Source organism: Erythrolamprus reginae, chromosome 6, assembly GCF_031021105.1.
Source record: "Erythrolamprus reginae isolate rEryReg1 chromosome 6, rEryReg1.hap1, whole genome shotgun sequence".
NCBI classification, from domain to species: Eukaryota; Metazoa; Chordata; class Lepidosauria; order Squamata; family Dipsadidae; genus Erythrolamprus; species Erythrolamprus reginae.
In genome coordinates this window covers 86339323-86411411 of record NC_091955.1, presented here as the reverse complement: position 1 = coordinate 86411411, position 72089 = coordinate 86339323, and the positions used below count along the sequence as shown (strand labels likewise).

Below are 72089 nucleotides of genomic sequence, written 5' to 3'. Positions count from 1 at the left end.
TATGGGAACAGACAAGCTTACCTTTAATAAAAACTGAAGGAATAAATCTGAAGCAATCATCAGATATTGCAGAAATGGGGGAGGGAGGAGGACCTGTGTTTCTGAAATAGCAATTCCTTTGTAGATACAGCTGGCCTGTGTGAAAATTTAACTATTGCTGAATATTCCATTTCTTAATTACACTAGAGATAAAACTTTAAAATGGCACAGCTGCCATCAAAGCTAAATTTTCTGGAATGAAGGCACAGAGGAGGTGAGACGGATGCAGAAGAAGTTTTATCAAGAAGGCAAACCAGAGAGGGAGTGACGTGGTTATTCCAAAGTCTCACCTGAAGTCTTGACCTGTTGAGACATTTCTAAAAGATCTATTCCAGGTCTGATTTGGTTCTATATTCTACTTGTAACCACCTCAATCCTCCCCCCAAAAAATTATTGAGCTGCATAGGAAAAGCAGAGAGTGCCACAGTTATATTTTCCCGCTGTCAACATTGGCAAGTAGGAACAGAAGTAGATGTCAAAAAAGGTTTTCACGGGGTAATTCATCTTCCTTCAATCCTCTTTTGCCAGCCTAGAGTCAACACAACTAGTTCCCTATCCCCTCACCCAGGGGTGGGCAGCAGGCAGGACGGGGTGGAACACAGTTCCACCGGTGGAAATGAAGATGCGTGTACAGCTCCAGCTGATCAGCAACTGTCACTTCCTGGATTGCTGGTCTCAGCTCGGCTCTCCTTTTTTTTCCCCTGCTGCTGCTCCTTGCTTTTTTCCTCTTTCCTCCTTCCTGGCCTCGGACGAGCTTCCCGTTCTCCTGCCTGGCTCCCCTCCAGCCTCATGTGGCTACTTACCACCTGAGGTGCAAGCAGAAGACGTGGGTGGAAGCGGCGTTGGCATAATTTATGCTTCTGGCAGTACCCGTTTGCCTAGCTACCCAGCCTGAAGTTGTGGGGCGACCCAGGAAAGAGAACGCAGGAAATGTGAAGCAAATTGTCACCCCAGCGAGTGACACTTACAACGGACAAGGTTGTAAGTCGAGGACTTAACAGTTCACTTGAACAATGATGATTGTTCAAGCCACTCCCACCTGGTCACATGGCCAGCAAGCCATTCCTACCCAGTCACATGACAATTAAGCCACACCCACAAAATAAGCCACACCCACAGCGTGGCAGTAAACATTTTGGCTGCCCATTACTGTCCTCACCTACTAAAATGAAAGGAGGGGAAGGGAGGGGAAATATTACTACATCAAAAGAGAAGTTAGGTCGATCTTAGCACCCATAGAGATACTCACAGACCTGGAAGACAATTCTCCATTTTGTACACATACAACTTCATTTAATCTCCATTAGCACTGCACACTGTAAGCTTTTTAAGAAAAAAAACCTGAATTTGCTTGCTACTCTTTCCTTTTCTTATAAAGTTAATTTGCAAGCCACTCTCGTGCAATAATTAAATTTTCAAGTTAAAATGGAACTGAAAGTTGAAAGCAAAACAAAATAACTTGATTTCAATGAAAGCACCCAGACAGAATAACAAAAAAAGTCATTCAATGCGTAGCATTGGCAAAACTCATCCACAGCTAATTCTAGAAAGTAGGCGTCTAATCTAGTCTTTTCTTAAGAAGAGCTTTGGAACAGTGGTGAATTCCAGTTTTTTTAAACTACCAGTTCTGTAGGCATGACTTGAAGGGTGTGGTGTGGCTTGGTTTGGTGGGTGTGAGAGCCTTCGGAAAGGCCGTTTCGTCCTCTGGACACTTCATAGGAGCTTCCCTGAAGCCCCAGAGTACAAAAAAACCCCACTCAATGGATAAACTGAAAGTTCAGAAAATGCACATCCAGTTTCCCTGTTATGCTGTTTTTTGCACTCCAGAGAGTTCGAGGAACCCATATCACATCTCAGACATCAACACCCTCGAAAATGTCCAGAGATATTTCACCAGAAGAGCCCTTCACTCCTCCACTCGAAACCAAATACCCTATGAAACTAGACTTACAATCCTGGGTCTAGAAAGCTTAGAACTACGATGCCTTAAACATGATCTAAGTATTGCCCACAAGATTATATGCTGCAGTGTCCTGCCTGTCAATGACTACTTCAGCTTCAACCACAACAACACAAGAGCACGCAACAGATTGAAACTCAATATTAACCACTCCAAACTTGACTGTAAAAAATATGATTTTAGCAATCGAGTTGTCAAAGCGTGGAACTCATTACCGGACTCCATAGTGTCAACCCCTAACCCTCAACATTTTTCCCTTAGACTGTCACGGTTGACCTCTCCAGGTTCCTACGAGGTCAGTAAGGGGCGTGCATAAGTGCACTGGTGTGCCTTCCGTCCCCTGTCCAATTGTCTCTCCTATATCTCCTATATCTTTTCTTCTATTCATATATCTTTTCCTCTATTCTCCATTGACGTATTTTATTCTTATATCTTTTCTTCAATCCTTTCTTTGATATACTGTATATTACCTCATATTTATTCTCTCCAACCTTTGTTGTGTATTGGACTGTCTTACTAACTAACTAACTAACTAACTAACTAACTAACTAACTAACTAAATAAATAAATAAATAAATAAATAAATAAATAAATAAATATCTTTATTAATTATTTACATTAGAAAAAGAAACAACACAACATTGACAGAAGAAAGAAAAATAAAAAAGAAAAGAAAAAGAGAAAAGAAACATACATACATACAATCAAAACAAAATAAAGCATTATGCTTTATACATAGAGTAGTTTTGGTATCGGAACTTAATAAACATACCTGCTAGATTGCAGGATAATTGGTTTTTGCAGCTTATTCATTTGTAACCATTTTGGTCCGTATTTACTAATACACATAAATCTCCTTAATTTTTCACGACCCAGCCTTCAGTGAGACCTATGCGCATATGCGGGGCAGCGGGAGATTGTACACATATGGGGGTGGTGGAATAGGTGTGGGCATGTGCACGCATGCTAGCACACCCACTCACATCCCTTTGGCACACAAACCAAAAAAGGTTCGCCATCACTGCCCTATAACATTTCAGACAAGTGACTGTTCAGTCTCTTTTTGAAAACCGCCAGTGGTAAAGCATTCACAACGTCTGGAGGCAACCCATTCCACTGATTTCTGATTACTCCACCTTCAACAACAACAACACAAGAGCACGTAATAGACACAAACTAAATGTAAAACGCTCACTTGACTGCAGAAAATATGATTTCAGCAATCAATTGATCAATGCCTGGAATTCACTACCTGACTCTGTTGTTTCTTCCCCTAACTCCAAGATCTTCAACCTTAAATTATCTACTGTTGACCTCTCCCCCTTTTCTAAGAGGTCTGTTAGGGGCGTGCATAAGCACACTATTATGCCTATCATCCTTGTCCTTCTGTCCTATTATACTTTTTATCACTTCTTTATACTTTGTTATGTTAATACAAACTATAATTCTATACATATGTTCTGTCGAGCTCTCTGGTAGAATCCTCCCAAAAATGCACAGATACAATTTCAGACACACACACGTTTGAAAATTCAAAACAATGTTCTTTATAATGAAAATTCACTTAAACCAAGCCCTCTTTTGGTATAGCAAAGAGCACTCGTCTCCAAACAAACTGGTAATTTGTACAAGTCCCTCCCTTATCAGTTCTGTGATACTTAGCTTGCAGCTGTGAGGTAATTCACAGTCCTTCTTCTTTCACAAAGTGAAACACACTTTGCTCTGGTTTAGTTTCAAAGCGGGGAAAAATCAGCACACAAAAGGTCAAAGGCAGCAAAGCAGTCACGAAACACAACGATCAGAAAATCCTCCACAATTGCCAAACCCACAGGCTGCTATTTATAGCAGCCTCACTAATTATGACAGCTCCACCCAACCACAGGTGGCCTCATTTTATTTGATAATAATCTCTCAGTTGTTGTTGCCTATGCATCGCTCTCCGCATGTGTGGCTGTATCATTAACTCTTGTTCCGAATCCAAGGAGGAGCTAGATAATTGATCTCCTTCTGAGCTGTCTGCCACACTCTCCTCCTCCCTGTCACTCATGTCTTCTTAGTCAGAGGAGCCTTCATCAGCAGATTCCACCGGGGGCAAAACAGGCCTGCAGCATGTGGATGTCTCCCCCACATCCACAGTCCTTGGGGCAGGAGCAGGGCCAGAACTAACCACAACACGGGGGAAGGTAAAAATTCTCTCCTCTATCCCCCCGGAGACTTTCTGGGAGCCAAAAATGCCCTCCCAGAACCTCTATGCAAGTCAAAAATCAGCTGATCGGTACACACATGCATGTTGGAGTTGAGCTAGGGCAACTGCTTGCATGCCAGCAGATATGGCTCCGCGTGCCACCTGTGGTACCTGTGCCATAGGTTTTCCATCATTGCCCTATAAGCTTATTCCTTTGAATAAAAACCATCAATCTGAAAAGGTACCCTCCCCACCCCTCGGTCCCTAGATTTTAGCACGTGAGAAAATTATCTGAGCAAAGATACTATTTTTTCCTGCCCAATTGATCTGAACATTAAGACGGGGTTTTTCCTGGTTCCCCAAAGCCCCTTGGCCCTTTGAGAGCTATCTTAACCGACTCCATATTTTATCTGCCAGTTGTTTGAATTTACACGTTGAGGGCACTATGTCAGCAGGAGAAAGTGATCATATTTTTATTTTAACATTTCAGATGACTTGTGCAGAGCGGGGAGATCTCCGCAAGAAGTAGGGGAGGGGGGTTTAAAACAATTTTAGGTGTTATTTCCTTACACACACACACACACACATACACGCACCCCTCCTGATTTGGAACGAAGGCTGGCCTCTCTTTTCCCCTTGTAAAGCTGTCTCGGTTTATAGATTTATTTTGTACTCTTTTCTTGGAAACAGAACGTAGCGCTGGCTTGATTTTTTTTTTAATTCTGGTTTTTTTTTTTAGTCCCTCTTTCTCTATTCTGTCACTTCCAATTCACAGTTGCTAAGCATTCCAATAGCTCACCAGAGGGACTCTCTCGGTAGTGTGATTTGAAAACTTTGAAATAACACCTACCAGCAGACACACCATATGCTCTGAAGTTTCACAATGAACCAAGAAGAGTGTTCCAGACAGCATCAGACATTCCCAAAGATTTCAACCTTTGCCGCTAACAAAGGCCCTCTTTGGTTACATCCATACCAGCTAATTATTCCATAGATATTTTTTTTTCCAAGCTCCATTATAAAACCTGCATCTGGCCTACACAACACCAGGGGGAGGGGGATGCCATTAAGTAAGGGGACGAAATTTTTAAAGGAGGGACGGGAAAAAGATTTAGCAAGATCCAAGGGGCTGCTGCTGAAATAGATCCAAGGTTAAATTGCAGGGCTTTTATAACAAAAAATAAAAAATGAAAGTGTATTTTAGAGCATGAGCTGTGAATATTTAAAATGTGCAGAAATCAGAATAACTCGTGGAAATGTTATCAACTAAAAAGAAAAGTGGGGACAGGAGGATTTATGCCTCCGACAAGCTTATCTAGGCTTGTTTTGATTATGTGGGATAATAATTATTATTGAGTTGATGGATACGCAAAAGAGACCAATCTTTCTAAGATACATAGGCCAGTGTGCATATGGCTTGAAAATCCTGCCATTTGCTTGGTTTGCTAGAATACTTTTCCCCCTCCCATCTCAATTATTGTGTGTACAGTATACAGGTATTCTTCAATTTATGATCAACATTGAGCCTTGGCATTCCATTGTGTGATTCTGGGATAGTTGCCCCTTCATGGCATTGGACCAGAATACCTCTGGAACTGCCTGCTACTGCACGAATCCAATAAGGTCCCACAGAGTTGGCCTTCTCCGGGTCCCGTCGACCAAACAATGTTGTTTGGCGGGCCCCAGGGGAAGAGCCTTCTTTGTGGCAGCCCTGGCCCTCTGGAATCAACTCCCCCCGGAGATTAGAACGGCCCCCACCCTCCTTGTCTTTCGCAAGTTACTCAAGACCCACCTATATCGCCAGGCATGGGGGAATTAAGACATCTCCCCCAGGCTTTCTTATATTTTATGTTTGGTATGTATGTGTTGCATGGTTTTTAAAATTGTTGGGGTTTTTTAATATAATTTTATTATTAGATTTGTTCCATTGATATACTGTTTTTATTATTGTTGTGAGCCGCCCCGAGTCTTCGGAGAGGGGCGGCATACAAGTCTAATAAATTGAATTGAATTGAATTGAATCCATGCACACAATACCTCCTGTTCTCATGCATGCACACAGGCCTCATTGAAGCCTGGAATGGTGAAGAACCAGCCAAACCGGAAGTTTGCTAAAACAGACTTCCGGTTTGCCTATTATTTTTGCACTACAGAGGGTTCAGGGAAGCTTCTTGAACCCCGGAGTGCAAAAAACAACACCATGGGCAAACCGGAAGTGCATTTTCTAAACTTCTGGTTTGTTCATTGGGCTATTTTTTGCACTCTGGGGCTTCAGGAAGCTTTCTTGAAGCGTCCAGAGGGCCACACGGCCTTCCCCAAGGGTGAAAATCAGCTGGCCATTATGCACATGAGTGCTGGAGCTGACATAGGACAACATCTTGCATGCCTTCCGATATGGCTCCATGTGTCACCTGTGGCATTCGTGCCATAGGTTTCCCATCGTTGCCCTACACCGGGGGTAGGCAAATTTGGCTCTTCTATGACTTGTGGACTTCAACTCCCAGAATTCCTGAGTCAATCATGTGGACTTCAACTCCCAGAATTCCTGAGCCAATCATGCTAGCTCAGGAATTCTGGGTGTTGAAGTCCACATGTCATAGCAGAGCCAAATTTGCTTACCCCTCCCCTACACCATTTCTGACAAATGGCAGTCCAATCTCTTCTTGAAAGTCTCAAGTGATGAAGCTCCCACAAATTCTATCTAGCATCAACTGTCTCTGTCTCCCACCCAACCCAAGGCCTTTCATTTAGCTGCAAAGGAAAGTCATAACTTCTTTCTCCAAATTTGTTGGTCAACATCTCTATTAAATTCCACTTCTCCTAGCATTTGGAAGACTAACCAGGTAGTAAAACCAGTGGGTGAATTTTCTAGCTTCGGACCTCCTCAAGTTAGCCCATTGTATGGGAGGGCCCCGGAGCTCATTGCTCTCTCTTAACATTAATAACTCCCTGTCTCCTTTCTGATAATGAAGAGATATTAACAAATACCTTTTTGGAATCAAAGGCAAACTTCACATAAAACACAAGCTGTTCCCTTTGTGCTTCATTTTCATCCAGCTGCACTTAACTACTCGTGGAGCCAGCAGAGAAAAACTACTTGGCAACATTTCCTAATTAGAGGATGTTAATTACTGCTAAATACTATACTATTTCAATGTTATAAGAGTTCGTCTCCATCAACGTTATTACAGTACTAAAGGAATTAATAATGATTTCAGGCTCGGAAGCGGTTGCCAAAGTACCCATTAGTTCAGAGTTTAAAAATGGCACGATAAAGCACTCTCAATACGTATATTGCCCAAATGGATGGGAGCCAGTCTTACTTTGTGATTCTGTTGTACAGCAGGATGACTTGATTATTATTATTCGACATTCGGCACATAGAGGATGGCAGCCTCTCTTTCCTTTATGCGTTTCTCTTCTGTGTCCATTTCCCTTCTTTGCCCAGTCAAATCCTTAGGATCTTTCCCACTTTTTTTCATTCCCCCCCCCCTTTTTTTAAAAAAATATATTTTTATTGATTTTGTAAAAATGGTTACATAAAACAAACATAAAACAGTGCACAGTGCATGTGCCCATCATCTGACTGACAAGAAAACCCCATCACCACCACCACCAATTGCAGGGGGTTCAAATATTTACTAGTTTATATACAGTAGAACCCCGACTTACGAGACTAATTGGTTCCGGAAGGAGGCTCGTAAGTCGGAACGCTCGTATGACGAAACATTGTTTCCCATAGGAAACAATGTAAAGTCAATTAATCCGTGCAACAACAAAAAAAAACCGCTGCCGCCAAACGCAGAAGTTAGCGTTCGGCTTCAGGAGACAGCTGTGAAGCGGCGCGGGTGTTTTAAAACGTCGCAGCCGGCCTGGGGGGCTTGCCAGCACCCCCCCGAGCCCCCCAGGCCGGCTGCAACCTTTTAAAACGTACGGGATACGAGCGCCAAGGAGCTGTCTCCTGAAGCCGAACGCGGAAGTTAGCGTTCGGCTTCAGGAGACAGCTCCTTGGCGCTCGTATCCCGAATGTGAGCTCGGGAGGCGAACAAAAATGTCGCTCCCCTCCCAGCTCTTATCTCGAGTAGCTCGTAAGTAGAGCTGCTCGTATGTCGAGGTTCCACTGTATATATATTTCCTTGGCTCTACTTTGCATTTGTTATTACTGAAAGATTGATTGGAGTTTATTTTTCACATTTGCATCACAGATTCTACTCAGCATATAACCTTTCACCTTATTCCATCGTGCCATCAGCTTCTCCAGTTTATTTTCATCAAAATTGTTTAATCTTATTTCCATGATTTCAAAATGTATGTGATCCACCACGTACCAGTACCAGTTCTGTAGTGTCCATTTTATAGACTCTTTCCAACCCAATACCACTACCGCTTGAGCGCTTTCCAATGCTGCAGTTTTTATTTCTTTAAAATCTCTTAGTTCTCTTTGTTTAATTAATATCGCTATTTCTTTTGTAATTATCCAATTAATATTTAACATTTTATTTATTTCGTTCTGCACTTCCTTCCAAAATTTCTGAATTTCTACACACTCCCAGAACATATGCATGAAAATTCCTTTCCTTTGGCAACCGTGCCAACAATTACCTTTCTCTTTCCCCTGGAAGTGTGCAAGTTGTGCTGGTGTATAATACCATTTATGTAAAAATTTTCTTCTCATCTCTTTAACTCTTGTGTTTTTAATCTTATATATATTTTCTACTATTTCTTTCATTTCACTTTCATCTATTTGTAAATCATTTTGCCAGCATCTTGTCAAGCCTTTTATTACTTCCTCTTCTGCTTGCAATAACATTCTATATATATTGAGCTTTTGTATTATTGATCTTTTCTTTTAATATTTTCTCTAAACAATTTTCTTCTCTCAAGAAAGCTTCTTTATTCTCACTTTTATTTAAATATTTACTTATTGCATTAATCTGCAGCCATTTCTGTTGACCCAGCCACCATTCCAGACGAGTTCTACTAACTCTCCCGTCCTTCTCATATAACTGTTCAATTCTCATTATCCCTTTACTATTTAACTCTTTTTACCTGTATTCAATACATGTAACATTGATAATTAAAATTACTTTCATTTCCCCTTTGACTCAACTTATCCAAGGTTTAGCCAAACGCCAACCCTTGACCAAATCCCTCAACTTAGTTGCTTTCGAATCCGATTGCCACTTCATACTATCAACTCATGCATTTTATTATTATTATTATTATTATTATTATTATTTAATTAAATTTTTATGCCGCCTCTCTCCGCAGACTCGGGGCGGCTCACAGCAACAATAGAAAACAATATACAATACAAATCTAATATTACAAAGTTAAAAACACATGATTTAAAAAACTTGCACACAACATACCATACATAAACTATATAGGCCTGGGGAAGATGTCTCAGTTCCCCCATGCCTGACGGCAGAGGTGGGTTTTAAGAAGTTTATGAAAAGCAAGGAGGGTGGGGGCAATCCTAATCTCCGGGGGGAGTTGATTCCAGAGGGTTGGAGCCGTCACAGAGAAGGCTCTGCCCCTGGGTCCCACCAGCATAGTTCCCTCTAAACTGAGCAGTGAGCAATCGCTCACTTAAAAATCATCAACTCAGAGTTTTCCAAACCTGCCCAGAAGCCGAGAGGGAAAGAGTGAGAGGGAAGGAGAGAGAGAGGAAGAGAGGAAGAGAGAAACAGATAGAAAAAAGAGAGGAAGGAAAAGAGGGGGGGAAAGAATGGGAGTAAGGAAGAGAGAAAGAAAATCAAAATCTAGTTTGAAACTAGCTCAACTATTTAAGTGGCATTTTGATATTGATAGAGTTGCCCTATTATAAGCTCACTGTTATAGACACACAGTACAGTATTTTATTTTGAAATTCTCTGAGGCAAAACAGGGTGGGTTTTTTATTTGTTTGTTTGTTTGTTTATTATTTCTGTGCCGCCCAGTCTCAAACACTATACTTTTCTGCCCACCCCCCAAAAAAATTAGAGGGAACAATGCCCACCAGACGACATTGTTTTGTCGACGGGACCTGGAGAAGGCCAACTCTGTGGGACCTAACTGGTCGCTGGGATTCGTGCAGCAGAAGGTGGTCCCGGAGATATTCTGGTCCGATGCCATGAAGGGCTTTATAGGTCATAACCAACACTTTGAATTGTGACCGGAAACTGATCGGCAACCAATGCAGACTGTGGAGTGTTGGTGTGACATGGGCATATTTAGGGAAGCCCATGATTGCATGATCTGAAGTTTCCGAACACTTCCAGTGTGTATCATGGAATTATACAAACTCACTACACTACTATGAATCTTGGTTTTAAACTGTTTTTTAATCACGCCATCCAAAGTTTCTTAAAAAAAAAAATTCTTCCACCTCCTAAATTGCAATCTACGCTATAATTCAGGAATAATAATTCGTGTAGAGAGCATGAGCAGAATATGTGTCAACAGACAGACAGACTGCCCTGTGAATTTAGATTAGCCAGGGTGTTAATTCCAATGGCCATTAGGCATTTAAAGCAGTGCGCTTGGCGAATTAATATACCTTGGTTACTGCCTGCCCTATTAAAACAACTGACCAGATGGAGATATTTGCAACACTCTCATCCCCCTCCTTAATCTTGCCTTCTTGCACAGGTTGCATTTAATTAAAAATTATTCTCCCTTTTAATCCTACCCATGACATTTTATCTCTTATCCAGATGTTAGCTCTGATCTTCACAAGATCGGCAGGATAAAACTTAAGGCTATTCTTTTTAGGAAACAAGGAACCAAAGTTACAAACGAACAAAATTGAGATAGGAAAGGTTGCCAAGGGAGGGTGGGGTTCCTGTCAATCATGAGCAGTCATGGACTTTTATCCTGGACTCCTGGACTTTTATCAGTCATCTCTTCCAACATATTGATTTGACAAGTGCTAGGGGATGATCAATACTTAGAAAGCTTTATGTTGGAGGGAAAGGAAAATTATTACTCAGAACAAAGAATTGGCCATGTAGAACATCCATCAGGCAAAATTAATCCCCATCTGCTAAGCTAATTCTCTTACCAGCCCCAATAACACTGTTCTCAAGTTCATGGGCTTAGAAGCCATTTAGATGTGATGCACGAGAAGGTGCAAATATAAACTGGAATTGCAAAATAATATAGGTAGAATTCAAACTTAGCACTACAATCGAGCCCAAAATTTATGTTGCAGAGATAGATGGTGAGTTTTGTCCCTTCCTTTTTGTTCGGTTAGGCTGGATCAATTATCAGAAATAAAGATCCACACACATTGTTACAAAAGTACCTATAGGCAAAGTCTATTGGTAACACAATTTCTATAATACAAGGGTTAACGCAAGGAATCTCATGCTGGCCATGTTTCTCTAATTTTAGCAGTAGATAAGGAAAGTCCAGGATGACAGCCAGAAAGAGTCATAAATCTCTGCTAATGATGTGACTTTGGTTTTTAACTACCCTCACAGTCCAGAGAATTTAAACAGCTCATGCAACAGGCAGGAATTGAAGTCCGTAGAAGCAGAAGTCTCTCAGCTCCAAGGCACCTTCCTCCATGATTGGGAATGTTGTTTGCCACATGCCCTGCCCCATCAGCCTGCCCTTATATATTGCCAAGGCGTGGCCAAATGTCCCATAGATCTATTTAATACCAAGAACCCCTTCTTATGAGAAATTCATGCCTCGATCTCATCCTTCTTACCCTTGCATCTAACAGGGGGTCCTGATTCTCAAAGTCCCCATCATCCTCTGAGTCAAACAATACCATAATTGGGGGTTCTACAGTCTCTGGTGGTTCCCAAATCTCCAACTCCCCTTCACTCTCACTCTCAGACTCACGTGACAAGAACACTGATCTTCATCCGTCTCCTAGTCCTCGAAATCCTTAACCATCTGAGCTGAACGTGGACCACTCACAACACTTGTTAAGTCAATTACAGCAGATGTTAAGTTAGGAAGATGGTTGATAAGTGACACTGGCTTTGCATGTCAGAAGGTCACAAAAGTTGATCCCAGGATCCCAGGACATCACAACTATCATAAATATGAATCAGTTGCCAAGCATCTCAATTTTGATCACCTGTCGGCAACTACTTCAGCTTCAACCACAACAACACAAGAGCACACAACAGATTTAAACTTAATATTAACCGCTCCAAACTTGACTGTAAAAAATATGACTTCAGTAACCGAGCTGTCGAAGCGTGGAACTCATTACCGGACTCCATAGTGTCATCCCCAAACCCCCAACACTTTACCCTTAGATTATCTACGGTTGACCTATCCAGATTCCTAAGAGGTCAGTAAGGGGCGAGAGTGCCTTCTGTCCCGTCCTATTGCCCTCCTATATTTCCTATGCCTTTCTTCTATTCCTATATCTCTTCTTCTATTCTTTCATTGATATGTTCTATTACTATATCTTCTCTTCTATTGTTTCTTAGATATATTTTACTATGAGTATCTCCTCTATAACCTTCATCATGTATTTTACTATGTGTATATAGATATATACCCACTAAAACCCTTATTGTGTATTGGACAAATAAAATAAATAAATAAATAAACTCCTTTCTGCTACTTATTAATGTAGCCTACTCCACATGAGCCTAAAGCAAAGCTCTTAATGCACATTTTCCCCCACGCCAAAGTCTAAAAACAGCCAAGAGATTTTAATGAATAGCTCTTATACAAGATCGAAAACACTTTTGAATCCTTTCCAAAAGCCATAAAGATCTTACAATGATTTCATCTAATAAGCAGCGAATCTCATCCATGTTATATTAAGCTTCCTGGAAAAAATCTATCTGTGCGGTCACTAAGAGTTGACACCGACAATGGCTTACAATTAATATTAAGGATGGCTTTGGCAGAAAGAAGCAGCTAACCAATCTTGTCTGGACTCAAAAAGCTAAGTGAGGTCGGACCTCATTAGTATTGGGATGAGATTCTACCCAGAAGTATCAGGGTTGTTAGACTGGGAAACCAGAAAAATGTTCTGCAAGAAAGCAATACAAATCCATCCATAATAATTGCCAAGAAAACCATATAGACCTTTTACTGACGTCACCAAGAATCTAGTTGAACTAAGCAAGGTAGTCTATCTTGGGGGTCTTAAAGAATAGAATAGAATGTATTAGAATAGAGTAGAGTAGAGTAGAGTAGAGTAGAATAGGGAATAGAATATTTATTTATTTATTGGATTTGTATGCCGCCCCTCTCCGCAGACTCGGGGCGGCTAACAACAGTAATAAAAAACAGCATGTAAATCCAATACTAAAATAACTAAAAAAACCTTATTCTAAAACCAAACATACATACAAACAAACATACCATGCATAAATTGTAAAGGCCTAGGGAAAAAGAATATCTCAGTTCACCCATGCCTGATGGCAGAAGTGGGTTTTAAGGAGCTTACGAAAGGCGAGGAGGGTGGGGGCAGTTCTAATCTCCGGGGGGAGTTGGTTCCAGAGGGCCGCCACAGAGAAGGCTCTTCCCCTGGGCCCCACCAAACAACATTATTTTGTTGACGGGACCCGGAGAAGGCCCACTCTGTGGGACCTAACCGGTCGCTGGGATTCGTGCGGCAGAAGGCGGTCTCGTAGATACCCTGGTCTGGTGCCATGAAGGGCTTTATAGGTGATGACCAACACTTTGAATTGTGACCGGAAACTGATCGGCAACCAATGCAGACTGCGGAGTGTTGGTGTTACATGGGCATTTTTGGGAAAGCCCATGATTGCTCTCGCAGCTGCATTCTGCAGGATCTGGAGTTTCCGAACACTTTTCAAAGGTAGCCCCACATAGTCGAGCCTCAAGGTGATGAGGGCATGAGTGACTGTGAGCAGTGACTCCCGGTCCAAATAGGGTAGAGTAGAGAAGAATAGGGAATAGAATAGAGTAGAGTAGAATAGGGAATAAAATAGAGTAGAATAGAGTAGAATATAAAATAGAATATGGAATAGAACAGAATAGAATATGAAATAAAACAGTACAGAATATAGAGGAAGAATAGAATTGAATTGAAATGGAATAGAATATAGAGCAGAGCAGAGCAGAGTAGAGTAGAGTAGTGGTGCTTTCCCATTATTCCTGAATATTTTTTGCTCAACGCCATGCATCTAAACATTACGGGATTATCCTGACAATATGCATCCTTCTTTTCTAAAAACAAAACCACACCAATATGTTATGTGATGCATATTTTTAAAATGTCCCTTTGTTTTCCTTGGAATTACTTGATTTATGTGACGGTGGCCTTCCAGAAAAGAAAATAACTTCTTAGCAGACGGCATGACAAAATAATTCCTGGTGGAACTCCTGGTAGCCTGATCTTTAGAAAGGTAATGATTCAAATATTATTTTTAGTTGTGTCGCGTGCGGGCAGTAATTAATCTCAAGTGAAATGGGAGAACAACCCTTGCACACACATTATTCCTTTATTTAAACGTATGTTCTTAAAATGTCAAGCAATTGATTTTACAACATCAGGGTTTTTAACAAAAATTCACAAAGGAGCCCTTTTCTGTTTTCAGCAAGAGATAAAGAGGCCTAGATCCAAATACAGATCCAAAAAAATACATATTTTTTTCCCCCTTCATCCCCAAAGTAAAATTCTTTTTTTATGAAAAGTCAGGATCTATAAAATAGTTGCAACTCAATCATGTGTAATTCAAAACATTCCAATTGGAAGTGTGAAATGCCCCATTTTCAATGTAAAACAGCTGCTCGCAAAGCAAAGCAAGCTGTTTTGAGCATTTTTTTTCACACTCAAAAACAGCTGCTTGCAGTGAAATAGGGCAGTTCGACTTGAAGAGTGTGTGCACGTGTGTGTGTGTGTGTGTGTGTGTTTCAGTTTCAAACTCGTCTTCAGCTTTGACAATATTCATTATCGAAAATTCTATTAGGTATCGCAATTCTAAGCAGCTCTCGTCTTCTATATAGGGAGCAGGCTTCAAAAAAAAAGTAAAAAAGCAGGAAAGCTATTTTGTGTTGAAGTTTCACATAGGTAAAGTTTCTTTTATGTTTGACTGAAGAATGTGAAGTGGCTACTTACTGCTAGCTGGGAATCTAAGAAAATTTCAACAGCTCTCAACTTTGAAACTTACCTAGGAAAACTTTGCTCTATCATTTTTTTAAAAAAAATAAATTTTATTTTTTAAAAATAACACACATCAACATAGAAACATAGAAGACTGACGGCAGAAAAAGACCTCATGGTCCATCTAGTCTGCCCTTATACTATTTTCTGTATTTTATCTTAGGATGGATATATGTTTATTCCAGGCATGTTTAAATTCAGTGACTGTGGATTTACCAACCACGTCTGCTGGAAGTTTGTTCCAAGGATCTACTACTCTTTCAGTGAAATAATATTTTCTTACGTTGCTTTTGATCTTTTCCCCAACTAACTTCAGATTGTGTCCCCTTGTTCTTGTGCTCACATCTAAACATATATTCACTTTTACAGCAGTTTTTATTCTATTTTTATTTTTATTCTATTATTTACATTTTCCTCTTCTAAACTTCTTTGATTATCTTTATATTCATTGACTTATTTACACATTTGTATTTTTATTTCTTTACATTGGTTACTTATAACATCATTATGTTTTACACACAATTTCTAATTTCACCTTTCATCACTAAGCCTTATTCTCTGTTTCTTATCTCTAACCACTTATATAATTTGTCCCAGACCAAATAATACTCTGTCTTACTTTGCTCTTCCTTATGGCTTGTAAACTTGAACATTTAGCTATATTCAAATACATGATATTGTTGGCAATTTTAATCCAAATGGGATAACTATTGACTATTGATCTTTCAAGAGATGTTGAAAGCCGTGGTGATGGGTTGGCGCAGGGGTTAAAAACGGGCGTTGGTCTTACCTGATACACCTCTTCTCGTAGGATGGAGCAAGCATCCAGGTATGGGTTCACCTCGTCTGTTGAGTTATTAGGACTGAGTCTGTGAAAGTTGAAAGGCTCTGCTATGTGACCAGGATCCAGCTTTGGCAAAGGCGACTAACAGACTTGACATGTCAGCAGCCAACCACAACCTTGAAACACTCAAGGCCCTGTCAATGCAAGGGAGGGGCTTGATGCTAGCTCCCCACTATGAGAAGAGGCATATCGGGTAAGACCAATGCCCCTTCTCCATAGTAGGTGGAGCTAGCATCCAGACATGGGACATACCCAAGCTGGGCAATGCTATGGACGGGACTGAGACTGGTCCACAAAGCCCTCCCCTGTACAAACTGTACAAAATTTATGGGACCGCCTCCAACCTCATACCTCATTGTGGCCAGTAAGTCGGCCTTCTCCAGATCCCGTCCACCAAGCAATGTCAATTGGAGGGACACGGGGAAGAGCCTTCTCTGTGGCGGCTCCAACCCTATGGAATGAACTACCCCCATCTCCACCCTATCGGTCTTCCGGGAAAGAGTTAAGACCTGGCTTCTCCGGCAGGCTTGGAATTAGATTAACTGCTGTGTATGTATGGATCTTTTTAGGATATTGTTTTATTATATTACTGATTTTATTGTTTATTTGGACTGTATTTTAATATTGTTGTATCTATCCCAGTTGTTAGCTGCTCTGAGTCCGTTTTGGAAAGAGTGGCGTATAAATACAATAAATAAATGAATAATAAACAAACAAACAAACTTTAGTCCAGTGTTATTGCTATGTTCCCAACAATACCCAATCTAGCCAAAGTTATTCTGAGATTATGGTAGCCCGTTATCTGAATTCTCTTATGCATACAACTATCAGGGCATGACAGCACTGAAAGAAGGTAAATGTTTTCTGGCCCAAATTAGCACAGACAGCAGTTGCAAGTATTACTACTTCAATAGAAAGAGACTAACTTTGGATCTTTATAGGGACTATAAGGCTTTGTGGCGATGTCTCATTCAGTCCTGTGTAGAACCTTTTCAGGGGAAGAAAGAAGAGATTTCAAAGAATTCCACTGTTATTTCGTAACACAAAGAAGGCATGATTGGTTGACCACATTCTTAGCCAGGACTGCAAAGTTGGGGCAGAGTTATACCTTTTCCCTTATAACAGAATCTCCTGGGAGGAAACAGGGCTGGAAAAGGCAGGGAGAAGCCTCTCTGGGGCCTCTCTACATACAATTGTCTCTAGGAATCTCCTGGGAGGAAACAGGGCCTCCACCCTATTTTATTTTTTATTTTATTTATTAGATTTGTATGCCACCCCTCTCCGTAAACTCGGGGCAGCTCACAGCATACAATAAAACAATTCATGACAAATCTAATAGATTTAAAAAACATTTAAAAACTCCATTATTAAACCAGACATACACACAGACACACCATACATAAATTATATAGGCCCGGGGGAGGGAGGGGGAATGCCTCAATTCCTCCATGCCTGACGGCAGAGGTGAGTTTTAAGGAGTTTACGGAAGGCAAGGAGGGTGGGGGCAGTTCTAATCTCCGGGGCTAGCAGGTTCTAGAGAGTCGGGGCCGCCATAGAGAAGGCTCTTCCCCTGGGACCCGCCAGACAACATTGTTTAGTCGACAGGACCCAGAGAAGGCCAACTCTGTGGGACCTAATCAGTCGCTGGGATTCGTGCGGCAGAAGGCGGTCCCGGAGATTATTATTATTTATTAGATTCTGGTCTGATGCCATGAAATTATTAGATTTGTTATGAACTGTTTTATTGTGTTGTGAGCCGCCCCCAGTCTACGGAGAGGGGCGGCATACAAATCAAATCAATCAATCAATCAATCAATCAATCAATCAATAAGGGCTTTATAAGGTCATAACCAACACTTTGAATTGTGACCGGAAATTGATCGGCAACCAATGCAGACTGCGGAGTGTTGGTGTAACATGGGCATACCTGGGGAAGTCCATGATTGCTCTCACAGCTGCATTCTGCACGACCTGAAGTTTCCGAACACTCTTCAAAGGTAGCCCCATGTAGAGAGCATTACAGTAGTCGAATCCCGAGGTGATGAGGGCATGAGTGACTGTGAGCAGTGAGTCCCGGTCCAGATAGGGCCGCAACTGGTGCACCACCCTCCCTGTGGTTTCCCTAATTGCACACATTATTTGCTTTTACATTGCTTCCTATGGGAAAAATTGCTTCTTCTTACAGACTTTTCTACTTAAGAACCTGATCAAGGAACAAATTATGTTTGTAAGTAGAGGTACCACTTTATTTATTTATAAGACAATTCACAAATGTTTAAATTCAAGTACAAAATTCACCCTAAAACAATCATTTTCTGGTAGTTCCTGAAATCCAGGAGGAAGTCAATGGGTGCCGTTGCAAAAAAATTAACATTATAAATTTTCAATATTCAAAGCTTTTTTCCATGGATTCATCTGGGCCTCGGGGCATTTCTAGAAATGCTAAAACTGTGAAATGGAGGCACCACAGTTTTGATCCGTTTTGCAAAGCACTTAGTAAGGATGTGGTTTCGGGGGGGGGGGGAGAAATAATCCAGGACATTGTTGGCTTAATTCTTTCTCTCTTTCACAGCATGAATCCATCACTGGTCTAAGCCATGGCCAGGTCATAGGAAGCTGGGTATTTGCCGGTCACGTGATAATAAATCTATGCAATGGAAACAAAAAAGCAGAAATTAAACCGGGATAATAAAACTGGCAAATTATGGGTAGGTTAATGCAAAGATGGACTCAGCGGATAGACACTTAATTATTCACACCAATGAAAAAAATGCTCTATCTGAAGCAAGGTGTTTTTTTTTTTAAAGAAAATATGGGCTGGTACTATTTATTTCACCTGGTGTGCTTCATCTTACATTTATCTGGTAATTTTCTGTCTGTCTCTGTGGAAAATGGGATATACAGTAATACCTCGTCTTACGAACTTAATTAGTTCCGGAAGTAGGTTCGTAAGGCGAAAAGTTCGTAAGATGAAACATTGTTTTCCATAGGAAACAATGTAAAAGCGATTAATGCGTGCAAAAAGAAAAAAACCCGCAAAATGGCACTCCGCTGGGCGCCACAGCCGGGGGGCTTCTCGGCGTTCTCCCGAACCCGAACCCAAGCTTCCGGGTTCGGCGTTCAGGTGAACGCCGAGAAGCCCCCCAGCTGTTTTAAAAGGTGACAGCCGGGCGGCGGCGCCCAGCGGAGTGCCATTTTGCTAAATAGACAGACAGACAAACAGACAAGATAGAGATATATATTAATCACTGCCCAAAAGGTAACAAGGAAAACAGACAGACAGGTAAAATAGACTTTGACCATTGAAACTGTCTCCACCTCTGGACTGCTTTATTAATCTGAGCAAGTACATTCTATTATGCTATGTTAGCCCAGTTGTTAGCCTAACAATTGTTCTATGTTAGCCCAGATTAAGGGTTAAATGCCTAGAAGTAAGTTGAACCTTATTGCTGAAAGGCAGCGCTTCAAATCTAACCTGTTTTTCAATGTCTCCCAGCAAAGTGCTGGCACCCAAGCGAAAGAGTCCTGGTTTCAGCCATTCCTCTCCCAATTCCTCCTTCATCAGGGAAAGCCAGATCAAGGCCTCTTTGGCTTTGCGAATGCCTCCTGCAGGTTTGAATCCAACCTTAGGAAAGAAGATTTTTTTAAAAAAGAAAGAACTATTACGTTAGGCTCCAAAGAAGTCATTGCAAGTGTTGAGCAAATAGGAATTTGCATATAAATGCATACATCTATCTAGACAGTGTGTGCGTGTTTGTTTGTGTGTCTAATTTACAGAAGGATTTCTCTCCTGCCTTCCCTCTCCACAATGCAGGTGCACAAAGTGGCTTATAGGGTAATAAAATACAGTATAATGACAAGAAGAAACAGACTACTAAATAAAAGAAAATCACTAAAAATATAAATGGAAGCACAGAGTAGAAGTTGAAAACCAGGAAGCCCCAGACATCTGGGGAGAGATATAGTATGTATTATACAAACACTAAAAGCCTCAAAGACAATTTGGGGAAACTGTTGAATTCACTTTTAAAGAAGAAATATCTTTCTTAATATTAAAAATCTTGAAAAATTGGCATGGCAATTGAGCCGAGAAGAAGTATCTAAATGCAACGAATAAAACTGCAGTAAATTTAAAAGATTTGGAATGAACTATATATATCAGTGTTTTTCAACCAGTGTGCCGCGGCACACTAGTGAGCCGCGAGACATGGTCAGATGTGCCGCGAAGCTCAGAGAGAGAAAGAAAGGAAGAGAGAGAGAAAGAGAGAAAGAAAGAAAGAAAGCGAGAGAGAGAAAGAGTGAGCGAGAGAAAAAGAGAACAAGAGAGAAAGAGAACAAGAAAAAGAAAGCCAGAGAGAGAGAGAAAGAGATGGAGGGAGGGAAGGAGAGAGAGAGAAAGACATAGAGGGAGGGAGAGAGAAAGAGAGCAAAAAAGAGAGGAAGGAAGGAAGAGAAAGAAAGAGGGATGGAGAGAGAAAGAGGGAGAGAAAGAGGGAGGGAGAGAGAAATAGAGCGAAAGGGAGGAAGAGAGAGAGCCGCCCCCCCCCCTCAATATGCCCCAGGGTTTCGTAAATGTAAAAAATGTGCCGCGGCTCAAAAAAGGTTGAAAATCACTGATATATATTAAAAAGCGAGGGGAGCGAGAGTGAATAAAACTTCATGCGTGGCATTTGCACTTGGGGAAGAGGTGAATGTTCACTGTAGACATTTAAGGCAAGGGCCACCAACATCTGGGCCACTAATGGGCCGTAATCAGGCAGGGGTTCCTACCTTTTGCCGCTACCGGAACTCTCCTGGAGACCGGTGCAGGCATGCACACATCCGGTGGGTGGGTGTACATATCTTCGTGTGAGATTCAACTTCTGCGCATGTGCCGGAAACCAAATATTGTCTGAGGACAGGTGTACGAGCGAGATTTTGGGAATATTCACTGATATTTTTGCTTCTGCGCATGTGCACAAGCAAAAAAACGCCCCAAATGGGCCAAATCTCACGTGCAAGAGCATCCTCACACAAGAACATAAGAACCTAAGAAGAGCCATGCTGAATCAGGCCACAGCCCATCGAGTCCAGCCTTCTGTGTCCCACAGTGGCCCACCAATTGTCCATGGGGATCTTGAGCAGAAAGAGAAGGCAAAACCCTCCCTTTCCCTTGACTCCCAACCAATGGTACTCAAGGGAATCCTGCCTGCCTCAACCAACATAGAGGCGGCACATGGACATCCGTTTCAGTAACCACAGATACACTTGGCATCCATGAATCTGTCTAATCCTGCCATGAAGCTATCCAGGCTGACAGCTGTCACGACCTCTTCTGGAAGTGAATCCCATAAACCAACGACCCTCTGGGTGAAGAAATATTTCCCTTGATTTGTCCTCAATTGAAAGTCACTTGACTTTCCTTCCGGCCCATGCACAGAAGCCAAATCTCACACGAGAGCTCCATTTCCGCTAATGGATCACTGATCCCACCCATACTGGGTGCAACCCACTACTGGCCATAATCCTTTCAGAACTGGGCCACGGAAGTGGGTGGGCGAACATGCACATGTGCACATCCCCATTCGTTTTCATTCACTCTGTTCTCTCTTATCTCCCCCCCCACTGTAAAACTGAAAAGGTTTGGGTGACTCTGGTCTAAGGCAATGTTTCCCAACCTTTTTTGAGCCGCGGCACATTATTCACATTTACAAAATCCCGGGGAACATTGAGCGGGGGAGGGGGGGGGTGCTAAAAAATGTTTGGACAAAAAAAAAATCTCTTCCTCCCTTTCACTCTATTTCTCTCTCTCCCTCTTTCTCTCTCTTCCTTCCTTCCTTTCCCTCCCTCTTTGTTTCTCCCTTCCTTCCTCTTTTTTGCTCTCTTTCTCTTTCCCTCCTTCCCCCTTTCTCTCTCCTTCTTGCTTTCTCTCTCTCTCTCTTGCTGTCTTTCTCTCTTTCTCTCTCCCCATCTCTCTCCCTCTCTCTCTTTCTTGCTATCTCTCTTTCTCTCTTTTTTTTGCTTTCTCTCTCTTTCTCTCTCCCCCCTCTCTCCCTCTCTTTCTCTCTCCCTCTCTTGCTATCTCTTTCTCTCTCTTGCTATCTCTCTCTTTCTTTCTCTCTCTCTTTCTCATACACCAGGTCTCAGCAGCAGCCGTGGGGCGCTGGCAGGGTGGTCAGCTGTGAGGCGGAGCTCCGGAACAGAGGCACCGACGGTGGTGGCTGGACATGTTGCTAGATGCCATACATGCTGGCATTGCGTTGGGCATGGGCATGGGGCTGGAGCCTCTGTCTCGGCCCAGCCAGCAGGCAAGTGCCAGCCATGCAATACCAGCATGTACAGTGTACAGCAACATGTCCAGCCGCCGCTGTCGGTGCCTCTGTCCTGGAGTTCTGGCTCACAGCCGACTAGTCTTTGATAGGGTGGGCAAATATGGCAACTTCATGATCTGTGGACTTCAACGCCCAGAATTCCAGAGCCAGCAGGAACATAAAGTTGCCATATTTGCTCTCCCCTGTAGAAGAAGTTTTAATTTTGTTTGTATGGTGCAGTAAACTGATCTTAATAGTACTACTAATACATGACACCTATATTATATATAAGTAGCAACTCAACTTTGTAAGGCCTTGGAACTTGACCTCAATTCCTTTTCCACCTGAAGCATTCACATTCCCACAAATAATTCCATTCCTCCTTTCTCCAAACAAGCCATTATCCACAGTGGAATATTTTTGTCCTAGAACCATAAAAGATTTGGCTACTATTCCCATGCTGCTTTTACAGCATTTCATTATTTTGTTTAATAAGTTCACCCTCATCACCTTGCATTATTAGAAGTAATAAGTTTCTCTGGGCTAGGAATTCCCCAACAGAAAAACCAATTTGTGTGTGTCCTTCGGTATTGACGGGGGGAAAAAGAAGAAGAAATTTATTTCCTATTATGCCAAATACTTCTTATATTGCCGCGACAGCTTATCATTCAATAAATGTTAGTCTGCAGCCCACTTGCCATCCTTGGGAGAAGTTTAATTTCTGTATTCATTTCTGTTTTCACTAGCCAATGCCTTTGTAGAAAAGCATCTACGTGGGAGACAAATTGGTTTGTTAAAGAAAGCATTTAGAAATCTCCTATCAATGACAAACAATGGTCTTTGTCTAATAAAAAGGATATAGACTTTGTTTACCCGTACAGGTATTTTTCATGATTATTGTATGGACTGGGTTATTTTGGTTAACAAAACTTTGCATTTCTGCCCAACGAATTCTCTTTAAGTGAATGAGAAAGGTGCTTTTCCAAGAGACAACTGGACTTTCTTCGTTTTTCCTTGAAGAGGTTTCGCTTAGAAACATAGAAACATAGAAGACTGACGGCAGAAAAAGACCTCATGGTCCATCTAGTCTGCCCTTATACTATTTCCTGTATTTTATCTTACAATGGATATATGTTTATCCCAGGCATGTTTAAATTCAGTTACTGTGGATTTACCAACCACGTCTGCTGGAAGTTTGTTCCAAGGATCTACTACTCTTTCAGTGAAATAATACTTTCTCACGTTGCTTTTGATCTTTCCCCCAACTAACTTCAGATTGTGTCCCCTTGTTCTTGTGTTCACTTTTCTATTAAAAACAGCCCTCCTGAACCTTATTTAACCCTTAAACATATTTAAATGTTTCGATCATGTCCCCCCTTTCCTTCTGTCCTCCAGACTATATAGATTGAGTTCATTAAGTCTTTCCTGATACGTTTTATGCTTAAGACCTTCCACCATTCTTGTAGCCCGTCTTTGGACCCGTTCAATTTTGTCAATATCTTTTTGTAGGTGAGGTCTCCAGAACTGAACACAGTATTCCAAATGTGGTCTCACCAGCGCTCTATATAAGGGGATCACAATCTCCCTCTTCCTGCTTGTTATACCTCTAACTATGCAGCCAAGCATACTACTTGCTTTTCCTACTGCCCGACCACACTGCTCACCCATTTTGAGACTGTCAGAAATCACTACCCCTAAATCCTTCTCTTCTGAAGTTTTTGCTAACACAGAACTGCCAATGCAATACTCAGATTGAGGATTCCTTTTCCCCAAGTGCATTATTTTACATTTGGAAACATTATGGTTACAAGTCAAGAACTATTTGTCAGGCCTGGTGTGCCTGGCGGCCCAGGCTGCCATTCCAGCAAGGGAAGAAGAAACCAGAGCTGCCATTCTGGTGGGGAGCAGAGAGCGCTATGCCCACCAGTGAAGGGCTGCAACAATTTTTACTACCACACTGTGGGCGTGGCTTATTTTGTCGGTGTGGTTTGCTGGCCATGTGGCAAGGTGGGAGTGGCTTGATGGTCTTGTGACTGGTTTAAAGGTGGCCAACTTGATCTCACTCATGTCAAGGGTTTGGATAGGGTTAGGGTGCCTGGCCTCTCCTCGCCTCAAAGAGATACAATTTCCCTATCTATTTACTATTATTGAACCTCCAAAATATACTGTTTAAATCTATATATATATATGCCATATGTGCACATACATATTACACACAGGCACACAAAAATATACATTATCTACTATATAATGTGTAATGTGTATGTACACACACACGTACACGCACAGCTCTTCTAAAATTATACACATTCAACCTCATGATAGGAAAAACATACCCAGAGCCCAGAAGGGAAAAAAAGAAAAAAATTCAAAATTTTTCTACCGGTTCTGCGTACCTGACTGTACCTGTAGGAGCCCATCACTGATACCCATCAAAGGCCATACTCACTGGATCAATGGTCCCACCCTAGAATGCCAGCCAGATTGGCGAGAGCACTCCAGACTCAGCTGAACCCCTTGCCACTTTTGAACTCGCCGCCGACACAGCTGAGATGGGGTAGGTGCCTGCGCAACTGTACACGGAGGGGGGGGGGCGCTAAGTGTTGAGACCCTGATAACTTCCGCGTGAGCCTGATAGTTTCCGCATGAAGGATGGGTTGCACTCTGTGGGTGGGTGGGCAGGTCTGGGGAGGGCTTAAATGGTGGAGGTAGACACTGGGCAGTTAGCTCTGACTTTGTTTCCATGTCAGTATGTGCCAGAGTTATTCCTGATGAAGATAAACCAATTGCAAAGCCCTTCATGGCATCGGACCAGAATATCTCCGGGATCGCCTTCTGCTGCACGAATCCCAGTGACCGATTAGGTCCCACAGAGTTGGCTTTCTCCGGGTCCCGTCGACTAGGACCCGTTTGGCGGGTCCTAGGGGAAGAGTGTTCTCTGTGGTGGCCCCGACGCTCTGGAACCAGCTCCCCCCTGAGATTAGAACTGCCCCCACCCTCCTTGCCTTTCGCAAACTCCTTAAAACCCACCTCTGCCGTCAGGCATGGGGGAACTGAGATAACTTTCCCAGGCCTATATTGTTTATGTATGGTATGTTGTGTGCATGTTTTTTAAATTATGCGTTTTTAGTTTTAATTATTAGATTTGTATTGTACATTGTTTTTTTATTACTGCTGTGAGCCGCCCCGAGTCTACGGAGAGGGGCGGCATACAAATTTAATAAATAAATAAACCAGGATTGTGTTTTTTGCTTTCTTTTCGCGGATTATCAGAACCTGGGACAACCTGCGTGAAGCAACTCATAACTGCACCGCACTGCCACATCTCAAAGGCGAAAGAACCACTGCCACATGAACATAGGTATCTACAGAAGGGTGGGAAATATGCATGATATGATGGCATTTATGCAGTGATCTGTCACACAAGACCTTTTGACATAATTGTGGCTGATAATGGACGCCGTTGGGTTTGCCCCCCCCCCCCCCGGTGTCATTTGTTCACATATCTAAGTGATTCTTAAAGCCAACTAGGTCAAAATTGTAAAAGCTTTCTCAATGGATGAAAAATGCATGAACAGAATGAATGAAAAATGGCCATGCGTCTAGCTTCACTCCTTTGATCAGGAAATATGTATCTCTGTAAGTGATGAATCCTTCAAAACTGTCATGTTTATTGTGCTTGGTTTCCCCAATGGTTGGGGGGGGGGATTTTTTTGTTTTATTTTTCTTGGAAACCAGTCAATTTGGAAACCAAATATTCTAGGAAGAGAAATGCTCAAAATCTTCTGTTGAATCATTTATGTCATTGGGTCAGGTGCTTTTATCTTGAAATGCACTGTTGCTGAGATTCGGAGAACGATGTAAAAATATGACGAGGGCAAGGTTGGCTCAAAGGTAGCTGGTGGGAGACAATGTCTGCTGCAATTTTGCTCAGGAGCGATCACATTCGTCTAATTTAGGGCTAGGAAGACAATGCACAAATATGTCTGGATGAGAAGTTAACATCATAAGCAGACGGGGGGGTTGGGGGTGTCCAACTTACCGCTGCTACCGGTGCCGAGGTGTGCTTACACACCTGGGGTTTTGTAGACAAAACAAAACACTTTCTCTTGGGAACCAAGGACACTTGGTCAGAGAGAGGAGGAGTCATGTTACCCAGCAACCAGACGGCACCTCGATTGGAAACCTTCAGAGTCAGTTTTCACCAGATTTGTGGCAATAGGATCTATCCAATAAAGTTAACCTTTGAAGAATCTACCTGCCTTGGAGTTTTGCTTGCTATGGGTCTTTTACCTAGAACTTTGACAGATGAGCTATTATGTTACCTTATAGCCAGTTTTCCAGTAGTAGTCTCTAATAGCTCTCACCATGACCAGCCCCACTGGGAAAGTAGCATTCACCGCTTCTTTTCCGGTAGACGTCTTGATAAAATCGGACCCTTGGGAAGAGAAGGTAGGAGAAAAACTTTGTATCAGCACAATATAATATCAGAACTCCCAAGATTTAAAATTAAGGGATTGAACAACTATTTGTCTGAAGTGATATAGGGTTCCTGCCTAAGTAGGGGGTTGGGCTAGAAGACCTTCAAGGTCCCTTCCAACTTTGCTATTCTATTCTATTCCCACAATTTCCAGGCACCATGGAAAACATGGATGCATAGAAACATAGAAGACTGGCGGCAGAAAAAGACCTCATGATCCATCTAGTCTGCCCTTATACTATTTTCTGTATTTTATTTTATCTTATGTTTATCCCAGGCATGTTTAAATTCAGTTACTGTGGATTTATCTACTACGTCTGCTGGAAATTTGTTCCAAGAATCTACTACTCTTTCAGTAAAAAAATATTTTCTCATGTTGCTTTTGATCTTTCCCCCAACTAACTTCAGATTGTGTCCCCTTGTTCTTGGGTTCACTTTCCTATTAAAAACACTTCCCTCCTGGACCTTATTTAACCCTTTAACATATTTAAATGTTTCAATCATGTCCCCCCTTTTCCTTCTGTCCTCCAGACTATACAGACTAAGTTCATTAAGTCTTTCCTGATACGTTTTATGCTTAAGACCTTCCACCATTCTTGTAGTCCGTCTTTAGACCCGTTCAATTTTGTCAATATCTTTTTGTAGGTGAGGTCTCCAGAACTGAACACAGTATTCCAAGTGTGGTCTCACCAGCACTCTATATAGCGGGATCATAATCTCCCTCTTCCTTCTTGTTATACCTCTAGCTATGCAGCGAAGCATCCTACTTGCTTTCCCTACCGCCTGACTGCACTGTTCACCCATTTTGAGACTGTCAGAAATCACTAACCCTAAATCCTTTTCTTCTGAAGTTTTTGCTAACACAGAACTGCCAATACAATACTCAGATTGAGGATTCCCTTTCCCCAAGTGCATTATTTTACATTTGGAAACATTAAACTGCAGTTTTCATTGCTTTGACCAGTTATCTAGTAAAGCTAAATCATTTACCATATTACAGACGCCTACAGGAATATCAACCCTATTGCACACTTTAGAGTCATCAGCAAATAGGCAAACCTTCCCTACCAAACCTTCCCCTATGTCACTCACAAACATATTAAAAAGAATAGGATCCAAAACAGACCCTTGTGGCACACCGCTTGTAACCTGTCTCTGCTCAGAATACTCGCATTTGACTTCATTTGATACTACATATGTCCTTTGCTTCTTCACTACGTTGTCTGCCCCACATAACTTTTCTTAATGAGATGAGAACGTTCCCTCTTTAGAAAGAAAAAAGCAAACTTCCTTCTCCCTCCCCTCATTTAAAAAAAATAATAATCATAGAGTTTAAGCCCTTTTGTTTAAGTCTTCCACCCCTATCTCCCGCTTCCTCCTATCGCGGTAAGGTAAGTCAAAGCTTTTATAAGTCTGATAATTAGAAATCTCAATGGTATGGTTTCATTAAAAACTTTCATTAAACAACATCTGCCCTTGTATAGGTCTCATAATCAATTTGGTCAAACACAAGGGCTTCTAATCGGCTGTTGATAAAAATAGAAGATGAAAATTTAATTCTAATAGATTAACCACAAACTCAAGATAGTCTTCGAAATCCATCTCGCGGTATTCTCCAGTGGATTTAACGACTATTCAGCAACTCATTACTAAATAGAACAAGATGAACATTTTCCAGTTCATTAAAGAAATGTACTATGTATTTTTGCATTGTCCTCATGATTCGTTACAAGGGGTCTTAATTACAAGATAATGGATAATGGTTATTAAATGCAGGCTCCGGTAATGAAGCTCTATTCATTTGCAAGCCTCGGAGACCGCAAAGAGGAGAAAATAAAATTACTAGCTTCAAAAGATTAACGGATCAAATTATTATTCAATTTTGAAAATCTCATTCAGACTTCGCAGAAACAAGAAAGGATTTTTTTCCCCCTTTAAATAGTAGTATTAGGATTATAGTGAAACACTTATTTTAAAAAATAAAATAATATCTTAAGGCTATTAGCAGAATAATCGGCTTCGGATGTGATTATCAAAATACAGCCAATTTAGCAGCATCTTCTAACAATGAAAACAATGCACTATTTTACTTTCTGAAAAAATTCTATTTATGATTCAGGAGAGAGTTTGCTAGCAGGATACTATAAAGAACTCAGAAGATGGATGCTGGCATGGAGCTTTACAGTATAAAAGTATTATTAACATTTTATATTTCTCTAATGAAAACAGGGAGAGGGAGAAAAATGGAAGCTTTGCTGTTAAAAGGGAGGCTCTTAAACATATTTCATATTAGCTTTATAAATAAGGTGTTTCTGGCTGTATAATTCACCTGTCAATGTCCCCCTCCCTTTTTTTTTTCTTTTTCAGATTAGTAAGAAGGAGAAGAACAAAGTTTAGGCAAAGAACAAAGGCTCAAAGTTTGATTTCGTTGTGGGAAGCAGCTGTGATCAGTAGCAACATAATTTTTAAATATCAAGAGCAAAAGTCAAGTTTGGGAACAACATCAAATGAAACCCAACCAGTGTTGAGCTTCAGGTCAATTAAGGATTATTCAAGGTCAAGGCACGGAATAAGGTAGTATTTCGAGAGCAAAATCTCTATTTTGCATTAAACGAAGGAGGACAAAAGAAGCCAGATTTATTCAAAAAGTACACATATCAACACATCTGTACAGAAGAGAACAGGCACCCTAAATGAATCAGAAATATCATACACCTCATTATACTGAAAAGACTGGGTGAGGCTAACAATCACGCTATGCCAAAACGTGGTTTGTTTTAGTTTATTGTGTTACACAAACCTAGCCACCGTTTTTAAACAGGTTTATGGTTTAGCATGCTGTACAAATCCAGCCAATTGTGATTCATTCAATAAACAAGGGTTAAATAAACCATAGCTCAGCAGAGGATACCAATCTGGTCCTTGCAACCATGTTATGTCTGCTATCGAGGTGCTAAATAATGCAACTTTCAGATATTTGCTTTCTTTTTTTCCAACAGATCTTTATCTATATTGTGAACCTGAGCGATCAATTTTCCAGGCAGGACACTTCAAAAAGCTAGAATACCTAGGCATGTAATCAGGTTGGATGATAAATACTGAAAGTAATTGGAAAATTATTGTATTGTATTGAATATTGAAGGTACAGTGATCCCTCGATTTTCGCGATCTCGATCTTTGCGAAACGCTATATCGCGATTTTTCAAAAAATAATAATTAAAAAATACTCCATGGTTTTCCCCATCTGATGACGTCATACGTCATCACCAAGAGTCACTTCTCTCTCCCTTTCTCTTCCTTTTTCTCTATCCTTTCTACCTCTTACTCTTTCTTTCTCTCCCTTCTTCATTCAATTTTCTCTCCCTCCCTTTCTCTCTCTTTCCTTTCTCTCCCTCCCTCCCTGTGCCTGCCCTGCACCACCCAACAGGGACGGACAGCCCCCGATCGTCGGTTCGTCGCCCCCCCCCACACACACACAGAGGGAGATCGGGCTGCGAGGGCAGTGGATCCGCGTCCCCAGCCACCGGCTTGGATTCCCCTCCCGGCGGCATTGGGCTGCCCTGCATCACTCATGCGCTCGACTGCGGTGGCTGCTTTGGCAGGGAAGGAGGAGTTTGGGGAGAAGATGAAGGCAGCGGGCAGCAGCTGAGGCGAAGCGAGGCGAAGGCGGCGAGGAGCGGCGAATCCACCTCCCCAGATCGGGCTGGTGGGGGCGGCAGCCACCGGAGGGAGATCGGGCTGGTGGGGGCGGCGAATCCACCTCCCCAGCCACCGGAGAGAGATCGGGCTGGTGGGGGCGGCGAATCCACCTCCCCAGCCACCGGAGAGAGATCGGGCTGGTGGGGGCGGCGAATCCACCTCCCCAGCCGGGCAGCGAACGGGAGAGCGGCGAGTGAGTGAGCGGCCGACCGGGCAGGCGGGCGAGCGGCGAACGAGCGGGTGCTGGGGGGGCGGGGGCAGCCGACATTGAAAGCAACCTGTCGGCTTCCGAACTTTCGTCGCTCCCCGGCTCCACCATCTGCGCATGCGCGGCCATGGAAAAAAGGGCACGCATGCGCAGATGGTGTTTTTACTTCCGCACCGCTATATCGCGAAAAATCGATTATCGCGAGGGGTCTTGGAACGGAACCCTCGCGATAATCGAGGGATCACTGTATATGACATTGTATGTGTTTATAAGAATTTTTTTTTAAAAGAAACCTCTGTGAGCTTCATAGTGCTCCTGTCTGTAAGAACAGTTTTTGTTACCTGTGTTTGCTTTGAATTATATAAACTGCCTTTGCTTTTTACCAGTGTGTCTGGCTACTCTTTTTAGTTGGTGTTGGCGTCTGGGGGGACCCAGACAGAACATTAGGTAGAGAGACCACTGTACTGTACTGCAACCAAAGCGGAGTTGCTTTGGTTGCAGTACAACAGCTGAAAAGGGGGGGGGAGTATTTATTTACTTATTATTTGGATGTATATTCCACTCCACTCCTAAAGGACTTCTGGGCAGCTGATAGGCAACATCTATTAATAAAATCCATGAGTGTATGTTCCATGTTACCACTCCTTTCTGCTGCCAACATAATAAGGGGGGTGGGTGGGGCCCCCAAAGAAAAAGCATTTCTGGAACGTGTAAATGGCAACCATTTATGTGATTAAAACTGGAGCGAAGTATTTAGCTGGCTATAGAGAAGAACAATATTAGAGAGCCATTATTAAGCCGTAAAGAATAATAAACAGCACAGCAATCATGGTGGAATCGTAATCTTTATGTTTCAGTTATGCTCTAAACCCCCTTGGGAAGCCATTATCTCCCAATAATCTCAGATTGCTTAACGTTGCTTTACTCTTAATAAAGAGTAAGAACCCAGTCTGCAATTTAAAATAACGCCGAGCGACGAGCTGGATGTTATCACCTTATCATCTCTTCCGATCTCTCTATGGAAAATCCGAAATTTGTTGGGCCCAGCATTAAACAAAAGCCAGGGGTGAAATGTTCCCGGTCCACTTGTGCCTGTAGGTCGTCTGGGATCCGGTCGCGAAGGGAGTGCGAAACTTCACCCATCAATGATCCCTCTAACATTAGATAACAGTGCGCAGCAATTGGAAACTGCTGTGCAGCGTTTTCTAGTCATGTGCGCAGGCACACAGTCGCGCAGAATCTAATATTAGAAAATGGTGCACTCCGTTCTCGTTACATGTTGCTCTCCACCTGCCCGGATGTCACCATTTGGGTTCTATTATTATTATTATTATTATTATTATTATTATTATTATTATTATTTATTAGAGTTGTATGCCGCCCCTCTCCGTAGACTCTGCGCATGCAGAGAAGGCAGGATGTTGAATTGGTCATGTGAAAAACATTCATAAATCATTTTTTTCAGAGCCACGGGAATAACATAGAAGACTGATGGCACAAAAAGAGCCTTCTCTGTGGCAGCCCCGACCCTCTGGAACCAGCTCCCCCCAGATATCAGAGTTGCCCCCACCCTCCTTGCAAGCTCCTTAACACCCACCTGTCGTCAGGCATGGGGGAATTGAAATTTTTTCCCTTCCCCCTAGGCTTATAGAATTTATACATGGTATGCTTGTTTGTATGATTGGTCTCTTAAATTGGGGTTTTTTAGATTACTTTTTAATATTAGATTTGTTACATTGTTTTCTTTATTGTTGTTAGCCGCCCCGAGTCTTCGGAGAGGGGCGGCATACAAATCCAATAAATACATAAATAAATAAATAAATAAAAAGACCTCATGGTCCATCTAGTCTGCCCTTATACTATTTCCTGTATTTTATCTTAGGATGGATCTATGTTTATCCCAGGCATGTTTAAATTCAGTGACTGTGGATTTATCTACCATGTCGGCTGGAAGTTTGTTCCAAGGATCTACTACTCTTTCAGTAAAATAATATTTTCTCATATTGTTTTTGATCTTTCCCCCAACTAACTTCAGATTGTGTGCCCTTGTTCTTGTGTTCACTTTCCTATTAAAAACACTTCCCTCCTGGACCTTATTTAACCCTTTAACATATTTAAATGTTTCGATCATGTCCCCCCATTCCCTTCTGTCCTCCAGACTATACTGATTGAGTTCATGAAGTCTTTCCTGATACGTTTTATGCTTAAGACCTTCCACCATTCTTGTAGCCCATCTTTGGACCAGTTCAATTTTGTCAATATCTTTTTGTAGGTGAGGTCTCCAGAACTGAACACAGTATTCCAAATAAGACTCTTACTATGACCTCCAAATGGTCACTAAATGGTTGATAGTTAAGGACTACTGTACCTGTACACCTTTAAAAGATGGTGACTTGATTTCCCTCAATTTTTTTTTCTTTTCTTTTCAGTGTTCTGCTTTTTACATTATTGGAGTGGAGAGCCTTTTTTATGTTTTTTATGAAAACTATTTTGGGCACTCTTTTCACAGAAGAATGGTGAAGATATCTCTTAAATCCAACTCACAAAAAACTACTGTTATTGTCATTATAAATATCCCCTACGCATCAATAGAATTTAAAAAATGAAAGCAATGATAGAAAAAATGTTATTATTATTACAGTATATATGTATTAAAGAAATGGTTATTATTTGGCTATTTTGCCACTTGCTTTGAAGTGAAACAACCCTTTCTCCAATCCAGTAAATATGATTTCCGTGGGCCTCCCATCAAAATACCATTTTCTTTAATTTTGAACAAAATACACCAATGCTTAGCTTTGTCAAAACTGCAGCCTCAAATGTTTTCAAACCCCCTCACCCCACAAGCAATATTGTATAAGATACAGATATTTACAGAAACCCGATTTAACTTTTCTACTTTCTGGTGTCAGCAATAAGTTGTTAGCTAATTTTATTAATAAAAAAACCCCTATTGTCTACGAAACTTGCAGGAAAGTTGCTGAAATGGAAAAAAAGGAAGCTGCTTGAAATGGATTGAGAAAAACATATTACACTGAACAAAGCCAGCAGGAAAATTAGACTCCTTTATCAGACTTAGAAAGTGCTATGAATTTTAAGCGTAACTTTTTTAAAAAGGCGGATATAAAAAATACACACACATACGCAACCAAGATCATCACACTTCAATGTCAAATTTGGTATAGTTTTCAATCGTTCCTAATAAAAGCACTTGAACTGTAATAAAAGAGCAAGCCTTAAAGGAAAGCAGAAATATATTCGGATTTCAACCTCTGGGCTTTAAAGTTTGAATGCCCAAACACTTCTGTGTCCAACTTCAAAGTCTCCACCAAAAAGGCTTCATTTTTTTGTTGTTGCTCAGAATAAACAATCAAGCTTTAAAAGGAAATGTTATGTCCCTGTGACTTATTCTAATGGAGCTTTCAATACACTTGGTCTATTACAAATTCAAATATAGCTAGAGTGACTAACTCCAAACAGCTATATTTTTGTAACTGTGGGGAGATTAATAAATATTTGAGCGAGGGCTATGAGACATATGCTTTCTTTTAAATAAAACTTATTTCTAGGTTTTAGATAAGATGGATTTTAAAGGTGGGAATTTGAGTGATGTTTGGAGGTTTGCACTTTCTGGCAATGCAGAGGCTACACTTAGAAGATAGAACAATAGTTGGAAGGGACCTTGGAGGTCTTCTAGTCCAACCCACGGCTAGAGAAAGAGGCCCTATATCATTTCAGACAAATGGCAGTCCAGTCTTTTGTTGAAAATCTTCAGTGATGGAGCACCCATCACTTCTGGAGGCGAACTACAGTGTTCCCTCGATTTTCGCGGGTTCAAACTTCGCGAAACGGCTATACCACGGTTTTTCAAAAAATATTAATTAAAAAATACTCCGTGGTTTTTTTTCTATACCACGGTTTTTCCCATCCGATGACTTCATACATCATTACCAAACTTTAGTCTGCCATTGCTGATTGGTCGAAATGTCGGCCAATCAGTGTTGTCATCGCAAAAATTTCACCCGTCATTGCTGATGGGACGAAAGCACTCTCAGCTAAGGGACTGCGAAAGGGGCGGGGCGGGCATTCTCAAAGCGCTCAGAGCGGCTAGCGGCCGAATGAAGAGGACGAGAAGACGTAGCTGCCAGCGCTGCTGCAGGAGGACCCGCGCCCCAAGAAAGCCGGTGAGAGGGGCGGATCGAGCGGTGAGGGGGCTGGATGTGCTGGGGGGCAGACAACATTCAAAACAATCTTCGCCGGCCTCTGCACTTTCATCGCTCCCCGCCCCCAACTTCAAGCCCGGCTCCTTGCGCAGCCTTGGAAAAGGGTGCGCGGGGGGTAGTTTTTGGCTGTCCATAGCCAAAAATGGTGTTTTTACTTCCGCAACTCTACTTCACGAAAATTCGACTTTCACGGGCGGTCTGGGAACACAACCCCCGCGAAAATTGAGGGATCACTGTATTCCACTAGTTGATTGCTCTCATGGTTAGGTAATTTCTCCTTGCTTCTCTCCTTGGTTAGTTTCCAACCATTGTTTCTTGTCTTGCCTTCTGGAGCTTTGGAAAATAGCTTTGAACCCCTTGTCTTTGTAGGAGCCCCACAAATATTGGAACAATGTTTAGAATTATAAACAGTGCTTAGAACTTTTAACTACAATCTACCGAGTTTTTTCAATTTTGGTACCACAATAGATTAACCAAAGACCGAAGGGATATTTTGAATATCACTATCCCTAATGCATCTTGAAAAGACTCTTACTATGTCCACCGAACAATCTTTATTGTTTATTGCCTGTTTGCGGGTTTCTATCCATCGTCTTTACAAATCCAAGAGCCTATAGGATTGGGAAAGCATTCTTGCAAATATGAAGTTGTGTCCTTGCAAGATCTTGATTTATACTAGCAATGAACAAACTTTATGAGGCCACCATTGCCGCCTTTCTTTCTTTCTTTCTTTCTTTCTTTCTTTCGTTCGTTAGTTAGTTAGTTAGTTAGTTAGTTAGTTATTAGATTTGTATGCCGCCCCTCTCCGTAGACTCGGGGCGGCTCACAACACAATAAAAACAATTCCTGACAAATCTAATAATTTACAATTTAAAATTTAAAATAGTTTTAAAAAACCATTTTTAAGCAGACATACCTACAAGCATACTATACATAAATTATGTAGGCCCGGGGGAGATATCTCAGTTCCCCCATGCCTGACGACAAAGGTGGGTTTTAAGGAGTTTGCGAAAGGCAAGGAAGGTAGGGGCAGTTCTAATCTCTGGGGGGAGCTGGTTCCAGAGAGTCGGGGCCGCCACAGAGAAGGCTCTTCCCCTGTGGCCCGCCAACAGACATTGTTTAGTTGACGGGACCCGGAGAAGGCCCACTCTGTGGGACCTAATCGGTCACTGGGATTTGTGCAGCAGAAGGCGGTCTCGGAGATAATCTGGTCCAATGCCATGAAGGGCTTTGTTTGGCTGGTTGAAGAAGAAATTTAAATAGCAGCAAAGGCTTATTTTCAACAAACATAGAAAAAGGGATATATATTATTTTATGTATAATATAATATTCTTTTTCTTTATGTACCCTTCGGTTCCCTTTTTCCCCATTCCCCTTCCCTACCCCTTTTTTAATTATTTAAAATTCAATAAACTATTTTTAAAAAGAAAAAGGGGGAAATAATTTGGCCATCCAATTTCAGAGGTACAATCTAAGACCGAGCTCTTCAAACTTGGCAACTTTAAGACTTGTGGACTTCAAGTCCCAGAAGTCTCCAGCCAGTTCTGCTAGCTGGAGAATTCTGGGAGTTGAAGTCCACAAGTCTTAAAATTGCCAAGTTTGAGGACCCCTGATCTAAGAGAGAGACTACCTGGGTCTCTCCAGCAGAGGGCAAGAGACTCTTTGTGTGTCATGAGGTTATCACACAAATAATACAAGTCACATATCAAATCAAGTATCAAAGAAGTAATTCCTGCCATTTTCATGGTTTTTACATCATTGGGGCTTCTACTGGTGCCTATTGGTAAATAAATATTCATATAATTCTGCACAAAAAAAGAAGATGCATTTGGCAAACTCAAGATTTTGCCCATTACATCCACAGACTGCTGAATGGAGATTTTGTGCAGCTGAGATTTTACTAAAAATAAAACAAAAACCAATGATAATCAAACAGAAGAACGGAAAGTAGGAGCCAAGAAACAGCACTGAATCCGCCAGCTTGTTCAAACTCTTAAACTTTCAATTCATACACTCAATTTCAAAAGAATCAAACCTCTGAATCAAAAAGCTGAATGAAAGGAACAGGGCTGTTGATTTAGAAATGATTGCAATTTTCTGAATCGGTTCAAATCAGCGAATCACACCAACTACATAAGTCAAACCAGTCTATTCAAATATGTTTGGGGCCGATCCACTAAAAAAATAGGAAGAAATAGGTTTATATGAAATTTCAAGCAACAGCAACAAAATCTTTGCCGCTATGAGATGAAATACATTAAATAAATTACACTCAAACTTTAGTCCATTTTTTATTTTCCACTATTATATTCTTTCTCAATGATCTAGAAAGAGTGCAGAGAAGAGCAATGGTGATGTTACATTTGGAGCAAGTAGAGCAATGAAAAAAAATCCTGCAAAGACTTAGAGCTTGGAAAACATTGTTTACAAAGAGTAACAATGAAAGAACCTGCAAGGTAAGAGCTGAGAAGATCATTACCACCTTGTTAAGACTGAAAAAAAAGCTTCAGAAAACACCCCCCTACATTCAGAGTATAAGACGCCCCCAAATTTTCAGCCTCTTTCAGGGAGGAAAAAGGTATCTCTTATACTCTGAAAAATATGGTGCTTCTGCTGATTGCCGATTACTGTTCTGTCGGGCTCTCTGGTAGACTCCTCCAAAAAATTCACAGGTACAAATTTCAGACACACACACGTTTGAAAATTCAAAACAATGTTCTTTATAGTGAAAATTCACTTAAACTTAGCCCTCTTTTGGTATAGCCAAGAGCACTCGTCTCCAAACAAACTGGTAATTGGTACAAGTCCCTTATCAGTTCTGTGATACTTAGCTTGCAGCTGTGAGGCAATTCACAGTCCTTCTTCTTTCACAAAGTGAAACACATTTTGCTCTGGTTTAGTTTCAAAGCGGGGGAAAATCAGCACACAAAAGGTCAAAGTCAGTAAAGCAGTCACGAAACACAAGGATCAGATAATCCTCCACAATGGCCAAACCCACAGGTGGCCAAACCCACAGATCAGATAATCCTCCACAATGGCCAAACCCTCACTAATTACCACAGCCCCACCCAACCACAGGTGGCCTCATTTTCTTTGATAATAATCTCTCAGTTGTTGTTGCCTATGCATCGCTCTCCGCATGCGTGGCTGTATCATTAACTCTTGTTCCGAATCCAAGGAGGAGCTAGATAATTGATCTCCTTCTGAGCTGTCTGCCCCACTCTCCTCCTCCCTGTCACTCATGTCTTCTTGGTCAGAGAAGCCTTCATCAGCAGATTCCACCGGGGGGGCAAAACAGGCCTGCAGCATGTGGATGTCTCCCCCACATCCACAGTCCTTGGGGCAGGAGCTGGGCCAGAGCTAACCACAACAATTACCAACAGTTTGGCAGTTCGAATCTAACTGGGCTTAGCTCACGAGACTCAAGAAAGAATAGTAGATCCTTGGAACAAACTTCCAGCAGACATGGTTGGTAAATCCACAGTAACTGAATTTAAACATACCTGGGATAAACATATATCCATCCTAAGATAAAATACAGAAAATAGTATAAGGGCAGACTAGATGAGGTCTTTTTCTGCCGTCAGTCTTCTATGTTTCTATGTTAAAATAGGCTATCATCGATGATCATCATCATCATCATCATGAATACTCAGTCTCTGTCCTCCCAAACACCAAAAAAGTAGCACAAAGTATATTAAGTGTTTACAAGGAATTCTCGTACGTGTGTGAACTATATAAAAATAGCGAGACAGGCTTAGTGTTAATCATGTCAGAAAATCACTTTTTAAAAAAATGGGTGGGAGTGTAAATGAAAGAGAGAGAAAAGTTTTGATTTTCACTCCTGTAACTTCTGTTAGACTAAAATATCCATTTAAGAACTCCGAGCATCTGTTCACTGGCAGCTGTACGTAACAATACCCACACAAAGACAAATTATATCTCTCCCTTGTATTAAAAAGTAAACAGGATCCTTTAAATTATTCACCAGTGAATTTAAATGAACACACAAAATGCTGTGATGGCTCAGGCGCACACAGCAGTATTTTCTAACCCAAATGTCCCAAAGGTACTTTTCACAAAAATCAACTGGACTTTGTTTTTATTTATTTATTATTAGAGTTAGAAGGGACCTTGCAGGTCATCTAGTCCAACCCCCTGCTGGTGCAGGAGACCCTCCATCACGCTAGTCCAATAGCAGTCCAGTCTTTTCTTGAAGGTCACTAGTGTTGGAGCGTTCACCACCTCCGTGGTCAAGCCGTTCCACTGGTTGATCACTCTCACTATCAGAAAGTTCCTCCTTATTTCCAGGTTGAACCTCTCCTTGGTCAGCTTCCAACCGTTGCTCCTTGTCTGGCTCTCTGGTGCTTTGGAAAATAATGTGTTCCCCTCCTCCCTGTGGCAGCCCCTCAAGTATTTGTAGACTGGTATCATGCCCCCCTGGACCGCCTCTTTGCAAAAAAGGGCAACAAGAATGATAAAGGAAATGGAGCATGTCCCTTATGATACCAGGTTGCAACGCCTTGGTCTCATAGAAACATAGAAACATAGAAGACTGACAGCAGAAAAAGACCTCATGGTCCATCTAGTCTGCCCTTATACTATTTCCTGTATTTTATCTTACAATGGATCTATATTTATCCCAGGCATGTTTAAATTCAGTTACTGTGGATTTACCAACCACCTCTGCTGGAGGTTTGTTCCAAGGATCTACTACTCTTTCAGTGAAATAATATTTTCTCACGTTGCTTTTGATCTTTCCCCAACTAAACTTCAGATTGTGTCCCCTTCTTTAAGAACTTCTCTTAAAGAACTCAGATCTGTCATTGCTACCCCCCCTGACTGATTTGTTTAACCAATCCCTGTTAACAGGAGATGTTCCTGAGGATTGGAGAATGGCCAGTGTTGTGCCTATCCACAAGAAGGGCAGTAGAGAAGAAGCTGGTAACTACAGGCCAGTTAGCTTGACATCAATTATAGTTAAAATGATGGAGACTCTACTCAAAAAGAGGATAAATCAGCACCTAAAAAACAATAACTTATTGGACCCCAATCAGCATGGCTTTACTGAAGGAAAATCATGTCAGACTAATCTCATTGATTTCTTTGACTATGTCACAAAGGTGTTGGATCAAGGTGGTGCCGTGGATATTGCCTATCTGGACTTCAGCAAAGCCTTTGATACGGTTCCACATAAAGAGCTAGAAGTTAGAAGTTCTTAGCCTCATACTAATAAGGCTGCTTCCATCACTTATCTGATCTTGAAGAAATTTCTGGGTAGGCATTGTGATTTCTACGTAATGTTACTTCTTTCAGACAAAGACTCAAAAATATCTTCCCAAGTCTGCCACTTTTGTGTTGCCATCTGTATAATACACCACACCATTAATGAAGCTTGGAACTTCTTATAATACTATTTTTATTCTGTTTTAGTTCATTATGTTTGTTCTTAGTTCTATTTTTCAGATTCTATTTTGCTTATTGGTTTCATAGAACTATTCTGTCTCTTTCTCTCCCCCCCCCCCCCTCTGTATTCAAACTTACAAAGAACCGATGAAGAAATGCGGGGAGACCAGTATAGATCTATTTCAAGCTATTTAGCTCTCATCAGCTAGCCATACCCTTCTAGGATTCAAACTTGGGCTTCTTCCCTTGCTAGGCAGTGCTTTTACCCTCTAAGCCACAGGTTCTCCTCCCTTATCAGCTAAACCAGGGGAAAGATTAAATATTTTTCTGCACTATGCACCCTCCCATTTTGAGGTATATCAGGTGACGCGACAGAAAAGCATTATAGAAGGGACTTTTTAGGTTATCTAGTCCAACCCTCTGCTCAAGCGGGAATCCCTACACCATTTTGGACAGATGGCAGTCCAGTCTCCCTTTGAAAGTCATAGAAACATAGAAGATTGATGGCAGAAAAAGACCTCATGGTCCATCTATTCTGCCCTTATACTATTTCGTGTATTTTATCTTAGGATGGATATATGTTTATCCCAGGCATGTTTAAATTCAGTTACTGTGGATTTACCAACCACGTCTGCTGGAAGTTTGTTCCAAGGATCTACTACTCTTTCAGTAAAATAATATTTTCTCATGTTGCTTTTGATCTTTCCCCCAACTAGCTTCAAGATTGTGTCCCCTTGTTCTTGTGTTCACTTTCCTATTAAAAACACTTCCCTCCTGGACCTTATTTAACCCTTTAACATATTTAAATGTTTCGATCGTATCCCCCCTTTTCCTTTTGTCGTCCAGAATATTAATCGTTTGAAGTATAAAACGTGCTGAGCACGCTGTTTCTATACTTTCACTGAAACCAAAGAATTATTATGAGCTTAATTTTTAAACATGAACTCGAAAAACCCATAATTTTCAGTACGATGATCTTAGAATTCAGAAGACAGAGTGATGCAACACGTTTCTGCAACACTCCGTGGCCTGCATTGGCTGCCGATCAGTTTCCGGTCACACTTCAAAGTGTTGGTAATGACCTTTAAAGCCCTACATGGCATTGGACCAGAATACCTCCGGAACCGCCTTCTACCGCACGAATCCCAGCAGCCGATAAGGTCCCACAGAGTTGGCCTTCTCCGGGTCCCGTCGACCAAACAATGTCGTTTGGCGGGCCCCAGGGGAAGAGCCTTCTCTGTGGTGGCCCCGGCCCTCTGGAATCAACTCCCCCCAGAGATTAGAACGGCCCCCACCCTCCTTGTCTTTTGCAAATTACTCAAGACCCACCTTTATCGCCAGGCATGGGGGAACTGAGACATTCTCCCCCAGGCTTCTATATTTTATGTTTGGTATGTATGTGTTGTATGGTTTTAATTGCTGGGGTTTTAGATATGTTTTATTTTTTAATATTAGATTTGTTTCACTGTTATATTGTTTCTATTATTGTTGTGAGCCGCCCCGAGTCTTTGGAGAGGGGCGGGTACAAATCTAATTAATAATAATAATAATAATAATAATAATAATAATAATAATAAATAATAATTTAGGCCCTCAAAATTTCTGAAGACAAAGAGGTGGTGGGATTTGCATCGTTACCATATTCTCAGCAAACCTATAAAATTAAATTATTTATTGGGGGGAGGATGTAATATTTCCCTTTGGGTAGATGTTGTTAAATTTAGAAGTATTTTTATAAGGATACACAACAATACCTCTGCATCTATCTCTGGTTTTGGGGGGGTTGGGGGTTGGTTTTTTTTGGTGTTTGTGTGTGCGCGCACGTGCCTGTGTGTAGCGTACAGAAAAAGGAATTGTGTAAACAGCAGAGCCATCTGCTGTATTTTTAGTGAAACTACACTAAAAATGTCAAGGAATCAACCTTAATCCTAAATGTAACTTTGAATAGCTAATTGGATGACTGGGATTATAAATTTTAAAAATAGCATCTACTTCTCAGGAAACATTAAAATAAAACAATAACTCTGCATTAAAAGCGCCACTCGAAAGAGTTTATGTCAATGAGCCAGTGTGGCTGGACTAAAGGCAGGAAGACCCAAGTGTTAGTCTATCTTCAACTACACAAATTCCTGGTGTGGCTTTGGGTTAGTCACCTGCTTTTTGCCCAGCCTATCTCAGATTAGAAATTGCTGAGAATATCTGTAGGTCAGCTTGTAGGTAGAATCAACATCGCCAAAAAGGCTTCAAGAGTTGTTAACCTAATCCTAGGTAGCTTCTGCTATGGCAATCTCACATTACTAACCAGAACTTACAAAACTTTCGCCAGACCAATCCTTGAATACAGCTCATCAGCTTGGAACCCGCACCGCATCTCGCACATAAACACCCTTGAAAATGTCCAAAGATACTTCACCAGAAGAGCCCTTCACTCCTCCACTCGAAACAGAATACCCTGTGAAACTAGACTTACAATCCTGCGTCTAGAAAGCTTAGAACTACATCGCCTTAAACATGATCTAAGCATAGCCCGTAAGATCATATGCTACACCGTCCTCCGACTTCAGCTTCAACCACAACAACACACGAGCACACAACAGATTCAAACTTAATGTAAACCGCTCCAAACTTGACTGCAAAAAATAGGACTTTAGTAATCGAGTGGTCAAAGCATGGAACTCATTACCAGACTTTGTAATGCCATCCCCTAACCCCCAAACTTTTACCCTTAGACTGTCCAGTGTTGACTTCTCCAGATTCCTAAGAGGTCAGTAAGGGGCGTACATAAGTGCACCATCATGCCTTCCGTCCCTTGTCCTAACGTGTCTTTATGTTTTATTAGCTTCATGAATATGAACTCTATTACAGTGTTCCCTCGATTTTCGTGGGTTCGAACTTTGCAAAAAGTATATACCACAGTTTTTCAAAAATATTAATTAAAAAATACTTTGCGGTTCTTTCCCCTATACCACGGTTTTTCCCGCCCGATGACGTCATATGTCATCGCCAAACTTTTGTCCGCCTTTAATAAATATTTTTTTAATAAACTTTAATAAATAAACATGGTCAGTAATAATCTAAATGGTTGCTAAGGGAATGGGAAATTATAATTTAGGGGTTTAAAGTGTTAAAGGAAGGCTTGTGATACTGTTCATAGCCAAAAATAGTGTATTTACTTCCGCATCTCTACTTCGCGGAAATTTGACTTTCGCGGGTGGTCTCGGAACCACGAAAATTGAGGGAACACTGTATTCCCAGTGAGTATTTCTTCTATATTATTCCTAATGTTTCTCCAATCTTTTATTCATGTATATTACTATGATTATATCCCCACAAACCTACATTATGTACTAGACAAAACAAATAAATTTTAAAAAATGGTAAAATAAAAGGTAAGAAAACAGATTTTGGCTTAGTATAATATGCTAGGGAGGGAGTGGCAGAGACAATGATCTCAAACAGTTCAACGAAAGAAAACAAAAACAAAAATAGAGAAAAGGAAAAACATAATTAGAAAGGTCAAACGGCTGGCTGGTTTACAGAATTGAAGCATTCCACAAAGCGGCGATCCGCTGCAAACACTACCTAAGCCAAAGGTGTGGAAGTTACCTGCCATCATGGCTACAAGACTGGCTTTGTAGATATTTTTAAGGGATCCCAGCTCTCCTGTTCCCAAGATGGTTTTCATATGGACGTCGCCACAGGTCTTGCGGAATTGACGGATTTCTTCATAAAGCTCTGGGGAAAAAGAATAAATAAATAAAAGTAGAGGGGGGAAAACCACGTTACTATCCGTTCTACGGAGGAATCAGTGAGTCTGTCATCTGCACCTCTATAACTGTCTGGTTTGGTGCTGCAACCCAACAGGACCGACACAGACTTCAGAGGAGAATCAGAACTGCAGAAAAAAACAATTGCTGCCAACCTGCCTTCCATTGAGGACCTGTATACTGCACGAGTCAAAAAGAGGGCGGGGAAAATATTTACTGACCCCTCGCATTCTGGACATAAACTGTTTCAACTCCTACCCTCAAAACATCGCTACAGAGCCCAGCACACCAAGACAACTAGACACAAGAACAGTTTTTTCCCCAACGCCATCACTCTACTAAACAAATAATTCCCTCAACACTGTCAAACTTTTTACTAAGTCTGCGCTTCTATTTCTACTAGTTTTTTCTCATCATTCCTATCATCCTTTTCCTCCCACTTAGGACTGTATGACTGTAACTTGTTGCTTGTATCCTAAGATTTTTATTAATATTGCTTCTTCATTGCTTATTTGACCCCTATGACAATCATTAAGTGTTGTACCACACGATTCTTCACAAATGTATACCGGTATTTTCTTTTATGTACAATGAGAGCATATGCACCAAAGACAAATTCCTTGTGTGTCCAATCACACTTGGCCAATAAAATTCTATTGTATTCTATTCTATTCTAAATGAAAGGCCTTGTTTGGATGGGAGACAGAGACAGTTGATGCAAAAATAAAGTTGTGGGAGCTTCATCACTTGACACTTTCAAGAAGAGATTGGATTGCCATTTGTCAGAAATGGTGTAGGGCAAGAGTAGGCAAACTTGGCTCTTCTATGACATGTGGACTTCAACTCCCAGAATTCCTGAGCTAGCATGATTGGCTCAGTTATTCTGGGAGTTGAAGTCCACAAGTCATTGAAGAGCCAAATTTGCCTTCCTTGTGTGTCCAATCACACTTGGCCAATAAAGAATTCTATTCTATTTAACATAGTTGTATGTTGAACAATGGTGCTCTCTAGGTTGGGTTGTTAGCTTATTTATTTATTTACTTATTTGGATTTCTAGGCTGCCATTCTCCAGAGGACTCAGTGAGGCTTACAAAACAATATACATACACAAGACAAAATTTATGAAACCCGAGGATAAAACCTAAATCTTAAAAGTACAGACATTTAAAACCATTCAACCAAGTTCATCCCAATCCCAATCATATTATCAGCCAGAGCAAGGGCCTGCCGGCAAAGGTGTATTTTTAAAATCTTTCGAAAAAGGCCAGGAGGGTGGAGGCAATGCAAATCTCTGGGTGGAGTTGATTCCAAAGGACCGGAGCTGCCACAGAGAAGACCCTTCCCCTAGGCCCTGCCAGACAACATTGCTTGAAGGTATTTCATTATCTGATAGGTAACGTCAACAACGTTGGCACAGCAGGTAAAGTGCTGTACTGCAGGCCACTGAAGCTGACTGTAGATCTGTAGGTCAGTGGTTCAAATCTCACCACCGGCTCAAGGTTGACTCAGCCTTCCATCCTTCCGAGGTGGGTAAAATGAGGACCCGGATTATGGGGGCAATATGCTGGCTCTGTTAAAAAGTGCTATTGCTAACATGTTGTATGCCGCCCTGAGTCTAAAGAGAATGGCGGCATAAAAATCAAATAAATAAATAAACATTACCTAACGAAACATCTGAAAGCAAACCCCCAAGTTAAGTGAGCACCAAGAACACCCAAGCTTCTTTTACTTTATCATCACTGTTTCCAGTTTGGATTTAAAGAGCAAAAAACAAATAAATACAGATTAAACTTAAGACTGATCTCATCAAGTATAATTATTTGGCTTTTTTTCCCTGCTTATCAAAATTAGGAAGAAACAATTGAGATTCTTTAGAAAAAAAATTACTGGACTGCCATCACCTTTCAATTTATTTTTATAAAAATGTTTATAAATAAAGATGACGTTGAATGCTGATCCTTTGTGCCATGCTAGTGTCCATGATACTATTACTATCATCATCATTATCATCATAAGACCTGCCACAATTTAAATCTCTGACTCAGGGATGTCAAACTTGTGGCATCATGTTGTCCCTAGAGCAGTGATGGCGAATCTACGGCACGGGTGCCACAGGTGGCACGCGGAGCCATATCTGCTGGCACACAAGCCGTTGCTGTAGCTCAGCTCCAATGTGCCGGCTAGTTGATTTTTGGCTTGCAGAGAGGCTCTGAAGGGCGTTTTTGGCTTCCAGAGAGCCTCCGGGGGGATGGGGAAGGGCGTTTTTACCCTCCCTTGGCTCCAGGGAAGCCTTTAGAGCCTGGGGATTGTTCTGCCGGCTTCTCGTACAAGCCTCCAATGAAAAGGAAATTGGTTCAAAACAGACACACACACACAGTAGAAGTCCAGTAAATGTTTTTTTTCTCAACAAAAGAGAAGCAAAACTGCCTCTTAGAATTCAAAGGGATTCCTTGTACAAACAAGGCAGTAATGGATTACAATCCGATAACAAGGCAAGCAATAAATCAGCAATAAACCAGCACTGTGAAGTTCGGCATAAATACTGTTTGTTCCAGACGTGGCAAAAACTTACAAGGATTTCTTTTCTCACACTCCGTGACTCCCAACAACTACGATCAGATAATCTCCACGCTGCTAAGCCCGCACGCTGCCAATATAATAACAGCTGCTCTAATTACGTGAGCCCCACCCAACCACAGGTGGATTCTCTATCGCCTGTAATAGTTCTTCAGTTGTCCCCTCCTATGCATAACTCTACGCATGCGTGGGTCTAGCAATTCATCATCTGAATCTACCAAAGATAATGGAGATTGGCTTCCTGAGCTGTCTGCCAAGCCCCCCTCTTCCAAGTTACCCCCGCCTTCTTCTTCCAAGGAAACTTCACTACCTGACTCTGTTGGCAATAAAACAGGTCTATGACATGTTGATGTTACCCCTGCATCCACCTCCACATTCCTTGGGGCAGGAGCTCAGCCAGGGCTAACCACAACAGGGAGGGCGAAACATGAGCCTACTTGACCCATCAGAAGTTGGGAAACAGTCCTTTCCCAGCATCCAGAGGGTCTCGGTGGTCTGGGGGAAGCAGTTTTCACCCTCCCCAGGCATTGAATTATGAGTGTGGGCACTCGTGCATGTGCGATAGTGCGCGTGCATGCTCTTTTGGCACCAGAGGGAAAAAAGGTTCACCATCACTGCCCTAGAGCCTTCGGAGAGTGTAAATGCCCTCTCCCACCCCGCCAGAGGCTATTTGGAAGTCGAAAATGCCCTCCCAGAGCCTCCGCACAAGCTGAAAATCGGCTGGCCAGCAGGCACATGTGCGCTGGAGCTAAACAAGGAAACAGCTCATGTGCTGGCAGATATGGCTCCACATGCCACCTGTGGCCCGCGTTATCGGTTCGCAATCACTGGCTTATGGCATACTCTTAGAGAGAGAAAAAACTCACGAGAATTTTAGAAGGTTCCCCCCACACCCACGAAGTATGTGTAGAACTCAGATAGCAAAAACCTGTGCATTTCCCCCATCCCCCCGAAAAACTTTTGTGACTCCCATTCCTAAATGGGAAAAAAAAGAGAGAGAGAGAGAGAGATGGTGCTTTACCTGCTTTTATATTCCAATCCATTAGAGAACACTTACAATAATTATTAAAGACCAGGCTTAGGCAAATTATAGTTCAAGTGTTATGAAGATACACTACAATAGGTAACAGCAGATTTATCTTAAAGATGAGCATAATTGGACATACGTTGGAGTACTTAACATTTTCAGTGATTTTAGAGCGGCATTCAATGCTGTGAAAGAGTGTTCAGTGAGCCCAACGGTTTTCCATCAAACATAACCCTCAACTTTGCCACGGGCTTTTCATAGAGCTTTTTAAAGAAAAAAGAACAAGGAAGAAAACGGAGAGGATGTGTATGTACCTGAAGGAAGGAGAGGACCATTCAAGGCCGTTCCTTTCAAAACGCACCTGATCGCTTCTCTTAAATTTGCAACCCGCCGCAAATTTACTTTTTAATGGACTATCTGAACTACAAATAAACAGATGTGGTTAACTTGGAAGCAAGGGAAATATACCAGATGTCTTCAGAACCTTTCTTCTCTACAGCTAGTCCACAACTTACATTTTAGTTTTTAGTGCAACGGCCCTGAAAAAAGTGACTTTTGAACATTTTTCACACTTACAGGGGTGTCTCTACTTAAGAACGCCTCTTCTTAAGAACTTTTCTAGATAAGAACCGGGTGTTCAAGATTTTTTTGCCTCTTCTCAAGAACCATTTTCTACTTAAAAACCCAAGCCCAGAAAATTTTCCCAGGAAATTTGAGAGTGGCATGAAGGCCCGGTCAGTTTCCTGCCATTCCCCCTGGGTTTCTCTTTCTGGCGCATATGGGAGGCAGCCTCGCGCTGGGTGCATGGGAGGCGCATGCTTCTCCTCGCTGTCTCAGAGTCCCTCTTTTTTTTTTTAAGCCTTAAAAGTTTTGGATTTTTTTGATTGCCCTCACCTCACCTTCTTCCTTCAGTAGCGACTGTCCTCCTCCTCTTCTTCCTCCTCCTCCTACCCAAATCACGAGCTTTTATTTCTTTCCTAATGGGTTTGCACGCATTATTTGCTTTTACATTGATTCCTATGGGGAAAAATGCTTCTACTTACAAACTTTTCTACTTAAGAAGCTGGTCACGGAACAAATTAAGTTCTTAAGTAGAGGTACCACTGTACATACTTACTTACTTACTTACTTAATTAATTAATTAATTAATTAATTCGACTTCTATGCCGCCCAATCCCAAAAGACTCGGGGCAGCTTACAACAATATAAAACACAAAAACATTTAAAAAGAAGTCAAATATACAATCTAACAATAAAACCCAGATTAAAACCCATAATAAACTAAATGACCAGCATACATACGTAGCATTCATACAATTTGGCCGTCATAATTGTTAATTCATGGCTCCCAGGCCTAATGGCAAAGCCAGGTCTTTGTGGCCTTACGAAAGGCCAGTGGGGTGGGAGCAATATGGACCTCGTGGGGGGAGGAGTTGATTCCATAGAGCCGGGGCCACAACAGAGAAGGCCCTTCCCTACAGCCCCGCCAACCTGCATTGTTTAGTCCAGTGTTTCCCAACCTCGGCAACTTGAAGATATCTGGACTTCAACCCCCAGAATTCCCCAGCCAGAAAATGCTGGCTGGGGAATTCTGGGAGTTGAAGTCCAAATATCTTCAAGTTGCCAAGATTGGGAAACACTAGCTTAGTCGATGGGACCTGGAGGAGGCCAATTCTGTGTGTTATTATAAGTCTCTGGGAGGTATGCGGCAATGACACAACACTGCAGCAGGATCAAAATTTGGATGCTTGGCAACTAGTTCATATTTATGACGGACACGCAATGACTTCCTCCTTCGTTAGGACAAGTACAAACCACTTCAATAATTTATCACCTTAACATTTCAACCTAAAAACTCTTCATTCCATATCTCATTCTTTATCTATTAGAAAATCATGAATCCTCATCGTTCAATCTTAATTCCCAAAAGTCCATTAAGAACTATCAGAAATAATATATCTTAAACAAGTAAATTAATTTCATATTTCTTCCATTTATTTTACACACATTTACTTTATCATTTTCTCTAAAAAATATGAAAATACCTCTTCTTATCATGTCATATTTCATGTTTGAGATTTGTTTAAAATCTTTAAAGCCTCATCATTCAAGGTTAATCAGGAAAAAAAAATCTATTAAGAGCTACCAGAAACAACAACATATTGAAATTTAATCCCATCAAATCACACCCCACAAATTAATTTCTTATCACCTTTTCTTCATCCCTGTTAGAAACCTCTTCACAAGTTTTTTTTTTTACCATTTTATCACTTTCTCTAAAAATACCAAAAAAAATCTTTTCTTATCATATCTTATCTATAGACAAATCTTTAAAGCCTGATCATTTAATCCTGGTCAAGAAAAACTCATTAAAAGCTATTTGGGGGGGAAAAACCATCAAATACATTTTAACCTTGATTGAAGAAAGCAACTTTATATATCTTATTTTTACTTTTAAAAGTCTTGATGATTATTCCTTTTAAGTAGTGTTCCAGAAATGATTTCACTCCCTCTTTTTATCTTTTCTCAGGAACTCTTTCAAAAATATAAAACATTTATTTTGTAAGTCCAAAATAAAAAAGTTATTCAAGTCATTTCTGAATTAAAATATATTCAGTCAATCTTCTGATTTATTACTTGTGTATCTGTTTTAGCTATTAAAACTTGCATTTTTGCAGAGTTAAAATATTTTTCCATTCTATATTAATGGATCTTCTCCATTAAGTATAATAATGATAAATTATATTTTTTTTCCTAGTTGCTTTTAGTAATTAACCTTCAAAATCTCCTCTTACCATGTTTTTTCCTCTTGCACTTAAAACTCAAAAGAGTTTTAAGTGCAAGAGGAAAAAACATGGTTAGGAGCTTTTGAAGGTTAATTACTAAAAGTCAAAAATCTTCGTATACTTTTAATAAGATTTTAAACAAACTGCAGAAAGCATTCTTATTTTTTCAAAATGTTGTACCCAGTCAACGTGGCCCCTTTGTCTGTTTAAAAACTTTCCAAAATTAATAATCTAATCACCCTTTTGCTGTTTATTTCCAAATTTTAAAAAAAGTTTTCTTTAACTTTTAAACTTACATAAATCCTATTTCAATGTCAATGGGAAGAATGTGATTACACCCATGTAATAAAACTCATTGCTCTGAAGGTTCTTAATATCCAAAAAGGAATTTACAAGCCATTTCTAATGAAAGTGATCAAGAAAGAAATATAGCAAACCCAAGATCTCTTTTAAGGCTCCAAATTGCAAAACCAGTTATGCTGAGAAATCACTTGCCCTTTGCCTCTCTCATAGGTTGGACCAGGTCTCAACACATAGTTGGAGCAATGCCACCAAGCAAATTGAACAGGCGCGGGTTGCTGCTACCGCTGTTACTGGTGCAATGCGCATGCAACTTTGCTTCTGCGCATGCCCGCATGAGTGCCAGCGAGATTTTGCTTCTGAGCATGCGCAGGAAGCAAAATCTTGTGAAGGGGTGCACACGAAAGGTTTTGGCGATTTTTTTGCTTCCAGGCATACGTAGAAGCAAAAAAATGTCAAAATCATGCACATGCACCCTCTTGCAAAATTTTGCTTCCTGCACATGCTCAGAAGCAAAATCTCGCTGGACTCACATGGGCATGCGCAGAAGCAAAGCTGCGTGCGCAGCTCAATTTTCACTACCGGTACGGCGTCCTTATCTGTACCGGTAGCAACCCGCTACTGAAGCTGAACTACAGATAGTCCTCAACTTACAAAGTTCATTTAATGATCATTGGAAGTTACAATGGCACAAACAAACTTATGATCGTTTTCAATCCTTAAGACCGTTGCAGCATTCCCCACGATCACATGATCAAAATTCAGATGCTTGGCAACTGACTCAGATAAATTATTATTATTATTATCATCATCATCATCATCATCATCATCATCATCATCTTGTGATTCCGTCTGAGGCCCCTCGGGGAACGGCTGATCCTCTGCCGGCTTCCTGCTCAGAGGGGGAGGATGAGGAACAGGAGGTTCAGGCAGACGGGGAGGAGGAATCTCAGGCTGAGGGAGAGGGAGGACAGCCAGAGTCCCCCGAGGGGGAGCTCTCCCCAGCAAGCAGCCTGGATTCCTTAGATGAAAATGCACAAGCAATCATCGATCTCCGGCAGAGAAGAGCAACACAACGAAGGGGACAATTAGCCAGGTACTTTCAGCACTAAAGAGGCAACAGCTGGGTTTGGGTGTGGTGCTCTCTGGAAAGGCTGAAAAGGCAGACCCACCCTTCCTGGCTTGTGGAGTATTATCTTTGGGAGTCCTGGGACCTGGCTGTGATCTTTGGCGTCTTGGAATTCTGGTTTGTGACTTTGAATACTGAAACCTTGGGGGGAAAAGGTGTGGGTCTTATTCTCTACAGTGGTGGGTGTGCCAGCAAGAAGTCTGTTGTATTGTCTGGCCATCAGGACTCTGCTGTGAAGTCTCATAGCCTGCCTGTTGGGAAGAACAGGTTTTTCTCTGTGTTTATTTTTCAAACTATAAAGTGCCTTTGTTTGTACCAGCGTGTCTGGCTGTTTTTTCCAGTTGGTGTTGAACTCTGGGGGCACCCAGACAGAACACATCATCACAATAGAACACAGCAAACGAGATCACTATGCTGGATTTCGTATTTCATCACCAGTTGGGCGCTTCCCAAGCACCTAGGACTGCGTGATGTAGCGGCGAATTATGTTTTCCGATTCCAGTAAAGCGGCCTTTTGCAATTGACAGATGGAGATTTTGTCAATTCCAATGGTTTTCAAATGTCCGTCGAGATCCTTTGGCACTGCACTGAGCGTGCCAAGTACCACTGGGACCACTTTCACTGGCTTATGCCAGAGTCGTTGCAGCTCGATTTTTAGATCTTCATATTTCACTAATTTCTCTAGCTGCTTCTCCTCAATTCTGCTGTCTCCTGGGATTGCAATGTCGATGATCCATACTTTCTTTTTCTCCACAATCAGGATGTCTGGTGTGTTATGCTTCAGAATTCGGTCAGTCTGAAGTCGGAAGTCCCACAGTAGTTTTGCTTGCTTATTTTCGACCACTTTCTCGGGCTTATGATCCCACCAGTTCTTTGCCACTGGTTGTTGTAGTAGTTGTAGTAGCAGTAGTAGTTGTTATTATTATTGTTGTTGTTGTTATTATTGTTGTTGTTGTTGTTGTTATTATTGTTATTATTATTATTTATTAGACTTGTATGCTGCCCTTCTCCGAAAATTCGGGGGGGCTCACAGAATACAATACAAAAAACAATATGTGTACAAATCTAATAGTTAAAACCTATAAGCTAAAATCCCATTACATTAAAAAGCAGTCAATTAACTCAATCACAATCACATATGACGACTGCAGTCTGCCAGGGTCATGTGATCCCCCTTTGTGATCTTCTGACGAGCAAAGTCAATAGCAAAGCCGGGTTCACTTAACAACCGGGTTAGTAACTTTTACAACGGCAGTGATTCACCTAACAACAGTGGCATGAAACTGTAGCGGGAAAGGTTGTAAAATGGGACAAAACTTGCTTAAACCAAATGGTCTCCCTTAGCATCAGAAATTTGGGGTCCACTGTGGTCGTTAAATCGAGGACTGCCTGTATTTCACCCACAGGGATGCCATAGTATAGATTTAGATCAGGGGTCCCCAAACTTGGCAACTTTAAGACTTGAGGACTTCTCCAGAATCCAGCATAGGTGGCTGGAGAATTCTGGGAGTTGAAGTCCACAAAGCTTAAAGTGGCAAAGATGAGAAATGGTGGTAGCACTATATAATGATATAACACAAAATTTACTTATTGTTTAGCCTTCAATCGCAACAACACAAGAGCACGCAACAGATTCAAACTTAATATTAACTGCTCCAAACTTGACTGTAAAAAATATGACTTCAGCAACCGAGTTGTCAAAGCGTGGAAATCATTACCTGACTCAGTAGTGTCAACCCCTAACCCCCAACATTTTTCTCTTAGACTATCCACGATTGACCTCTCCAGGTTCCTTAGAGGTCAGTAAGGGGCGTGCATAAGTGCACCAGTGTTCCTTCCGCCCCCTGTCCAATTGTCTCTCCTTATCTCATTTATCTTTTCTTCCTTTCAAATATGTTCACCTATACTTTTATATCTTTTCTTCTATTCTTTTCTTTATTTATATTATTACATATCTATTCTCTTCAATGTGCATTATGTATTGGACAAAATAAATAAATAAATAAATAAACAAACAAACAAAGAAATAAATAAATAAATAAATAAATAAAATATAGAACTTTATTTTACGATGTAGATGATATATTTTGAAGTTTCTTTTATTAAAGGTACATATATATAGAGAGAATTTTTAATTAGCTATATGATGTAAGATTAAAATTTAGATAAAAGAGATTTTATTATTCTTTACATTGTTGTATCCTTTTGTAGTAAGACGGTGAGGGAAAAATGTTAATTTAGAATTTTAAGAATTGCTAATATTGTATAAAACTAACAGAAAATTTTACACGGGGAGGGATAAGAGCCTCCATTGAGGGAGTAATGAGAAATGTTTGTATATGATTGATTTCAAGCATTGTTATTGTGTTTATAACTATATATTGTTTTATTTTATGGTGGAGAAAAAATAAAAAATCTTATACCGGAAAAGCTTAAAGTTGCCAAGTTTGAGGGTCTCTGATTTATTTTATATGGATTTCTCCTTCCCTCTCCTCTCTTCTCACTTGTCTTCATCCAAATATTACCTTGAAAGCAAGTTTTTCAACCTACTTTGGAAGTCTTTTGGGCCAACAAACATAGTAAAACACTGTATGAAAAAGGTAGAGGTTATTGGTACTGTATCATTCAAGCCAAAACAAAGGATGGGCGGGAGTTGTGTTTTAATGCAAGGATGTTTAATTACAGTGATACCTCGTCTTACAAACGCCTCGTCATATAAACTTTTCGAGATACAAACCCAGGGTTTAAGATTTTTTTGCCTCTTCTTACAAACTATTTTCACCTTACAAACCCAACGCCGCTGCTGGGATGCCCCGCCTCCAGACTTCTGTTGCCAGCGAAGCACCCGTTTTTGCGCTGCTGGGATTCCCCTGAGGCTCCCCTCCATGGGAAACCCCACCTCTGGACTTCCGTGTTTTTGTGATGCTGCAGGGAAATCCCAGCAGCGAAAAAACAGGCACTTCACTGGCAACGGAAGTTTGGAGGTAGGGTTTCCCAGCGAGGGGAGCCTCAGTGAAATCGCAGCATTGCAAAAACACAGAGATCCGGAGGTGGGGTTTCGAGGACTTTGGTGCTTTTGTGATGCTGCGATTTCACTGATGCTCCCTTTGCTGGGAAACCCCACCTCCAGACTTCCGTTGCCAGCAAAGCGTTCGTTTTTCCGATGCTGGGATTTGCCTGCTGAGATTCCCCTGCAGCATTGCAAAAACACAGAAGTTTGGAGGTGGGGTTTCCTATGGAGGGGAACCTCAGGGAAATCCCAGCAGTGCAAAAACGGGTGCTTTGGCTGGCAAAAGGCGTGAATTTTGGGCTTGCACGCATTAATCACTTTTCCATTGATTCCTATGGGAAACATTGTTTCGTCTTACAAACTTTTCACCTTAAGAACCTCGTCCCGGAACCAATTAAGTTTGTAAGATAAGATATCACTGTACATCCTTTTCTCTCTCGCTCGCTCTACACAGAATCCAGTTGTTGGAGTTCTGTCGGCACTTACCCGCCGTCCATTCAAGGTACATTAAGAAAAACCCAATTACTATGCAGATAAAAGATTTCTCCTGTGGTATTTAAAGTCTACTAATTAATAGCATTCTGGGGAGACAACTAGCCACAGCAACCTAAACAGTACCACACGTGCCCTGAAATTCTGTGAAAACCAATTAGAAAATACAGATTTTGTTGTCAAGAATCCAGCACTTTTTTTAAAAAAAAACACGACTCACCACCTAAACAAAAAACAAAAAAACCTCCTCTTTCAATTCTTTTTAACAATTCTGTTGCAAATAATTAGCGCACAAGCACCCCACAGTTTTCTTTTCCCACCCACCCCTGGTCTTAATTTAGAGATAAGTGTGGATGGAAGGAATTTTCACAAAATAGCTTTGCAGAAAGGGTTGTTGGTGGGGGTTTTTTTAAAACCCAATTATCTAGAGATGTATTTTCAAAATTTATAGCAGCCCTAAACAAATTTAGGTGTTTGGTTGGTGGTGTTGTTTTTAAAGGTAACCACCTACCAGAGTGCAAAAAAAAAGGAGATTTAAAATTTCTGAAGAATTGCTTGAAGATTTTGAACATGCTGGATAGGATTGCAAATTCTGGGCAAATTACCATCAGAAAAATGCCTGCGTTATTTTCCTGGAAAGTTTTGCTTTGTGTCCCAAATGTAGCCACCAGCTAAGAAAATTAGACTCTTACCAAAGCAAGCACAGCCTCATCATGGCTTAGTTTTTAAAAAACCCAATTATCTAGAGATGTACAGTGGTACCTCATGATAGGAACTTAATTGGTTCCAGGAGGAGGTTCGTAAGGTGAAAAGTTCGTAAGACGAAACAATGTTTCCCATAGGAATCAATGTAAAAGCAAATAATGCGTGCAAATCCTTCAGGAAAATCCCAAACTTTAGAAGGGAGGCGAACAGAGGGCAGGGAGGAGCAGCTAAAGGGGGCGGGTGGAAGAAGCAAGGCTAGGCTAAAGGGTGAGTGGGAAGGAAGAAAGGCAAGGGGGCGCCCCTCCCTTTTCTTTCTTCAAAAGACACCCTTTCAGTGCCTTTGCAAGCACCTTGTTCTCTGCAAAGTCTTTCCCCCTCCAAGCCGCCCCTCCCCTTTCTTTCTTCAAAAGACACCCTTTCAGTGCCTCTGCAAGCATGCTGTTCACCTACTTTTGTTAATGCAAAGTCTTTCCCCCTCCAAGCCGCCCCTCCCTTTTCTTTCTTCAAAAAAGAGGAAAAAAAGAAACCCCTTCATCCCAGCAGCAGCGGCTTGGGTTCGTAAGGTGAAAATAGTTCGGAAGAAGAGGCAAAAAAATCTTAAACACCGGGTTCGTATCTTGAAAAGTTCGTTAGAAGAGGCGTTCGTAAGATGCGGTATCACTGTATTTTCAAAATTTATAGCAGCCCTAAACAACTTTAGGTGTTTGGTTTTTTTGGGTTTTTTCTAAGGTAACCACCTACTAGCATGCAAAAAAGGAGATTCAAAATTTCTGAAGAATTGCTTGAAGATTTTGAACATGCTGGACAGGATTGTAAATTCTGGGCAAATTACCGTCAGCAAAATGCCTGCATTATTTTCCTAAGAGCCCATAAGTCTTTCTTTGTGCCCCAAATGTAGCCACCAACTAAGAATATAAGACTCTTTCCAAAGCAGGCAGAGCACTACCATGGCTAAATTTCTTGTCTAGATTATTCTGGAGAGGGGAAAGAAAAGAGTCTGCGTCGAACTTTGATTTTAGGGTTATGCAAATGCTCACCTTCCCACTGGCCTGTCAGTACTAAGGTTCGATTAATGACAATATCAATCTCTTTGGCCCCATCTTCCACGGCTAGCTGGATCTCCTCTAAGCGAGTTTTCAGAGGGGTCTGTCCGGCTGGGAATCCAGTTGCCACTAAGAAAAGAAAAACGAAACCCGTTAAATACATCAGTACAAATAGTGGCAATATTCCATATCAGGAGTTAGATTGTAGGACTTCTATTAGACCTCTCTGAAGCTTTCCATTCCATCAGCCATGGTATCTATCTACCTATCTACCTATCTACCTATCAAAAACATGTCACATGTTTTTTGCTGAATTTGAAAATTAAGGGAGACTAGGATAGATCTATTTCGGCCTTATTTTGGCCTCATCAGCTAGCCATACCCACTGGGACTTGAACCTGCAACCTTTGCCTTGTAAGGCAAAGAATTATCCTCAAGGCTACAGTACCCAATCCCTTCAGCTCTGCACCAGGGAAGGGTTACATATTTTTGTGTCGAATCGCCCTGGTGTATTGAAGGAACATCACAGCTCCTTATTTGCCTCTCGGCCCAACCGAGGGCCATTTCCAAGGCAGTTAATTTTATTGATAGCTGACAATTCTATCTATATGTGTCACATGTTTTTTGCTGAATTTGAAAATTAAGGGAGACTAGGATAGATCTATTTCGGCCTTATTTTGGCCTCATCAGCTAGCCATACCCTCTATCTATCTATCTATCTATCTATCTATCTATCATCTATCTATCATCTATCTATCCTATCTATCTAGCTAGCTATTTAATTTATTTATTTATTAGATTTATATGTCGCCCGTCTCGAGGCGACTCAGGGCGGCATACAACATGAATATAACAATATATAGTATCTCTACAATATAAAGATTTACTAAAAACATTTAAAAGACCCCATATCCTTCAAATAAATAAATGAACAAATAAATAAATGAACATCTCATTCTGAATTGTCCAGTGTTAAATCCATTTTTTTTACTACTGGTTCTATAGGTATGGCTTGGTAGTTGGTTGGTTGGTTGGTTGGTTGGTTGGTTGGTTGGTTGGTTGGTTGGTGTTTGTTTGTTTGTTTGTGTTTGTTTGTTTGTTTGTTCTTTCGTTCATTCATTCATTCGATTTGTATGCCGCCCCTCTCCAAGGACTCGGAGCGGTTTCCAACAACAGTACAATTTACAAATCCAATATTAAACCAGAACATAGTTATGGCTTGGTGGACATGGCAAGAGAAGGATACTGCAAAATCCCCATTCTCTCCCCACTCTGGGGCCAGCCAGAGGTGGTGTTTGCCAGTTCTCCAAACTATGCAAAATTTCTGCTACCAGTTCTCCAGAACCTGTCAGAACCTGATGGATTTCACCTCTGGAATCGTCCCTTCAGAAATTCAGGCAGAGAACTTCTTACCTGAAGCTACTGGGATGTGGCAGCCAACAGATTTGAGAGCCTTAACTGCATCGACTACTCTAGCCGGATAGACACAAACGGCCGCTGTGGTGATCCCTGGAAAACAACCATCATCAAGACTCTGTTATCCTCAGTAAAGGAGGATATTTGTAGCTCAGCGTTGAAATGCAGGGGGCCTTGGTGCTCTCTGAGCTTGTCTGTTTCCCTGTGGATTTTTCATTAACCAAAATAGGTAGCATCACCAGAACTCAAGCATTGCTGGAGCACTGATGATGCTCTCTAGTTTAGGCAATGACGAAGAATAACTATATTGTCACTTTAAATGTATACTAATAGGCATACATTAAAATGATCTCAAAGGGTCCAATATACATTGCATAAACATGACAAAAAGAGATAGATAGATAGATAGATAGATAGATAGATAGATAGATAGATAGATAGATAGATAGATAGATAGATAGATAGATCTCTAGTTTAGATAATGACTTAAAACAGGGGTCCCCAAACTTTTTACACAGGGGGCCAGTTCACTGTCCCTCAGACTGTTGGAGGGCCAGACTACTAAAAAAACCTGCGGTTTTCTTAACGCTGCCCGGGGGGGGGGAGGAGGAGGAGGAGGTGAAATGGAGCAAGTCCCCAACTCCTTGCCGAGTTTTCTCTTTCTCTCTCTCTTCCTTCCTCTCCTTTTTTTCGCTCTCTCTCTCTTTCTCTCTCTCTCTCTTTCTTTCTCTCTCTCACTCTTTCTAACTCTCCCTCTTCCTTTCTCTCTCCCTCTCTAGCTCTCTTTTTCTTTTTCTTTCTTTCTCTGTCCCTCTCTCTTGCTTGCTTTCTCTCTCATTCACTCTCTTCCTATCTCTCCCTCTTCCTTTCTCTCTCCTCTCTCTTGCTTGCTTTCTCTCTGTCCTTCTCTTTCTTTCTCTGTCTTGCTTTCTCTTTTTCTCTCTGCCTCTCTTACTTTCTTTCTCTGTCCCTCTCTTGCTTCCTTTCTCTCTCGTTTTCTTTCTCTGTCCTTCTCTCTTTCTTTCTCTGTCTTGCTTTCTCTCTTTCTTTCTTTCTTTCTCTCTGTCCCTCTCTCTTTCTTTCTCTCTCTCTCACTTTCTCTCTTGTCTTCTTTCTCTTTCTCTCTTGCTTTCTCTCTTGTTCTCTCTCTTGTTCTCTCTCTCTTGCTATCTCTCTTTCTCTCTCCTTCTCTCCCCCTTTCTTGCTCTCTCTCTTTTTCTCACTTTCTCTCTCCCTCTCTCTATCTCGCTCTCTGTCTGTTGCTCTCTCTCTCTCTTGCTCTCTCTCTCTTGTTCTCTCTTTCTCTCTCTTCTTTATTCTCTGTGGAGGCCGGCAAAGGTTTTTCTTATTTTGAATGGGAGGGACGGGGGAGCTCGGCACCCACCCATCCGCAGCAGGCGGGGGCGGCTGCGGTTCCCTTTCCTTCTCCCACTGCCTATGTCTACCACCCGTGCCTCCCGCCAAGCCGACGGCCTTCGCCGCAAGTTCCTCGGGCGGGAGATGCCACTTCCCTCCGGCCGTAGAAAGTGCAATAATCTCTGCACTTTCTACGGCCGCCTGGCTGGGCTGCCCAGAGGGAAGTGGCAGCTCCCACCCGAGGAACCCGCGGCGGCGGCCGCCAGCGGTAGACATAGGCAGTGGGAGAAGGAAAGGGAGCCACGGCCACCCCCGCCCGCCGCAGATGGGCGGGTGCCGAGCCTCTCAGTTGTTGCCTCCCGGTGGGCTGGCAGGGGGATGGCCTCCGCACTTTCGTTGCTCCCCACCCCCAACTCCAACACCCGGCTCCGTTGCGCGGCCTTGGAAAAGTCTGCGTGGGGGATTGTTTTTGCGCGCGCATGCGTGTAAAATCTTGTGCGCAGCCGCAGGCCAGATAAATGGCCTTAGTGAGCTGCATGCATCCCGCGGGCCGTAGCTTGGGGACTGCTAACTTAGAATAACTATATTATCATTTTAAATGTATACTAATAGGCATACATTAAAATGATCTCAAAGGGTCACTGCTTCCAATATATATTGCATAAACATGACAAAAAGATAGACAGACAAACAGACAGATAGACAGACAGACACACGGATGGTGAGAGCACTTTGCTGGCCAGAACAGGATGCAGGGATGGTGGTGCAGGGCCCCCAAAAGTCCCCCAGTGGCCCATTTTCAGCTGGCAGGGTACTGTAGAAGGCCTTGGAGGCTGAAATGGGCCATGCAGGACCCTTATGTGGCCCCCTCGTGGCCCATTTATGTCCGTCAGAGTGCTACCGGAGGATAAAAATGGGCCGTGGGAGGGGTCACACAGAGGGCCCCCCCCCATAGCCTGTTTTGGCTGGCAGAGGCACCATGGACCGGTCCTTTGATATTTCCAAGCTGGCCTTGCCAGCCAGCTCTAAGCACCCAGCGGGCCGGATGTGGCCTATGGACTTTGACACCCCTGCTCTTCGGTCAATTGTTCTGGTGCTGTGTGAATTTGCAATATGCTTTTCCCTGTTTCCCCCCCCTCCATTTTCACATTACGTATCACATTGCTAACTCAGCTCTATCTACTCAGCTTATTTCTCTTTGATGAAGGGCAATAACATTCAAAATTGTCAGTACACTTTACCCAGATAGAAGCAAGGTTTCATAACCGCAACATACCTTTACCATGCATATTCAAGGCTTCTAACAAATCCTCTTGGATGGGATCTTTGGCTTTGTGGCACAATCGGCAAACACTGCATGGGGTGTCATCTCCAGAAAGGGTGGTGAGGTCTATGCAGGTGACGGCTCTCAAAAGCCAAGCTGCCTTCATTTCAAAAACAAGCACACCCAAATGATCAAAAAATGACCTTGCAGTTTGAGCTACATGATTATTACACAATGTCTTTATTTATTTATTTATTTATTTATTTATTTATTTATTATTGATTTATTTATTTATTATTTATTATTTTTTATTGATTTATTGATTGATTTATTGATTGATTTATTGATTGATTTATTGATTGATTTATTGATTGATTTATTGATTGATTTATTGATTGATTTATTGGATTTGTATGCCGCCCCTCTCCGAAGACTCGGGGCGGCTAACAACAATAATAAGACAGCATATAATAACCCAATACTAAAAACAATTAAAAACCCATTATAAACCCTTGATTTACCACCATTAACTGAACGTTCAAAGTTACAACAGGGCTGAAAAATGTGGCTTATACATTTTATACTGTTTGGTACAAACCCATTACCGAAAGCAGAAAAAGAGAGGTTTCAACTTATTCCCCTACACCACACCATTATTAAAAGTGTGCAATTCTTTTTGGTTTTGATTTAAAGCAACTCTTTTTTCTTTTTTTTGGCAGTAAAGGGATTTAGTTGAATCCCCATGTTATCTATAAAAGATCGAAAAGAACATACAATTAGCAGCTAGGAAGGAGATTCTGGTCCCCGTGTTTGCAAGATGAGTTGTGAAGACAAAACACAGTGAAAAATGTTCCAAGAATCCATTTGAGTTGAAGAGGCGGTAGGATGGATTGCTTTTAGATAGGATGAATTAGAAAGTTGTTTTTATCAATGATGTCATACCTAACTGGTCTTAAGTCCTTGACTTAAGACCACAACTGGGTCCAAAATTACTGAGGCTAACCAAGACCTTTGTTAAAGGTGTTATGTCTGATTGTATGACCTTTTGGTCATTGTTTGTTTGTTTGTTTGTTTGTTTGTTTTTATTTATTTATTTATTTATTTATTTATTTACTTATTTACTTATTTATTTACTTACTTACTTACTTACTTACTTACTTACTTACTTACTTACTTACTTACTTACTTATTCGATTTTTATGCCACCCTTCTCCTTAGACTCAGGGCGGTTTACAACAAGTTAGCAATAGCACTTTTTAACAGAGCTAGGCTATTGCCCCCACAATCCGGGTCCTCATTTTACCCACCTCGGAAGGATGGAAGGCTGAGTCAACCTTGAGCCGGTGATGAGATTTGAACCGCTGACCTGCAGATCTATAGTCAGCTTCAGTGGCCTGCAGTACAGCACTCTACCTGCTGCGCCACCCCGGCTCATCTGTTAAAGGAACCACTTCAATATATTTCTGGAGACCTCATCTACAAAAAGAATGGAACGGGTCCAGAGACGGGCTACAAAAATGGTGGAAGGTCTTAAGCATAAAACTTATCAGGAAAGACTTCATGAACTCAATCTGTGTAGTCTTGAGGACAAAAGGGAAAGGGGGGACATAATCGAAACATTTATATATGTTAAAGGGTTAAATAAGATTCAGGAGAGAAGTGTTTTTAATAGGAAAGTGAACCCAAGAACAAAGGGCCACAATCTGAGGTTAGTTGGGGGAAAGATCAGAAGCACCGTGAGAAAATATTACTTGACTAAAAGAGTAGTAGATGCTTGGAACAAACTTCTATCTATCTATCTATCTATCTATCTATCTATCTATCTATCTATCTATCGAAACTTTAGAGTTGGTTGCTCAATAAACATGTTATTTTGGGGAATCTACCTGGCTCAGAGTTCTGCTTTTGGTGGATACATTACTCAGAACCCTGATAGAGACCCCTGTCTTAAAACATTGGTAATTTTAGCTGTTCTTTGTGGCCTTCCAAGTTTGATACTGAGTCAGATAAAAAAGCATCTTTCACTGGCCCTTTGTCACTGTTGAGTTTTGATGACAAAAGCACCTAACACCACAAACAAAAAAACGGTGCTAAAATTCGTGAGAGAAGAATGTCTCTTTTGGAAACCCCAAAACAGGGGACTTCTCACCATCGAATTCTTCTTCATGGCCCGTTGCTTCTCGATCTGTGCTGCTCGCTTCAGTACAGCTGACTGATTCACCCGGACCCGTGAAAGCCATGAGAGATCTAGAGGAGAGGAAAACATCCATTTACTTCCATCACCATTTACATTCAAAATCATTTTTTGGGAAGAGCAGAATCTGGAGGGGAGATGGGCAGAGCAGTCTTAGACACCTGTCCAATTTTGGACCTATAATCCCTGAGGGCTTCTTCTTTCATATTACCAACAACTAGCACCTGTGTCACTTAACTTTTGTTGGCGGTAAGCAGATTGGAGAAAAGTTAAAACATAATAAATATGAATTAAAAAACTTCTTTGATTTGGACTACTGCCATCATCACTCCATTGCAAACAAAATGGCAGAGTCACATGGCCGGCAAGCCACTCCCACCCAGTCACATGACCATCAAGCCACACCCACAAAATAAGCCACACCCACAGTGTGGCAGTAAAATTTTCGGCTGCCCATTACTGTCACCGCCCTATAGGGTTTTATATGTTTAGGGTTTTATATGTTTTTATAAAACCCTTTTTTATATGATAGGGTTTAATATGTTTTTAATATTAGATTTGTTCCACTGCTATATTGTTTTTATTGCTGTTGTGAGCCGCCCCAAGTCTTCGGAAAGGGGCGGCATACAAATCTAATAAATAATAACATACAAGCTAATAAATAATAAAATAATAATACTACCAATATCAATCTGTATAGTCTGGAGGACAGAAGGAAAAGGGGGGGACATGATCGAAACATTTAAATATGTTAAAGGGTTAAATAAGGTTCAGGAGGGAAGTGTTTTTAATAGGAAAGTGAACACAAGAACAAGGGGGCACAATCTGAAGTTAGTTGGGGGAAAGATCAAAAGCAACATGAGAAAATATTATTTCACTGAAAGAGTAGTAGATCCTTGGAACAAACTTCCAGCAGACGTGGTTTGTAAATCCACAATAACTTAATTTAAACATGCCTGGGATAAACATATATCCATTGTAAGATAAAATACAGGAAATAGTATAAGGGCAGACTAGATGGACCATGAGGTCTTTTTCTGCCGTCAGACTTCTGTGTTTCTATTTCAGACATATGGTTGTCCAATCTCTTCTTAAAAACCTGCAGCATTGGAACATTCACAACTTCTGAAGACAGAGTTGTTCCACTGATTAATTGTTCTAACTGTCAGCAATTTTTTCCTTAATTCTACGTTGGGTCTCTCCTTAATTAGTTTCCACCCATTGGAGAATAGCTTGACTCCCTCCTATCTGGGGCAACCCTTGAGTTATAGGAACACTGCTATCACGTCACCCCTAGTTGACATACCCAATTGCTATACCCAATTCCAGCCACAGTTCTTCATATGTTTTAGCCTCCAGTCCCCTCATCATCTTGCTTGCTCTTCTCTGCACCCTTGCTAGAGTCTCAACATCTGTAGTAAGTTCTTCCTTATCCACATAACGGCTGGAGAATTCATTAAGTTGAAATCCATGCATCTTAAGAATGAGAAGCACTGCTATAGATGATGCACCATGCTTAAAAATGGAGGGCCTGTGCATATTTATTATTTTTATTCTTATTTTTTATTTATTTATTATTTAGATTTGTATGCCGCCCCTCTCCGCAGACTCGGGGCGGCTCACAACAGAACAAGACAATTCATAACAAATCTAAATTGTAGTTTAAAATATTTTTTTTTTAAAAATTTACTAAACAAACATACATACAAACATACCATTCATAAATTGTATATACCCGGGGGAGATGTCTCAGTTCCCCCATGCCTGACGACAAAGGTGGGTTTTAAGGAGCTTACGAAAGGCAAGGAGAGTAGGGGCAGTTCTAATTTCTGGGGGGATTTGGTTCCAGAGGGTCGGGGCCACCACAGAGAAGGCTCTTCCCCTGGGGCCCGCCAACCGACATTGTTTAGTTGACAGGACCTGGAGAAGGCCCACTCTGTGGGACCTAATCGGTCGCTGGGATTCGTGCGGCAGAAGGCGGTCTCAGAGATATTCTGGTCCAATGCCATGAAGGGCTTTAAAGGTCATAACCAACACTTTGAATTGTGACCGGAAACTGACCGGCAACCAATGCAGACTGCGGAGTGTTGGTGTAACATGGGCATACCTAGGTAAGCCCATGACTGCTCTCGCAGCTGCATTCTGCACGATCTGGAGTTTCCGAACACTTATCAATTTACATCCTAATGACTTTAAGTCAGCTTCACAAAGTTGCTACTTGGGGGGGGGGGGGGAGAGAAATGGCGATACGAGCACCATGTATGCCATCCTGAGCTCCTGCAGGAAAGTCAGAATATAAATAAATATTCCGCCGGCTCTAAAAAGGAAAACTGGATTGCACGCCTGGGAAGGAACAGGTTTGAATCATCTTGAATGTCTGCTGAAAGACAAAGACGTTTCAATTCATTAAACCTGGGAGTGTTAATAATACCATTTTTAATATGTCATCTGTTCCAATCAAATATTCATGGGGCTTCAGGGATCAAAGTAATTAAAGTAGTTAAACTACAGATAATTAGCCAACTTTCTTCAATCCTCCCTGGGGGGGGGGGTGAGAATGGGGGATGGAAATGTGCTTTGTTTCATCTGAAGAAGATACGTTCCAAAGCTTTGCCTTCTAAACTGTATTCAGTTGTTTCTTTAGAAAATGCAATCTTGGACACGCAATATATTTGGCCTAGGGTCCAATGGGCATATCACATAATCACGTACATTTCAAGGCTTTGAATCTGGACTTTGAGAGGGCTAGAAAGCATTAACGCAGCACCTTTCCACAAATTCCAAAACCAGTGGTTCTCAACCTTGGGGGCTGAACGACCGTTTCACAGGGGTCGCATAAGACCATGGGAAAAGACAAATTTCCCATGGTATTAAGAACTAAAGCTTTTATTCTGGCACCTTGGAATATATTTTTACAATCCGACCAATCAGGTGTTTACAGTGGGGGTGTCCCTCTGACCTTCCTGCCAATCAGCTTAAAGCTCCGTTGGGAGAATTGGCGCTAATAATAATAATAATAAATTAATAATAATTTATTAGATTTGTATGCCGCCCCTCTCCGAAGACTCGGGGCGGCTCACAACAAGCGATAAAACAATATTGTACAGGCACAAATCTAATATTAACAAAAAAACTAAAAACCCTATCAATTTAAAAAACCAAACAACACATACATACCAAACATAAATTATAATAAGCCTGGGGGAAAGGTGTCTCAAATCCCCCATGCTAGACTTATGGTTGGGGGTCACCACATGAGAAACTGTATTAAGGGGTCATGGCATTAGAAAGGTTGAGGACCACTGTCCTAAACTAACAACCTTGCCAGGCTTGCACAGATGCCCTCTGGAGTTCATGGCATTGGACCAGAATACCTTCAGGACCGCCTTCTGCCACACGAATCCCAGCGACCGATTAGGTCCCACAGAGTTGGCCTTCTCCAGGTCCCGTCGACAAAACAATGCCGTCTGGTGGGACCCAGGGGAAGAGCCTTCTCTGGGCCGGCCCCAACCCTCTGGAATCCCCCCGGAAATTAGGACTGCCCCCACCCTCCTTGCCTTTCGCAAACTCCTAAAAACCCACCTTTGTTGCCAGGCATGGGGAATTTGATTCCCCTCGGCCGCTTCATTTTATGTATGGTTTGTTTGGGTTGTATGAGTGTTTTTAATCATAGAAACATAGAAGTCTGACGGCAGAAAAAAACCTCATGGTCCATCTAGTCTGCCCTTATACTATTTTCTGTATTTTATCTTAGGATGGATATATGTTTATCCCAGGCATGTTTAAATTCAGTTATTGTGGATTTATCTACCACGTCTGCTGGAAGTTTGTTCCAAGGATCTACTACTCTTTCAGTAAAATAATATTTTCTCATGTTGCTTTTGAGCTTTCCCCCAACTAACTTCAGATTGGGTCCCCTTGTTCTTGTGTTCACTTTCCTATTAAAAACACTTCCCTCCTGGACCTTATTTAACCCTTTAACATATTTAAATGTTTCGATCATGTCCCCCTTTTCCCCCTAATCAACGCTTTTTAACTGTTTTGCTTTTTTTAATTATTGGATTTGTATTTTGTATTCCTGTTGTGAGCCGCTCCGAATCTTCGGAGAGGGGCGGCATACAAATCTAATAAATGAATGAATAAATAAATAATAATAATAATAATAGTAACAACAACAACAACAACAATCAGTCCCTGGATGAGGCTCGACTAGTAATTAATGCCAAATTAAGGCCATTGTGATACAATTGCAGATAACAATCACAACAACAGAGTTGGAAGGGACCTTGGAGGTCTTCTAGTCCAACCCCCTACACTCCTTCAAGCCAATGGTTATCCAACATCTTCTTTAAAACTTCCAGTGTTGGAGCATTCATAACTTTTTTCTTTTTTTATTTATTTTGTCCAATACACAATACATAGAAGAGAATAGATATGAGGTAATATATATAAAGAAAAATATAAGACAGAGAAGATATATGAAAGGAAGAAAATATATATGATATATGAGATAAAGGAAAGACAATTGGACAAGGGACGAAAGGCACACCGGTGCACTTATGTACGCCCCTTACTGACCTCTTAGGAACCTGGAGAGGTCAATCGTGGAGAGTCTAAGGGAGAAATGTTGGGGGTTAGGGGTTGACACTACTGAGTCTGGCAGTAAGTTCCACGCTTCGACAACTCGGTTGTTAAAGTCATATTTTTTACAGTCAAGTTTGCAGTGGTTAATATTAAGTTTAAATCTGTTGTGTGCTCTTGTGTTGTTGCGGTTGAAGCTGAAGTAGTCATTGACAGGTAGGACTTTGCAGCGTATGATCTTGTGGGCAATACTTAAATCGTGTTTTAGGCGTCCCACTGATGAATTGTTCTCACTGCAAATTTCTCCTTACAGTAATTAAGGCCTTGCATTTCAGACGTTTTAAGAGGCCCGGGTTGATTCTCCCCGAACCGCTGGAGCACAGCAGCCTTTGCCGTCGACCAGCGGAAGGGAGAGACCTCCGGCCCATCTGGAGCCTGGGAAAGACCTCCAAGTCCCAACCACCAAGCGTCCTTTTTCGCCCAGCCCGCCTGTGCCGTCCCCCGCCCTTTGTCCGGATGCGCCCTCAGCTTGCACGCTGCGGCCGGGCTTACCTAACTCCGTGCCCCGGTTGCGAGCAGCCATGATGGGCGGAGAAGCGACAGGCGAGGCTCTGGCAGGGCCAGGCGCTTTCACGGCGCTTCCTGGTTGCGCCCTTTCCATCAGTCCCTCCTTCCCCCATTCACATCCCCATTCTTCCTCCTCTTCCTCCGACCAGGTCAGTTCCATGAGGGCCCCCCGGGACAGAAGGCGGCGTATCGGATTCCCGCCGCTTTGGACGGCCGCTGGAAAAACTGCAAACAAAGGAGGCCGCGCGATCCCCCAGAATTCAGTGTTTCCCAACCTTGGCAACTTGAAGATATTTGGACTTCAACTCCCAGAATTCCCCAGCCAGCATCCGCTGGCTGGCGAATTCTGGGAGTTGAAGTCCAAATATCTTTTAAGTTGCCAAGGTTGAGAAACACTGCCCATATATTAAAAACAAAGCGGATCCCCCGCGGTCTGGTAGTGACCAGAGGAGAGGCAAAGGGTTTGGGTGGTATTATTACTTAGTATTAATTATTAGTTAGTACTATCCTTTTTTATTTATTAAACATGAAACTCAGTCGACTGAACTTTTAAAAATGTATCACATATTTCAATGTATTATTTATTTATTTATTTATTTATTTTTTAGATTTGTATGCCGCCCCTCTCCGCAGACTCGTTTATTGATTGGCACTAATGGTTGATACAGGTTGCTGCCAGCATCCTGATTATTATTATTATTATTATTATTATTATTATTATCATCATCATCATCATCATCATCATCATCATCATCATCACCATCATCATCACAACAAAAAACAGTAATACACAGCAAAACGAGATTATGCTGGATTTTGTATCACAAAAATAGGGCTGTGTGATGTATTTTCATATGATGCGCACAGATCCAAGTACGGTAGCATGCATTGATTGATTGATTGATTGATTGATTGATTGATTGATTGGATTTGTATGCCATTCCTCTCCAAGGACTCAGGGTGGCTCACAACATATCAAAAAACATAACAATACATCTAGAATCCAATTAATATGGTTAAAAAACCTTTAAAAATACTTTAAAAACTCCAATATAATTTAAAAGCATTCATCATCATCCTTTAAGAAAACATACTAAAACACTCATCAGTCAGGGGGCTAGGATCTAATGGCCCTAAGCCTGGTGATATTATTATTATTGTTGTTATTGTTATTGTTATTATTTATTATTATTATTATTAATATTATTATTATTTAGACATGAAATTCAGTCAACTGAGCATTTAAAAATGTCTTACAGATCTCATTGATGGTTGATATGGGTTGCTGTCAGCGTCCTAGGTTTTGTTTGTCTGTTTATTGATTGTTAGAAATATAGAAGTCTGAAGGCAGAAACCTCATGGTCCATCTAGTCTGCCCTTATACTATTTTCTGTATTTTATCTTACAATGGATATATGTTTATCCCAGGCATGTTTAAATTCAATTACTGTGGATTTATCTACCACGTCTGCTGGAAGTTTGTTCCAAGGATCTACTACTCTTTCAGTAAAATAATATTTTCTCATGTTGCTTTTGATCTTTCCCCCAACTAACTTCAGATTGTGTCCTCTTGTTCTTGTGTTCACTTTCCTATTAAAAACACTTCCCTCCTGGACCTTATTTAACCCTTTAACATATTTAAATGTTTCGATCATGTCCCCCCTTTCCCTTCTGTCCTCCAGACTATACAGATTGAGTTCATGAAGTCTTTCCTGATACGTTTTATGCTTAAGACCTCCCACCATTCTTGTAGCCCGTCTTTGGACCCGTTCAATTTTGTCAATATCTTTTTGTAGGTGAGTATTCCAAATGTGGTCTCACCAGCACTCTATATAGCAGGATCATAATCTCCCTCTTCCTGCTTGTTATACCTCTAGCTATGCAGCCAAGCATCCTACTTGCTTTCCCTACCACCTGACTGCACTGTTCACCCATTTTGAGACTGTCAGAAATCACTACCCCTAAATCCTTTTCTTCTGAAGTTGATTAATTGATTGATTTGGATTTGGATGCTGCCCCTCTCCGAGAACTCGGGGAGGCTCACAACATATACAACGACACAATAGCATAGTAATCCAATTAATATCCGTAAAAATAATCTTTAAAATAATCTTTAAAAATTCTAACTTTAAAAACTTCCATTAGCATTCATTCAATAAAATCATACCAAAAACATTCATTGGTCAGGGGGAAGATCTAGTAACCCCAGGCCTGGCGACAAAGATGAGTTTCTAAACTCTTTCGAAAGGCAGAGGGTGGGGGCAGTGTGAATCTCTGGGGGGGGGGAGATTATAGACATGAAACGTGGATCAGAACATTTAAAAATGTATCACAAATCACATTGACTGGCACTGATGGTTGATTGATACAGGTTGCTGCCAGCGTCCTAGGTTTTTATTTTCATTATTATTTTTATTATAGTACTTTTATTCATTAAACATGAAACTTCGTCAACTGAACATTTAAAAATGTATCACAGATCTCATCAACTGGCACTGATGGTTGATACAGGTTGCTGCCAGCATCCTAGGTATCAACCAAGTAAGATATACAATGTTTTGAGTAGGTTTTTTTTCTTTGCACTTTCGCTGATGTTATTTTGGAAGCTGCAATTTCTTGATGTACTTCGTAAAATTCTTGGACATGGTGCCAAGTGCCCTATGACAATGGGTATCAATGTCACAGGTTTCATCCATAATCATGTCGTTTCGACAGCTAGGTTGTGATATTTGGGGGGGGGGGTGGTGTTTCTAATTCTTTTTCTTTGACTTTGCCGTTTCCTGGTAGTGATATCAATAAATTGTACTCTTCGGTTTTCAATGACTGTGGTGTATCATTATTATTATTATTATTATTATTATTATTATTATTATTATTATTATGATGTCAGTACAACAAAGCAAACAAGATCACTATGCTGGATTTTGTATTTCATCACCAGTCGGGTGCTTCCCAAGCACCTAGGACTGCGTGATGTAGCGGCAAATTATGTTTGCCGATCCCAGTAAAGCGGCCTTTTGCAATTGATGGAGATTTTGTCAATTCCGATGGTTTTTAAATGTCCGCTGAGATCCTTTGGTACTGCGCCCAGCATGCCAAGTACCATTGGACCACTTTCACTGGCTTATGCCAGTCATTGCAGCTCGATTTTTAGATCTTTGTATTTCACTAATTTCTCTAGCTGCTTCTCCTCAATTCTGCTGTCTCCTGGGATTATTATTATTATTATTATTATTATTATTATTATGAAAAATGCTTAATGCGAACTCATATTGATTCATTGCCCAGGGAAAGTGGGGATTGCCAAGATAAAAACGGTCTGTTGTCGCGATTTGATGAGCCCACAACTGTTTTTGGGCTCATCGATTGCAAAGGCCCCGATTAGTACTGCAGTGATTGAGCGGCCTTGATTTTACGAGCAGGAGGCCATCTTCATTAATGATTTA

The 72089-nt window shown here is 41.4% G+C and overlaps 1 protein-coding gene across 1 annotated transcript; it reads right to left on the bottom strand.

Annotated features, from left to right (window-relative positions):
- Positions 1-18342: 18342 nt before the first annotated feature.
- On the bottom strand, positions 18343-68908 carry DERA (deoxyribose-phosphate aldolase). Its single transcript, XM_070754300.1, has 9 exons — positions 68629-68908; positions 63451-63548; positions 61314-61461; positions 58679-58774; positions 57260-57394; positions 44036-44164; positions 26739-26851; positions 19599-19748; positions 18343-18770 (listed from the first exon to the last, which is right to left on the bottom strand). The coding sequence occupies exons 1-9, from the start codon at positions 68801-68803 to the stop codon at positions 18714-18716; spliced, it is 1101 nt and encodes a 366-aa protein (XP_070610401.1). The 5' UTR covers positions 68804-68908; the 3' UTR covers positions 18343-18713.
- Between the last annotated feature and the right edge of the window lie 3181 nt (positions 68909-72089).

Excerpts from the sequence above, each read along its gene's own strand:
- DERA (XM_070754300.1), bottom strand. The coding sequence starts at position 68,803 with ATGGAACTGACCTGGTCGGAGGAAGAGGAGGAAGAATGGGGATGTGAA. Across the intron at positions 63,549-68,628 it reads CAACCGGGGCACGGAGTTAG|ATCTCTCATGGCTTTCACGG; the intron begins GTAAGCCCGGCC and ends CCTCTCCTCTAG. Across the intron at positions 26,852-44,035 it reads TCTTGTAGCCATGATGGCAG|GGTCCGATTTTATCAAGACG; the intron begins GTAACTTCCACA and ends TCTCTTCCCAAG.